Source organism: Bidens hawaiensis, unplaced genomic scaffold (assembly GCF_021521415.1).
Source record: "Bidens hawaiensis isolate Kalapana, Puna unplaced genomic scaffold, B.hawaiensis_p1.1 tig00028742_1, whole genome shotgun sequence".
In the NCBI taxonomy this organism is placed as follows: Eukaryota; Viridiplantae; Streptophyta; class Magnoliopsida; order Asterales; family Asteraceae; genus Bidens; species Bidens hawaiensis.
In genome coordinates, this window is record NW_027494704.1 from 208,507 (window position 1) to 280,049 (window position 71,543).

Consider the following 71,543-nt stretch of genomic DNA (forward strand, 5'->3'; position numbering starts at 1 on the left):
GCAAAAGAAGAAGTTCTTTGCAGATATCAAGTTCTACATTTGGGAGGATCCACACTTATTCCGTATTGGCTCGGATCAGGTGATTCGGCGATGTGTTTTTGGAGATGAAGCTCGTAGTATTCTTCGACATTGTCATGAGGGCCCGACTGGAGGCCATTTTGGTGCGACTTATACCGCCAAACGCGTGTTTGATGCGGGATTCTATTGACCGACTATTTTTCGTGATGCGCATGAGTTTTTTTGTTCATGTGACGCGTGTCAGAGAGTTGGTAACATCTCATCCCGAAATGAGATGCCCCAAAACCCCATCCAGGTGGTTGAGATCTTCGATATATGGGGCATTGATTTTATGGGTCCATTTCCTATGTCTAGAGGGAACAGACACATACTCGTTGCTGTCGACTACGTGTCTAAATGGGTGGAGGCTCAAGCTTTACCTAGAAATGACGCGCGACTTGTAGTGGGATTCCTTCAAAAACTCTTTGCTCGATTTGGTACTCCTAAGGCCCTGATCAGTGATCGGGGTACCCACTTTTGTAATGCTCAGATGGATAAGGTTCTGAAACGTTATGGGATCACCCATCGACTTTCTACGGCCTACCATCCTCAGACTAGCGGTCAAGTGGAAAACACCAATCGTGGCATTAAGAGGATCTTAGAGAAAACAGTTAGGAACAGTCGCGGGGATTGGGCTGAGAAGCTAGATGATGCACTTTGGGCCTTTCGTACTGCATTCAAAACGCCTATCGGGACCACTCCCTTTCGGTTAGTTTATGGAAAGGCGTGCCATCTCCCTGTTAAATTAGAACATCGTGAGTATTGGGCTTTAAGATCCCTAAATCTTGATTTATCTGCGGTGGGAAAAAGTCGTTTTCTTCATATTCATGAGGTTGAGGAGCTACGGAACAAGGCATATGAAAGAAGTTGGGGGTATAAGGAGCGGACAAAGGAACGTCATGATAAACATATCAAAGGGTCCAAAGAGTTTAAGTGTGGGGATAAGGTTCTTCTATATAATTCCCGGTTGAAGTTGTTTTCGGGTAAATTGAAATCCCGATGGGCTGGTCCATTCATTGTGAAGGAGGCGTATTAGTATGGAGCGGTTGAGATAGAGGCTGATGATGGACATTCTTGGAAAGTGAATGGGCATAGACTGAAGCATTATGTTGGAGGTCCACTTGGTGATCGCGAGGAGGAGGCGATCTACCTTGATCCGCCTGGAGAGTAGAGGAGAAGAACACACTCGGGACTTCGCCCGAGTTGTATAGTATGTAAAAAATTTAGTTGCATCATTTTCTTTTATTTTTATTTTGCTTTATTTTATTTTTCTTTGAGTCTTTTTAGTGCTTAGAGTCTGTTTGATGTCTGCTTTGGGTTGTTTTGAGTTTTATTTTGCAGGATTGGATTTTCTCATTCATACTCAATCTCCATTCGGATGAGGATTTTCTGAGCCTATCATATTGTAGAGGACACCCAGAAGCTGCGGCCGCGAATGAAATGCTATACGGTCGCCTTGGAATGAGACTTGTGAAAATAACTGCATTATTACCAGGGGAGTCTGTTCCAATTTATTGTTTTATTTGCTTACATTTTTTTATTCAGCTTTATTTTCTGTCTTTTTCTATTCTTACATTAGGGACAATGTAGATTTTAAGTGTGGGGATGGGAACTGACGTTTTCTTTTGGTTAAAAAAGTTTAAAAAAATAAAAAAATAAAAATAAAAAACAGTTTCAAATTTTATTAAAAAAACGAAAAAAATATAAAATATAAAAATAAAAAAAAAGTTCAAAAAAAAATGTCCTGAAATTTTAATGAATTTTTTTCCAAATAATGGAAAATGATAGAAAAATTTGAGATTGGTTTTTAAAACTACTATTATATATGAGATTAAATAAAAGATAACGTACTAAACATGGGATGTGTTGGTAGGTCCAACTAGTTTTGATGGTCCTCTTTAGCAGATTTTATATATCTAATCATTTGAAAGACGGTGAAACCGAATTTTGATGCTTAGAGAGGATTACCCTAATCTAAAAACTTTGAGATGGTAAGACTTAGATGCACTCAAACAAGCACACCACCACATGTCCATCTTTTTACGAGCTTAGAAATAGTTATATACTTTAGGGTGATATAAAAAAAGAAAAAAGAAAAAAAGAGAGAAGTATGTTTTGAAAGTTATGTGTATTATCAAAAGTTGTTCAAGAAAAGCAAATGCTTGTGAAGAAAGTTATGTATTGTAAAATGCCAAAGAAGCATTCTTTAAAGTTAGTAAAAGAGGCCAAAGATGCACATACTAGACGGGACTTAGAGTTTACGTGTTACCAAGGGGATAGTGACTCTGAGGATACACTATTGGGGTTCGAAGGTTCTTAGTCAATAAATATCAAATTAGGAATTTATAGGAGAAAGTCCAATAATATTTAGGAATAGCTCGTACGACCTCCACAGGACCATTCATCCATCAAATTTCACCGAGTGCATCTAATTAGTACCATCAACGAGTCCTTGACTTATGGTGATTTGTCAAACCCGTTTGCTTTGACTCTAGTTTTTCTAGCTCTATTTGTCTGAGATGGGGTAGGTGTAGCCGTGGTTTTTGAACTTAAAACGTTTAATGCAATTGGGGGCTTGATAGGCTGGTGGTTGGGTTTAAGTGGACAACAATATCGGCAATCGTGGTTTTTGCGTTTATCTGTGCTTAAAAGATAACCTATATGTTTTGAAAACTAGTCTTGAATTATGATTCCATTGCAATATATATATATATATATATATATATATATATATATATATATATATATTTCAGGGACGAAAAAGATTTAAGTGTGAGGATATTTGATATGGTCCAAATTATATATATTTATTATATAAATATTTCCCACATTTTACGTACTTTTGAGTGGTTTTTACTAAGATATTAGTCATAAGTGGCTCATATGTGGGTTTTAAAGGTCTCAAGTTATAATGAGCTAAAATGAAGTATTTTTACAAAACTGAGACAACGACGTGAAACAACTTTCATACTTATTGATTCTCATTACAACTATTTTTTTTATGTTTACTTTATGTGTTTAAAGTTACGAAAAATGAAAGAATAAAGACTTAAAAAGATAAATATTTAATTTGAGATCAAATTGTTAAATATGTGATGAGTATACATATTTATCAATCTGTAATTTATTTAATCTTTTGTTTTGACACAGTCATGAAAACAAGAAAAGTTGTGAGCTACAATTGCACCTGGCCTATTTATGAAGTTACATAAAGAAAAAAATCAAATCAGTTGGGCGAGAAATAAACGTGCACATCCATGAAATTAATAATTGAATGAGGGCTGAATACAAAGGGGCCCATTTAATGGCTCAACCGACTATGGATGTGAACACAATAAAAACTCTTTTAACCTACTGCTAGGGTATGATATTTTTTGGAGATTTGTGCGGCTCCTAGGTAAAAAATCGAAAAAGCCACAAGTTTGAAAGAAAGCATATTATAATATTAAAAAGAGGTTTTTGTGTTTGGTGGGATTTTGTTGGGAGCTCACGTGAAAAGGCAGAAAGAAGAATATATTATATCTTGGAGCTTTTGCTAAGGCTACGAGGTATTGGAGGCGGCTGCTGGGGATTAAGCGAAGTCAAAGGGTATTTTACTGGAGCAAGACAGCCAAGTATATTTCTATTTTAATTCAATGAACAATAACTTTAATATTTTACTTTTTGTTTCATACTTTATTATGAGTAGCTAAACCTTTATACTGCCTAGGTTTTGATTGAGTACTATGTTAGATTTAATGGTTTGACGAACTACTATTGAATTTTGGTTGATTTGGTATTATGGTAAAGTTTTTAATTGGTTTGATTCACAATATTATTGAGTGATTAAATCTAGTTTATTACTTTAATATATTTATTCCACTTGTGTTTAATAGTTTTTGGTGATTGTTAGACGCATGATTAGGTTGTCTACTTTGTGTTTTCAACTTGTTTGCGATTTATGGTCGAAAAAATCGTAGGAGTAATTTATAAAAGTTTATTAGATTTTTATTGTTCTTTCACTAGAGAGACCGGGAGGTGAATTAGTGTTGTGTTATCTTTGTCTTTTGTGGGTTTGGGTAATAATTGCACGGGAGTGAGTTATCCTAGGTCCCTAAGATTATTGTGATACAAGTTGTGTTCAAGTTAATTAAAAATACCCTCTTTATATTAATATATATTGTATCCGAAGAGACCGGGAGGTGATTTGGGTTTTGGGGTACCATAATATTATAAGGCAAGGTGAGACCGGGAGGTGATCCAAACCTTTAACAATTGAGCTTCACATGTCATTAGAGTTCTAGGGTGTCGTTGGTGAGGCCGGAAGGCGATATAGCGTACTTTAGTGATCTTTAATGTCATATTTTTTAAGATATTGTTTTTCAACCAAGTCAAGTTCGTTAACTATTAATTTAACTAGTGGGATTATATTACCTAGGTAGTCGTTTCTCATATTTGTTTTAAGCCCAATTTTATAAAGTTTTATTTTTAGTTTAATTATTAATTAGTTAAGTATTATTAGTATAAATAATATAAAAAAAATCTAAAAATCAAAAGAAGGTCTAGGTTAGTAATCTTTTAAGTTTAATAATAAGAGTTTACCCATAGTGTCCAAGGTTCGATATCCGTTCTTACTTGCTAGCTACATTGCGTCCGGTACACTTGCCGATTGTGTGTGGTTTTTTAGGTGAATTCGGTAAAACTTGGTTTTTAATATTATATACGTTTTTTACACATCAATAGTCAATTGTATAGCTTTGTCCATACCAAGTCCAATTCGGTGGGTATTTATCGGTCATTTACTCATCGAGTGTCGGATATACGCTTTAGGTGAGGTGAAGGTGCCAAAACAGTGTTTCTGGAGAACGGCTTTCCTTGTGTAACATCACATAAATTTCGGGCCAAAAATGTCAATTTCCAAAGTCAAGGGATCAATTCTGCCAATTTCCAAACTCCAGGGGCTTAAATGAAAATTCTGATTTCTTGACCCATCGCGCAACGCGACAGCTCAAGAGAGACAGCGATGGGGTGTCTGACAGATTGTGACACGTGTGCCACGCGGCACAAGGTGGCAACGTCTGCCGCCACATGTCACCACGTGGCAACACGTCTGCCACGTGTCACCACGTACCGCCACGTGGCGCGGCGCTTGTCACATGTCGCCACGTGGCAGGTATAGTGTGTGACTGGCTAGGCCTACGTCGCGGTACGCGACGGGCCAACCAAGGGACCCATCGCGTACCGCAATGGGATCCAAAAGTGGCTCTATAAATAGCAGCCACGGGTTCTCACAATCCACACACCAAATCTCACACTTAACTCTCTCTCTAACCTCTCTCTAGACCTCAAAAAACGTGCCATCAATCCACCTCGTTTTACGTGCCCCCATTCCTCGATAACCGTGCTATTATCTCGATATTCGTGCCATTCCCCAACGATATTCCAAACAAGGAGGAGGTGCTGTTCCGACGTCCCGACGATTATCTCGAAGTGCGTGCCGAGAAGTGTTGGTGTCTCGTGAAGTGTGCCAAGTATAGAAAGAGTGAGTGACCATGCGGTAACGAAGTGCTGCCCGAGTGTGAAGGGTATATTGAGCCAAGAAAGGTAGGCATAATGCCCGAATAAAATATAATAAAATATTATAAAGGCTTAATGCCCTAAGTCGGAATTATACGCGATGATTATAAGAAGAAAATAAAAAACAAAGAAAAGAAAAGAAAGGAATATAAAAGTATATAGATATATATATATATATATGTGTGTGTGTGTGTGATTATATATAATTATTTGTTATAAAATATATTTAAGTATAATGAGTATACTTAAATATAAAAAGAAAAGAATACGTTTCTTAAAGAAAAAGAAACGTAGGGTTTTTATAAATGAACTAAAGGTTTATAAAGATTACTTTTTAACTAAATGTTTTAAAGTAAAAGAGATAATGAACTAAAGGTTCATCGAGATAAATAAGACTAAATGTCTTAAGCCGGATCATGTATCCGACTAATGATAGTTATACTCGTACTATAGGTGCGAGATAGCAAGAAAGACTCAACGGACGGTGTTTGAAGCCGATCCCATTTGAAAGGTGAATACGCCCTACTTTTACAAACTTGTTTTCAAACAATCAAACGTGTTATGCGTAAAACTTTACATGAGGCTACGTGTCTCTAAAAACATTGTAAATAAGAGTATAAGCCTAGCCCTCAGGCTGTAGTATACATTTGTCTGGATCCTTACATATGTGGAATGCGGTGGGCACATCGCACCACGCCTGGTCACGACCTCCAGCCACGATGGGCCGAACCAAAGTATGTTCGAGTGAGAATGACCTTGTGTATATTTATGGTACCTAAGTACGTTGAAACGCTGCGGTGTTTTGCTGAGGTAACCTAGTGTAGAGACTCGAGTTTATAATGATTGTTTAACTTGATTATTCCTAAGCCAAGATGGGCCGAGACTTACGTGGTCTCGAGGGATAGTTAAGTAAAGAAAATATTTTAGCGTCAGCATATTCACCAGCATTCGTTGCTGACGTATTTTTATAACATTTTGCAGGTAATCAAGATTAGAGCTTGTGGAGACGAAGAAGCTCAAGAATCCGATGGCTCGGATAATTTTGTTTAAATATTAAAATATAATCTTTTTGTAAAACATATAAACAAGTAAATACTAAACGAGACTTTTGTCTCGTCTTTTGTAATGTAAATATTTATAATATCGATCCTTATGTTTTATAAAGTCTTCTGCATTAACCTGCTACCCTGATATATTTACAAAAAATGTACCAACTATTGATCACACTCCTAGGCCTAGATTGGGGGTGTGACAGGTTGGTATCAGAGCCATCGATCTTAGCGAATTGGATATCATAAAACAATACCCAAGCTTCATTCTAAGCATAGGAAATATTTATTTGTTTATTTGAATAGGGATAAGATTGGTTGGTAACCTTTTCTTTCCCTATCCACATTCTAAACTACCTATCAAGATGTCTTATGAGAAGTTAATGGAATATCCATGATAATGAAGCAAGAAGAGAAAGGAAGTATTACAAATTTCCACAAGGCATCATGAGCAAGGATTACTTTGAATCATTCTTCAACTCTAACGAAGAACATAACCAAAACCCCAATCCAAGTCCAATCTATCACATAAATAACACTTCACATCAAACATACCAACCCCCAAGGCATTCAAGCTATCATCCCACAAGTCTACCGATGTACCAACCGACCGAGATCCCGACTTATCAGCCATCAGAAATTCCGCCATACTATCCATCAAATGTTCCAACATATTTACCCCCAAATCCGCACCCTTCATATGCTTTCCTCTCCAACTTACCAATTAAGGAGGAACCAAAATCTTCTTCATCCGACTGGATGCAATGCCACTCCGATCAACGAAGGTGGCATACCGGCACTTCAACTATGGATTCTGCTGGTTCCCGCATCAACAATGAAGGGCCATCTCATAAGCCCAAGATGAGAGTAACGATGTCATATGAGAAGATTCACATGCCGGCAATGATGAATGAAGAACCAGAAGAGGAACCGGAAGAGGAAACTGATCCCGAAGAGGAGTATCCCGACAATCCAAATGAGGTAACTACACCGGAGGAAGAACAACATTCAACCCCAAGTTATGGCTCTGTAGATCCATACATGAAAGTTCTCCATGAACTAAAGGGAAAGGCGTCATCAATCTTTCCACCATACCAAGGAGGGATTCCATCCATTGAAGAACAGGCAAACGAGATCCGTGAGCAAAATGAAGCTGCCAATGCATTTTTCAACTATCCTTCTGATGTACCAACATCTCCGTATCCGAACCCTAAGAACCACTACGACATTGTGATGATGGGTTACTGCGACCCACCTCCAAGATACGGGTATCCTACCGATATACCTCAATCACAAGAGGAGCATTTGGATCGAGCCTTGCACGAAACTGATGACCTTAGGAAGAAAATTGCTTTGGATGAGAAGAAAAAGAAGAAGATAGAAGACAAGCTTCTTCGAAAGTGCAACAAGCTAACCAAAGTGATGAAGAAATTCATGAAGGATTGAGAGGATGATGGTGTTGAGAAATGAAGTTTATGTGTTAACATAGTTTGTATGTTATGTGTAATATATGATGTAATAAGGATAGGACTTTATATATATCGCTTAAATAATATATATGTGTGTTGTAAAATAATATACATGTCATTTTATGATATGTATATATGTGAAATAAATAAACTTGTATATTAAGAAAAGAAAGATGTTAAATTTCAGATAAAGAATGTCGAGACAAAGTGATAATCGAGAGGTTTCCCGAAAGGAAGCTGAAAGAAGGGAAGAAAAAGGGAAAGGCCCCGAGAAAGAACGAGAGGAACCGATCCCCGATAAGTATATGAATCATATTCAACAAATGATTAAGAAAGTTGTTAGAGAAGAATCTGAATTTAGATCACAATCTAGACAAACCAAACATTCCCAATCTGATCACCCTTCTCAATAATCTATTAAGTCTCATCCGAAACCATCTCATTCAGAAGAGAGTGTTCATGAGTCGAATGCTGATAGAGGCGTTAGACAAGAATTTAAGAAACTTAAGATCGGTGGGTGTTCGTTTAAAGACTTCAAGTACTATGGACCGAAGGAGTTCCATGGTGACAAGGGAGCCATCACAACCGTGAGGTGGCTCGAGGAGATGGAGACTATTGTGATTACTAGCAAGTGTTCTGACGAGGAAAAGATTCAATACTCTGCCTTGATGTTCAAGGGCGAGGCACTGGAGTGGTGGAACACGTTAATGATGAGTAGAGGAAGGGAGGTGATGTATAGTTTGACATGGAATGAGTTCAAGGAGTTGTTGATGTCAAAATTCTATCCGATGCATGAAACGGACCAAATTCAAACCAAGTTCTTGATTCACAAGGTGGTTGGAACGAACCTTCGTGAGTATAATACAAAATTCCACGAATATTGTCGTATGGTTCCCCAGCTGGTTACCCCCGAGTCCAGCAAAGTCACACGTTATATCTGGGGACTGCCACGAGAGATTCGTGACATGGTAGGGTCACACTTGCCACAAACCGCCGACTCCGCAATGAAGTTGGCTGGATACTTGATGGGCGGAATGATCCGCGATAAAGAAGAGGATAGGAAGGTCGTAACAACTCACGACTCAAGGAAAGGAGGAGACACCCGTTTCAAGGGTAAAGGAGTTGATCAACGAAGGTCTAGCTCCAACCTCGGCATCCCTCAATGCAAAGTTTGCAAGAAGTATCACAGGGGTAGATGCAACTTTGCTCCTCGAGTCTGTGAATCATGTAATCGACCCGGCCACGCAACGATCGACTGTTGGAAGAAGAAGATGACCTGCTACAACTGTAAGGAGATGGGACATCTTAGCTTTGAGTGTCCCAAGAACAAGCCCGTGACTGGTGGTGCGGGTGGTAACGGTCAAAATAACGAGCCCAAGAAGGGCAATGCAAGAGTCTTCGTCCTTGATACGAAGAAAGCGGCCGACACACCGGAAACCGTCACCGGTACGTTCCTTGTTAACAACACTTATGCTAGAGTCTTGTTTGATTCAGGAGCTAACTTAAGTTTTATAGATTATAACTTTTGTAGTCTATTAAACGAACATTTAATCAAACTTAATTAAACTCTAAGCGTCGAGACCGCTAATGGCGAAACAATTAAAATCTCTGAAGCTTTAGAAAACGGAAAAATCTTATTAGCCGGATATGTTTTGCCCTTAAATTGTTACCTATGACTCTTGCTGTTTTTGATGTTGTATTGGGTATGGATTGGTTATCCGACAACCATGCTCGTATCCTTTGCAATAGCAAGACCGTTGAACTTCGAGCCCCTGATAAACGAACTATTCGAATTGAAGGGGATAAAGACGTTGGCCGAGTTACCCTAATTTTCATGATAAGGGCTAACAAATGTCTAAATCAAGGATGCCTAGCATTCATGGTATACGTCACCGAGGAATCTAAAACCAAAGGATTCAAAGACGTTTCTGTTGTTTCCGATTATGCCGATGTATTTCCCGACGAACTCCCCGGCATTCGTCCCGATCGAGAAATAGAGTTTAGGATTGATCTTATTCCTGGTACTGCTCCGATCGCCAAAGCTCCATATCGCCTCGCACCAACCAAGATGAAGGAACTAAAGAAACAACTAGACGAGCTTCTCGAGAAAGGCTTTATACGACAAAGTTCATCACCATGGGGAGCACCGATACTATTCGTCAAGAAGAAGGATGGATCCATGTGCATGTGCATCGACTACCAAGCTCTCAACAAAGTAACAATCAAGAATCGTTATCCACTCCCTCGAATCGACGACCTTTTTTATCAACTTCAAGGTGCTAGCTACTTTTCAAAAAACGATCTTCGTTCCGGCTATCACTAACTCAAAGTTCAATCCGAAGATATCCCGAAAACCGCCTTCCGAACAAGGTATGGCCATTATGAGTTCACTGTTATGCCATTCGGACTTACTAATGCGCCAGCTGCGTTCATGGACATGATGAACCGAATCTGTAAGCCTTACTTAGATAAATTTGTTATCGTCTTCATCGACGACATACTTATTTACTCTAAGTTTAAAGACAATCATGAAAATCATCTTCGAACCTTACTTGAAATCCTTAGGACCGAGAAGTTGTACGCCAAGTTCAAGAAATGCGAGTTCTGGTTGCACGAGGTGCAATTTCTTGGTCACATCATAAACGTTAACGGTATTCAAGTGGACCCCGCTAAGATTGAAGCTATCTCTAAGTGGGAGATCCCAAAGTCGCCAACCGAGATTCGAAGTTTCTTGGGATTGGCCGGCTACTACCGTAGGTTCATCGAAAACTTTTCCCGAATCGTTGTTCCCCTAACTTCCTTAACTCGTAAGAACATCAAGTATGAATGGGGAACGAAACAACAAGAGGCGTTCGATATACTCAAACAAAAGCTTACCCAAGCTCCTATACTGGCTTTGCCAGAAGGTACCGAAGACTTTGTTGTCTTTAGTGATGCATCTCATTCCGGTTTGGGATGTTTACTAATGCAACGAAAGAAAGTAATCGCTTACGCCTCTCGTCAACTGAAGGTACACGAAAAGAATTATACAAATCACGATCTAGAGTTAGGCGCCATAATCTTTGCAATTAAGATATGGAGGCACTATCTCTATGGAGTAAGATTTATCATGTACACCGATCACAAAAGTTTGAAACATATCTTTGACCAAAAAGAGCTTAACATGCGCCAACGACGCTGGATGGAAACTCTTAACGACTACGACTGTGAGATCGTTAAGGTAAAGCCAACGTAGTGGTCGAAGCCTTAAGTCGTAAAGAGCACGAAAAGCTAAAAAGAGTCCGAGCGTTAAGGCTAGAACTTCAAATTGATCTTATTGACCAAATCAAATCTGCTCAAATTCAAGCGATCAATGAAAACAAGATCTCCGATGAAAAACGTAACGGCACCATTGACTCGCTAATCAAAGGTGACGATGGTATCCTTAGAATGGGAAACCGGATTTAGGTACCAATCATTGGAAACTTGCGAGAGAAGATTATGAACGAAGCCCATAAAACCAAGTACATGATGCACCCCGGTAGTGACAAAATGTATCAAAACCTTAAGTCAAACTACTGGTGGAATGAGATGAAAAAGGACATCGCTTCACATGTTGCGAATGTCTAACTTGTTTGAAAGTTAAGGCTGAACACCAAAAGCCTTAGGGATTGCTTCAGCAACCCGAAATTCTCGTATGGAAGTGGGAGTTAATAACCATGGACTTCATAACCAAACTCCCTAAAATGACTCGACAACATAATGCTATATGGGTGATTGTGGACCGCTTAACAAAGTCTGCACATTTCATACCTATCAATGTGTCGTATTCAATGGGTAGAATAGCGCGTATATATGTGAACAACATTGTTGCTTTGCATGGAGTACCGCTATCTATAATTTCTGATCGAGACAGTCGTTTCACGTCTCATTTTTGGAAGAGCTTCCAACAAGCACTTGGTACGAAACTTAACCTTAGCACCGCCTATCACCCACAAACTGATGGGCAAAGCGAAAGGACAATTCAAACGTTGGAATACATGCTCCGCGCTTGTGTGATAGACTTAGGTGGAAGTTGGGACGACCACTTACCCCTAATGGAATTTTCGTATAACAATAGTTATCACACGAGTATTCAAGCCGCACCATTTGAGGCGTTATATGGTCGAAAATGTAGGACGCCCGTGTGCTGGTCTGAAACCGGAGATAATCAATTGTCTGGACCCGAAATAGTCCAAGAAACCACCGACAAAGTTCTTCAAATTCGAGAACGACTTAAGACGGCACGTGATCGCCAAAAGAGTTACGTCGATGTCTGTTGTAAGCCGTTAGAGTTCAATGTTGGTGACAAAGTTCTGTTAAAAGTCTCGCCATGGAAAGGTGTAGTTCGTTTCGGAAAGAAAGGGAAGCTAAGTCCTCGATTCGTTGGACCTTTCGAGGTACACGAACGAATTGGCACTGTTGCATATTGTTTGCGACTGCCCGAGGAAATGCAAAGGATACACGACGTATTCCATGTTTCGAATCTGCGTAAGTGTCTAGCCGACGAATCTCTTTCAATGCCACTAAAAGATGTAGAAATTAATGAGAATTTAAAATTTATTGAAAGACCAATTCAAATTGAAGATTCGAAAACTAAGAAATTAAAAGGACGAACTTTGAAAATCGTGAAAGTAAGATGGGACTCACGAAGAGGACCTGAGTATACTTGGGAACTCGAGTCCGAAATGAGAAAGAAATATCCCCACTTGTTCTCGTAAGCAATCTCGAGGACGAGATTTATTTCAAGGTGGGGAGGATGTAACATCACGTAAATTTCGGGCCAAAAATGTCAATTTCCAAAGTCAAGGGACCAATTCTGTCAATTTCCAAACTCCAGGGGCTTAAATGAAAAATCTGATTTCTTGACCCATCGCGCTACACGACAGGTCAAGAGAGACACCCATCGCGTACCGCGATGGGGTGTCGATAGATTGTGACACGTGTGCCACGTGGTGACACGTGGTGGCAGACGCCACGTGTCGCCATGTGACGCGGCGCTTGCCACGTGTCGCCATGTGGCAGTTCTAGTGTGTGACTGGCTAGGCCTACGTCGCGGTACGCGACGGGCCAGCCAAGGGACCCATCGCGTACCGCGATGGGATCCAAAAGTGGCTCTATAAATAGCAGCCACGGGTTCTCACAATCCACACACCAAATCTCACACTTAACTCTCTCTCTAACCTCTCTCTAGACCTCAAAAAACGTGCCATCAATCCACCTCGTTTTACGTGCCCCCATTCCTCGATAACCGTGCTATTATCTCGATATTCGTGCCACTCCCCAACGATATTCCAAACAAGGAGGAGGTGCTGTTCCGACGTCCCGACGATTATCTCAAAGTGCGTGCCAAGAAGTGTTGGTGTCTCGTGAAGTGTGCCAAGTATAGAAAGAGTGAGTGACCAAGCGGTGACGAAGTGTTGCCCGAGTGTGAAGGGTATATTGAGCCAAGAAAGATAGGCATAATGCCCGAATAACATATTAATAAAATATTATAAGGCTTAATGCCCTAAGTCGGAATTATATTCGATGATTATAAGAAGAAAATAAATAACAAAGAAAAGAAAAGAAAGGAATATAAAAGTATATGTACATATATATATGTGTGTGATTATATATAATTCTTTGTTATAAAATATATTTAAGTATAATGAGTATACTTAAATATAAAAATAAAAGAATACGATTCTTAAAGAAAAAGAAACGTAGGGTTTTTATAAATGAACTAAAGGTTTATAAAGATTACTTTTTAACTAAAGGTTTTAAAGTAAAAGAGATAATGAACTAAAGGTTCATCGAGATAAATAAGACTAAAGGTCTTAAGCCGGATCATGTATCCGACTAATGATAGTTATACTCGTACTATAGGTGCGAGATAGCAAGAAAGACTCAACGGACGGTGTTGGAAGCCGATCCCATTTGAAAGGTGAATACGCCCCACTTTTACAAACTTGTTTTCAAACAATCAATCGTGTTATGCGTAAAACTTTACATGAGGCTACGTGTCTCTAAAAACATTGTAAATAAGAGTATAAGCCTAGCCCTCAGGCTGTAGTATACGTTTGTCTGGATCCTTACATATGTGGAATGCAGTGGGCACATCGCACCACGCCTGGTCACGACCTCCAGCCACGATGGGCCGAACCAAAGTATGTTCGAGTGAGAATGACCTTGTGTATATTTATGGTACCTAAGTACGTCGAAACGCTGCGGTGTTTTGCTGAGGTAACCTAGTGTAGAGACTCGAGTTTATAATGATTGTTTAACTTGATTATTCCTAAGCCAAGATGGGCCGAGACTTACGTGGTCTCGAGGGATAGTTAAGTAAAGAAAATATTTTAGCGTCAGCATATTCACCAGCATTCGTTGCTGACGTATTTTTATAACATTTTGCAGGTAATCAAGATTAGAGCTTGTGGAGACGAAGAAGCTCAAGAATCCGATGGCTCGAATAATTTTGTTTAAATATTAAAATATAATCTTTTTGTAAAACATATAAACAAGTAAATACTAAACGAGAATTTTGTCTCGTCTTTTGTAATGTAAATATTTATAATATCGATCCTTATGTTTTATAAAGTCTTCTGCATTAACCTGCTACTCTGATATATTTATAAAAAAGGTACCAACTATTGATTACACTCCTAGGCCTAGATTGAGAGTGTGACACCTTGCTTGTTTAAAATGTGTTTATTAAATTCAATGCCATCATTAGAAAAAGATGGTGGTGTGATTGTAGATTTGTAGGTCGAAGATAGTTTTGAGTTGAGATCAAGTGTTTTAAGAAAAAAGTGACTATTGGAAAGTACTTTTAACATCTACTCTTAATATATGTTTAATGTTTACTTTATGGAACTTAAATTTACACAACTTTAATGAGACAAACACTTATACCACTAAGCAAAAAAATCACCGGCTAGTAGTTAACAACCCTTGATTTCTTTAAAACTAGCTTTCTATGCAAGCGGGTCACGTTAAGTTTAGGTAACTTGCAACTTTTGCCAGTCAGATGACATTTGAAAGGTTAGCGTTGAAAACAAGTGGAAGCAAGATTCAAACATGAGACCTCTGTTAGAAATGAATCTGGTAGAGATGAACATGTTGACAAGTTTAAAACGGGTATTGGTAATCTCATCTTATATAGCCTATTGTATAGCCATGTCCGTATCCGGACATTTATCCGTTGTGTATTTGTTATACATCTAAGATGATAATTAGTTCATAACGTTTATTTTAGTAATAAATCATACACTGATTTATATATTGATATTTTTAAGGCTATCTTTTTAAAAATTTAATGGTCAATTCTTTATTATTGTTACAAAACAATATGTAGTACATGGGGTTGGTGAGTGTTGGTCAATAGTGTCGTCTTTGGCTCCGGAGGTGGATGAACTAAAGGGTCTACTGAGGTTATGTCAATGTGTGCGCTTGGTGGGTGGTAATGACAGGGTGGGGTGGGATTTGGATGAGTCAGGGAGCTTCACAATCTCGAGTCTGAAGCGGAGAATTATTGAGGTAAGTTTTGACCCTTCTGGTTATGTGTTTAAGTGGAATAATTGGGTTCCTGGAAAAGTGGGCATCCTAACTTGGCGTGCGGAGCTAGAGAGAGTCCCGGTATTTACTTTGATTGGCTAAATGAAATATCCTTGTAGGCTCTTTGGATTGTCCGGTTTGTGAAGAGGTGGAGGGGACGACCGAGCATATTTTTGTTTCGTGCGGTTTGGCTCTAGTGGTATGGCAAGCTATTTTAAGTTGGTGTAAGATCTCACATATTTTCACATTTTAATATTTTCTATGGTTTTAGGGTGGGTCCGCATAAACATTATCGTGAAGAACCATAAAACCGTGTGCAATTTTTGCTCTCATTTTCTCCTAAATGTGGTCCAAACACTCTCATGTATCAACTTCATTTGCGTGCATGATTTACTAATGATTTGACCACATCACATACTTCCTCACTTTATATTTAGTACTAGTTTGAGGTCTATATATTACACGGGTGGTTCTTGAAAATACAATATTTAATAAATATCAATATGCAAGAAACAATAAACCCGTTAAACACTATTAATACAATCGTCGTATAATAGTCTTTAAAACAATTTTAAAGTAAAAGATAATTATAAATATCGAATGTTTGAAAAAAAATAGAAAGTAAATATCAAATTAATAAATTTTGAAGCATAAATTTTAATAATGGTAACTATTATTTTTAATATTATAAATTTGTTAAAAAGTGTGAGGTTTAACGTAGGAGTGACAAGTGGCAAAACTTGTAGCCTTTTATTATAGAGTATAGATATAGATTTGCATTAATTTTAGGGAAAATTCCTAAAATGCCCCATTTATAGAATCTGATTCCAAATTTGTCTCCTCTAATTCAAGTTTCCAACTTTGTCCCTTTGGTATCTCGTCTCAGACGGCATGATAGCGAATACCGACGATGTGTCAGTAAACACAGGGTTGACGATACGTTTCTGGTGCTAACGTAGGGTTAACGATGCGTTTCTTGTGCAAACACAAGGTAGACGATGTGATGGGTATTAACATTGGGTTCAAACCATGCGTTTAGTATTACCAAGATTTGAAAGGTCGGTTAGAGGATAGTGTTGTTAAGCAGACTAAATATTACACTGGTAATCTTTGAATGTTTTATGTTGTCGACTATGGCTTCATGTTGGTTTTTCGTTTTTGTATATATTACACCGGTAATCTTTGAGTGTTTTCGTTCACTATTTCTTAACACAGAGAATACATAAAATATACAAAAACGAGAATACATCTTCACTAACATTAAACAAGAGACCGACATGAAGCCATAGTCGACAACATAAAACACTCAAAGATTACGGGTGTAATACTTAGCCTGCTTAACAACACTATCCTCTAGCTGGCCTTTCAAATCTTGATAATACTAAACGCATGGTTTGAACCCAATTTTAATACCTACCGCATCATCTACCCTGTGTTTGCACAATGATACGCATCGTCAACCCTACGTTAGCACCATAAATGCATCGTCAACCCTGTGTTTAGTAACACGTCGTCGATGTTCGCTATCATGCCGCCAAAGACGAGATACCACAGAGACAAAGTTGGAAACTTGAATCACGAGTAACAAATTTGAAATCATTGTAATAATCCCAACTTAATGCAGTTAGCCGATAATAATCCCAACTTTAAAGATAGCTGTCACTGGTCCCAACTTTCACACTATTTGTTTTCATTGAACCTCCGTTAAAAAAAACTTAACGACGTTAAGTTTTTTCCAAATTTCAGATTGATTTTTTAGGGCTTTTGATCGGAATGAGAATGTGAATCGATTGATGTAAAACTTAACTTGAAATAATGCTTCAAACAGCTTGATTTTTGTTAATTAAAAGTTTAAACACCGGAATTGAAGCATCTTTTAGTCATTTGGACCATCGTTTGGAGGTAAGTTTTACATTAATCGACTCGTATCCTCATTCCGATCAAAAGCCATAAAATATCAATTTGAAATTTCGAAAAAACTTAACGAAGTTAAGTTTTTTTTAACGGTGGTCCAATGAAAACAAATAGGGTGAAAGTTGGGACCAGTGATAGCTATTTTCAAAGTTAGGATTATTATCGGCCAAATGCATTAAGTTTGGATTATTAAAATCCAATTTCCCTTCTATAAATGACCCATTTTAGGAAATTTTCCTTAATTTTAACTTTTTTTTATTAGTCATCATTGACATCTTAATAGTCTTAGATTTCTACAAAATTAACGCGCATCACAACGGTATAGAATGTTAAATTTAGTAGCACTTTAGTTTGATATTTTGTTATTTAAGAATACGTTGGTATACATTTTTAGTTGACCAACTTTAAAATAATATCGTATTACTTGTTTGGTTCGCTATTATATAAAACAAAACCTAATAAAATGCCTAATATGCAAAAACAATTTCCATTCTCAACACCATATGTAGCTCAAAAAATGAATGAAAAAAAAACCTTAAAATTGGACTTTTGGGCATATGTTCACTTAAGAAACAACAATCATGCTGTAACATTTTGCATATTAACACACCGAAAACCGTCACTGAGACGCATTGCTGACAGTTATTTCAGTTTGGGGACTCGAACCAATTTCACCAACTTGGCTCTTACAAAGGGGGCATGAAGCATTAATCTTCAACCATTTATCAACACAGTTCTTGTGAAAGAAATGAGAACAATGCAACTCTCTTAGTTCATCATTGTTAGCGTATTTGGCCAAACAAATGCAGCACACCTGTTTTAACAAGTAAATAACTATAAATACCCAAAATATAGATAAAAGTGGTCAGCCTGACCCGAATCAAGATTACATATTTGACCCGTTACCCAACCTCCCCCTTAGCCGCCTATAAAACTCATTGTACCTTACATTTATCAATAATAGAGGTGTAAACGAGCCAAACAGCTTGTGAGCTACTTGAGATGACTTGCTAAAAGTTCGAGTCAAACCGAGCTTCACTTATTAAGCTTGAGTAGGCTCGGGAGCCTAAACGAGCCGATAATTTATATACTTTTTATTTAATATATTGAATATATTTACATAATAACTATTATATACAAAAAGTATGATAAAAATAACTAATTAACACATTGGGGAGGATTAACATACAAAGGAAAATTAACGTTTGAAGCATTACATCAAAGATTAGAATTATGAAAAATTATAGATACATATAATAAAATAATTAACAAATAATAACTGAGCCGAGCTTGAGCTTGAAAAAGTACTCACGAGCCGAGCTCGAGCAAACGAGGCAAGCTCGAACATGAAAGACTACTCATGAGCTGAGCTCGAGCCTTGAGAAGTTAAACAAGCCAAGTTCAAGCTCGGGCCAGCTCGGCACGTTTACACCCTACTCTAGTACGATGGTTGACTAATATTAAGCCTAACAAAACGGGCAGGTCGGATTATGTAACGGGTCTAATATACATAACTAATGTACGTTCATAGAATTTAACCCTTTTAATTAACTTAAACTCCGCTACGAACAAATTGCCACTTTGTTAAAACCTAATTCATCAAAATTTTCAAAATTCAGGATAAATTAATTTCAGGATCAACTATTTTAACAAAAAAAAAACAATAGAAAACGAGACTTACAGCATCCTCTCCTGATATTGCATGCTCTTTTTCTGTTCCTGCTGCCACAACCCCGCCTTCACAAGAATTGAAGTCAGTTTTTTTGTCATTTGAGTGCTTAACCTTTTTAACCTTAAATTTGTAGGTAGGTAGAGAATTAATAGACTCTGCGGTGGCTCCTCTGTTATGTGTTTGTTCTTCTCTAAACCCCATGATTGATATTATACATGGGAGACAACAGCAGACCATTGCACATAAGATAAATGGCATTGCATATCCAAGACAGCTTAAGGTAAGAAATACTATACATAACCTGTTAACAAAATTACCAAAAAAAAAAGAATATAATAAAAACAAGAAACTGAAATATATAAGTTGGATGTGTAGCCTAACTTGCACTTTTTTTTGGCAATTTCGTTAACAATATATGTCGGAAGTTGCCTAAGTGTACATTTTGTCAGGCCTGTCAATGTCAACAAACATGAACACATGCTTGGTTCATTCATTTATGTTCGCGAACGTTCTTCGTTTACGCTCATTTATCGTTGGTTTACGTTTAAATTCATTGGTTTACATTCGTTAACATATTCATTAAAAATTACAATCTAGTCTAGCTTCAATAACTTTTTGGGTCCAACGAATTGTCATTCACAATTACATTTAAATGGTTTTAGCTCAGTTATGCTCGTTTGTTTATATTGTTACTGAACAAACATAAAACACGTTCATTTTCTTAACGAACAAACATGAGACACTAAAACCCGTTCGTTTTAATTGTCCGTGTTCGATTGTATGTTCGGTTAAAGTTAAATGAAAGAACACGAACAGAACATTGATTCATATGCAGGCCTACTTTACATTTTAATGCATATAACCTTACCTCAATTTTTGTTCAAAATATCAAATTATTATTTTAAAGCTTTTGCAGCAACAGTTGCCACAAAGATTATTTACAAAACCTTTTTATATATAAAAAAAAGCATTGAATGTCAAATTATTATTTTAAAGCTTTTGTAGTAATAGTTGCCATATTAATTTAATTACTATTTACAGTTTGACCTGTTATCCAATCAGCCCATCCTGCCCAAACTGGCCTCTTGTCTTATCCATTCAGTTAGTGTATTTATTATTAAGTAAACAATTTCTACTACTAACTATGAATGTAGGATAAATGTCAAATTACATGAATACTGTCTTTCATTCTATACTAACAGTTACCTTTGTTGATATGTGAGATGGTCAACCCTAACAATATTGAGTGATACCTGTACAAGTTAGGAGCATCAGAAAAAGAAGAATGGCCACCAAAGATCCATACATTACCAACCACGAACCAGACCGCAAAGAAGCAATCCAAACCCATTTTGTAGTATTCAATGAATACCTTGAATCTGCAAATAAACAGAAACCAGATTTATATCCATCAGGTATGTAGATGATTTTAGATAAATAGATCACCAACTCTATCTTAATGTGTCTTGGTTTCTTCAGATAGTGCACCGTTGGATTTGAAGTCTGACTAGAGATGAAATGGTCCCTAACGTCATGGCTCCTACTTTCAGTCAAACTCATTGATATTTCCCTTTAAATTTTATCCTCTTAAGATTCTTATATGAATGTACTCGAATAAAAATCATTAATAAGCAGTAACCAAATTAATATAAGTTTTTTTGCTAAACATGTAATATTATGTGCATTCATTTGTTTCTTGTGATTGAATTGATGTCAAGTGTTTATTGATCTCAAAAATCTACTAGGTTTGGTGATTCGGTACAGATGAGAGAGCAAAAACTTTTTTATTCATCTGCAAATTTAAAGACCAAATTTATAAGCTGATGCTGGTTTCCCTCACAACACAGTTTTTGGAGCTAAACTTCGTTTTAAAAGGCACAAGGCGCTCGGAAACGTTTTCTCAATCGTGTTGCGCCTGGTGCGCGCTTTTTAAAACCAAGAAATTGAATAATTTAATTATCTCCCTAAAAAGGAGTCGGTTACTCGTGCTCTTCACTTTTTTGTGAGGGTGTCAACACAGAAGATCAAATGAATTATCCCCTGTCCCTGAATAGTTTCTTAATTCTTTTTGAAAATACATCTTTGTATAGTTTGGACCATAGCAAGGTATTGTCTAAATATGTGGCCATCTTACGATTCATTAAATAGATCCAAGTGGTATGGTTGTCGGAAAAACTCACAACCCATCTAGACCCACAGATATTTTCCACACATGATGGTCCCATATGTCACTATGAAATAAATAAAATGACTCCTGGTTCTTGAGAATGAATGACTTTGAAGGTGAGATGAGAGCGATTGGTCTTCTATTTAAAATTTTCCTCTAGAGAGGTAGAGAGCTGATCATGTTGTTCTGATACGCAAAAGTGAGAGAGCATGAACTTTTTATTCTTCTGCAATTATAAAGAACTACGTACAAAGACTATATTCAAAGATGGTTTCATCAAAGCACTATTTTTGAAGCTAAATTTACTAAAATATCCCCCTAGCATTATTTCCACCAACAACGTAAACAAAAATATCTACTAGCCTTATCTAAAACTCAAAATCTAACAAGATGGCCATTAATTTACTACAAAGTACCAAGGTAACGCGATCAACAGAGTAGCAAATCAATATAAAATTACTAAGATCTGGGAACCCTAAAAGACCAATGGAAACAAAAATGCAGATATTAGCTATGCAGTCAATATCAGTGCTATGTCGGTTATCGGCCTCCATGTGAAATATCGATCAAAATATAGGTCAGAATATTGGTACCAATAATATTTGACCGATATATCACTGATTTTCCCGATATCAGTACCTTTCTTTCAGTTCTCCCATTTGTCTTTCTTCTTATTGCTGCTATTAGTGTTTTAAGTCTTAATCAGTTCCTACTTGCTACAATTGTTAGTGTTTTGTAAGTTGCAAAAGGTTAATTTGTTAATGGTAGGAGAGTACACTAAATTGTTAGTGTTAACTGTTAAATTGATATATATATAAATTCTGCATGTATTAAAAATTACCGATATCCCACTGTGATAACCTATATCTCAAATATCGGTCCTTGACCAATATCTGATTTTTTACCGCATTAACTGCATAGAAAATTAGAATACGAATTATGAAACACAATCAGAAAAAGACATTACCTTGCACTCAGTAACACAGCTGTCAAAAACCTCGGAGTAGCAGGCTGAGCTGGATCCTGATCCGAAAGTCTGTTCCGATTAAACCACCGCCACAACAGCAACGGAAGACTCGCAACACATCCACAAGCATAACCAATAACCCAGGTAAACAACGGCGCTTCCGGCTGCTCGTCCCTCGAAAAACACAGCACAACAACAGCTGCAATAATCTGACTCATAGTGATCACCAACTCAGTGCACACCCAATAACCCGAATTCAAGGGACTCCTTTGTCCATGATTAGCAAACGACGAAGCGTTGTTTCTGGACACTCCGGCATTGGCATTGACACTAGTTGAAGGTGTATGATCTTGTCTGTTAAGAGTTGATCTAGAAGGTGAAGGGTGTTGTTGTTGAGTGGTGGTTGTGATATCAATAACATGATGATGAGTGTGATTTAGGGTTCCTACTCGCTCCATTAATAATAATATTAATAGTGAATGAATCTATCTAGGGTTTTTATAAGTCTTTCGCAATTGCTTTAATTATACCAAATTATTGGGTTAATAATAATAATACTGAGTGATCAAAACTAACCGGTGAGATGAATCAAGGAATCAGCGGAAGAATGGATTGGAATTGAAAGAAAGCAGTGGGTGTTGTTGATGATGGTGTGGTTGTTGGTGGTGTGGTTGTTGAATCCCAAGGTAAGGTGGTGGTGTGGTTGTTGGCGTTACACGCGACGTGTAAGTTGTAGCCACAGATGAGTCAACGGACGGACTAACGACTATGGCCTGCTTTCTTTGTTTGTTTGCTTGCTTGTCTTACCCGGTATTAAAACATCAATCTCCTTTAAAAAGAGGAGACATATTCCAATATCAATACAAATACAGATATAGAAAATATATTGAGATAAATCAGATACAAATATAAACTAATCATATATATCCTTTTGCATATCTTGATAGTCTAACGCGCCCCCGTAGTAGCAGCAGATAGATTTGGACAAATAAACCGGTTAGTCGAACCAAAACCAAACAAGTTTGAAACCGAATATGTAGAAACCGGTTTATAACCGATTGAAAACATAGGTTCGGATCCGGTTTGTAATTTGCGTCACCAAACCAGTTTCATAACCAGTTAACCGAACCGAAACCGGACAAAAACCAATTAAACCCGAATCGAAACCGATTGTAACCTGGTCAATAAATCAGTTTCAACCCGAACCGAAACCGATCTTAAACGGGTTTTGATTTTTGTTGACCAAACCAAACCGCTTTCAACCCAAACCGGTTTTAAGTTTTAAACAGGTTTGTGCACATCTAGTTGGAGCAGTTACAACGTTCAAATTGAACTTGAAACAATCGAACAAAGGACGAGGAAGGCCATTCGTTAAAATGTCAGCATAATGATATGTGGTTGGAATATGTAAGACACGAATGTTACCCAATCTCACATGTTCACGAACAAAGCGAGTATTAATCTCTACATGTTTCGTGCGTTGATGCTGAACCGGATTTCCCGACATATTGAAAGTAGAAACATTATCACAATATACCACATAGCTCGATGTAATGGGACAAGCATCTACTTCAAAAGATTATGAAGCCACGGCATTAACATCGCCTTTATATTCCGCCTCAGCACTAGAACGAGAAAATGGTAGCTTGTCGTTTAGAAGACCAGGAGATTAGGTTACTACCCAAAAATACACAATACCTCGACGTAGAGTGACTCGAGTTCGGACAACCACCCCAGTCGACATCAGAGTATTTCATAAGAGACGTGACTGGGGAAACCAATAGCTGTAATTCGTGATCTATAGTCCCCACGTATATACTATAGTAAAAGTCACGGGGAGTATGCATAAACAAACATAGTTGTGGAACCGCATAAGTTATGTCTGAACGCGTAAATGTAAGGTATTGAAGAGCTCCTGCCAAACTCCGGTATTCAGTGTCATTCTCCAAGAAAGGACCGGCATTGAATCTAAGGTTTTATAAATACATCTTTCACAATTACGATCAAAAATCCTAAAACATCATTTTGAAATTTGGAAAAAAAAACTTAACGACATTAAGTTTTCCTTAACGAAGGTCCAATGAAAACAATTAGTGTGAAATGCGGAATCGGTGATAGCTATTTTCTTATATGTAATTATTATCGGTCAACTGCAAAAATGTGTAATTATTAACATCCAATTTGCCTTTAATTAATTAGTTAATTTTAGTAGATTAAGGTTTTTTACCTGAATGAATAGTATCACTGGTTATAACTCAATCTGATTTTTTTAACAGGTTTAACAAATGTATTTATGTTGAAATACTTAATAAGCTGCAAACCTAAATATCGCCACGACTTGCACGCTCATAATCTTCAATGCTAGTTACAGCTTTGAAGACTTTGTTTTGTGAATAGTCGAGTCGTCACAACAAACCAAGCATGTGCGCATATCGTTTTGATCATATAAGTATATAACAACTTTGTTTTTCGTGTTTCTCTTTTCATTGCTAAGCAATAATCGTAAAAAAACCGAACCACCACCTGTCAAAAAAAAAAAAAAAAAAAAAACAAAGCCACGTCAAAACCGCACTCTGACCTCCCTTCCCGATTATTATTATTATTATTATTCTCTTCTCCCCAATTTCAATTGATCTTGTTCATCGCGAGCAAAAATTTAGGGCTTCTGGAGGTTTGATCGGTCAATTGCTTGTCGTCACTTCATCATCAATCAATCATCATGTAAGATGCTTCTGTAATATTATTTTAATTGAATCTCTCTTATATCGTAACATCGTTCGTTCGTTATTAATATTTTGACCTAATTTCTTTGCGTTTGATCGTTTTTTATTCGTTTCGCGTTGTGGTTATCCAATTTAGGTGAAATATTATTGGATTTGTGATCGTTCATAACGAATTTGAATTTGAAATTTGTGCGTTTTGTGTATATCTGTATTAGGAATTGGAATCATATATATGTTTGATGCTCTGTTACATTTGAAGTGCCTAGATGATTGATACATTTGTGACTTGTATGTCTGTTTGTTACACATGTGCATATCATTGGTTCTAATTAGAAGGTAATCATAGCATGTGACGGTTGAATTATTTCGCTCGTTAAACTTTGATCGTCGTGTTTGGCCTTCTAGACTTCTTGCAAGTAATTCGTCTTGCAAGAAGATACACATTTAATGAAATGCGGATGAACTGTTTTTAAGTTATGTGTTAATAAAGGTTATTAATCAAGTAGTTAGATGTGAAAGTATCTAAATAGGTAGCGGTATGTGGATTTTCTAAAAGCCTGTAAACGAACCGAACGTGCCGTTTGGCAAGAAGTTCATTTTTGTTTGTTGATAAAGGAAAGGACATGAACACGTGCCTCACCCGTTCATATGCGTTCGTGACAGTCATTTATGTTTTTCTATTTATGTGTGTTTGTATGTGCATATAACTTTATTCATTACATTATTAGTTATTAGTAAGCCTAATTGGCCATTAAACGACTCAAGTTTTAGAACCAAGCCTCATGTAACTGGCTAACGAATGAAGAGGAGCGCATTCATTTTATTTATCTATGTTCGATAGTTCGCTCATTTACGCTCGTATATGTTTGTTCATTCACGCTCATTTAGAATATTAACGAGCGCACACAAGTGGATGCAATTTGTTCATTTCCTTAGCAAACTAACATGAAAAAAAAAGCCTGTTTGTTTATTCATATAAGCTTAAATGAACAAACACGAACAAACCTCGTTCGTGTCAGTTTGGTTTGTTTACTGGCCTAGGTAATGGGCTTTCTTTAACTCGTATTGAATGTTGATGTCAAGACACATTAGAATTAGAGCTATTTCGTTATATTAATGTGACATCATCGTTGAATTTATATTCTACTAAATTGTTATAACTTAGTTGAATCCATGTTTCATGACTTCTTTTCTCCTTTTTTTGTACACGAGAAGTCATTTGTGAGCTAAGAGAATGAAGGCAAGATCATCAACATTGAATCCATATGCTACTTCATACATTCCACTCTCTAGAAGAGGACCGACTGATGAAACTAAAAGCTATGATCATGGGATTACTACACTAAGTCAGTCACCAAGATATTCTGAGAATCATGATGCTGTGACCGAGAGTCCTGAAAGCTTGAAACTTAAGAACCATTCTGGTTTTGGTTCTTATGGTTCTTCGTCACATACTGCAGAGTTAACCGGAAAACAGGCTGATGTTGATCATGACATGAATTTGGCATATCTTCAGATGGTTTTTCCTGGTGTTTCTGAAGAGTCTCTTTCTAGTGTGTACACTGCTTGCAGAGGTGATATAGAAGCTGCTGTTGAAATGCTGAGTCAGCTTAAGGTAAGAGTTAATGTTTCTGATCACACACAGTCACACTGTTCGGTTTTGTGCTCAAACCAAACACCGAAAATTCGGTTTCTGTTTTTTTTTAAACTGTTCAGTTTTGATTATTTCTGTTTTTGCAATAGGTTCGGTTTTGGTTTTAATCGTTTGGGCTCGAAAAGTTTTGGTCGTAAAAACGTGGCCCAAAATAATGAATTTGGACTTCAAATTTTATTTTATTTTTGCTAATTAATAATTAACTGATTATTAGACATTTGGACCTAAAATTTGTTAGCTACACAATTTATTAGTTTCTTTATTTTACTTTCTTGGTTACCGTTCGGTTTGGTTTTTGTTATAGCAAAACAGAACCAAAAATTGTGTTTTTCTTTAAATCATAATAGCTTAACCGTCGTTTTTTGGTGGGTTTGGTATGGGTTCGGTTTTACCATTGGGCCTAAGTTTTTTTGCTAAATCAATAATTAATTTTTACTAGACATCTGGACTTAAATAATTTCATTTATTAATTTGTTATAAATGACTTAAATTTGTTGTTTCATTTTGGTTATAGCAAACCGAACTGAAAAATATGTTTAAAAAAATTCATTAAAAACCGAACCGTAGGCCTTTTTATTGGGTTGCATTATTTCAGTTCAGGCACGTTAGTTATTCCGGTACGGTTCGTTTATTTTGGTTACATGCACACTCCTACATGCTGTATTCTTGCCCTCCTTTATGTCAACTGAATTAACTGTAATTTTGCAGCTGCATAGCGGTGACTTTACAGAGAATCTTCCAGATTCTTTGGACATTGGTGACGTGTCAGAAGCTGGATCATCCAGTGAGGGTGGATCTCAAAAACTGAAGAAGGTGGTGGTTGCTGAAGGCAGTTGGTGGAACCACACATCCTCGCCCAAGTAAAAACCTGCAAATGCTTTGTTTTCTATGGCCTTTAACCGTTTCTGTGTATATTTTGGGGTGACTCTCGGTTATACAAGTAGAGAGAACATATAGAGTTGTTTTGATTGTTTGTATAGATTGGGAGACTGATGATGCTTGTGTTGGAAATTGGTAAGAAAATTCTCGGTTATGCAAGTAAACTGTGTCGATTTCATTCCAATTGAAGTCGAGTTGGTTATGTGATAAATAGGCTTCTTTAGCAAGTCTATTTACGAGTTACTGGATCAAAAACGCTCAATAGATTTCTATATGTTTTTTTATAGGATGTGCTTGTTTTGATGAAATCGTCCACCATTAGTTATCACTTAAAGTTTTTGCAACATAAAATTTTATGCGATTCATTTGCTCATTTGAGTGTGCAACAAATTTTTGACCGGAATGCGCACACACAAGTAGTGAAGTATGCTAGTTCAACCTAAGATATTATGTCATCCTAGGTTTGTGCACAGATCATTGCTTTGAATGTATCAGCTAGAGGTGTACATTCAAACCGGTTCCTGGAACCGAACCGGTGGACCCGAACCGGACCCTACCCGATTTTTGTAGGAACCGGACCCTATCTGATTCAACCCGATGATCCGTGACCGGTTCTTGCATTTCTGAGTGTGGGCGGGTAGGAACCGGAACCGAACCGGAACCGGTTCTGGAACCGAACCGGAACCGGTTCTGGAACCGAATCATCCGGAACCAGTTCCTAACCGGTTCTAGCCGTTGGATCGAATATAGCCGTTGGAAATCGTTTTTTTGGTCGTTTTTTGACCGTTGGGGTCAAAAATAGCCGTTTTTTGGCTCCCCCAAGCACCCCACTACTAGTATAAATAGGTATTTGGTGTCATGGGTTCATCACAACACTCAAAACGCAAACCCGAACGCAAAAAAATACAAAAAAAACGCTATTACAACGTTTTGAGTTCTCTAATCTCTTGTTTTCTCTTCTTCTATATTCATATTTGTTGTTATGGCTACCTCACAATCATCGGTTGGTCAAGGTTCCAACGCCGAACTAAGTTTCGTTCGTATTGTACCTCATAATCGTAATCAAGAGATTTGGTGCAATTGGGATTTGGTTGAATTGAGTGACCATTCATTCAAGGCTCGGTGCAAGTTTTGTGGGATTTATTTAAACCCACTTTCGAATTCAAATTTGAAGAAACACATCGAAAAACCGTATTGCAAGGCGTTGAAAAAGAACGTCGATTCGCAACAAATGCAAATGGATAGTGAAGGCGGAATATTTACATACCAAATTGATCGAGTTCAAGATCGTATGGCGAAGTTTGTGATTCAAGAAGCTTTGCCGTTTAGCCACTTCGACAACCCTCGCTTAACCGCCATGATTCGAGATACGCTTCAACCACAATACACTCACGTAAGTCGTCATACTCTTAAACGTTATTGTTTAAAATTGTGGAAGAAGGCCAAAGAGGTACTAATTGCATATTTTGAAAATTTAAATACGGGAATAAAGTTAACTAGTGATGTTTGGTCGGCTCCACATGGTCTACCCGAATCTTATCTTTGTGTCACCGCTCATTGGGTAGACCCGTCATCGTGGGAAATGATGAAACGCACAATTGCTTTCGAACTCTTTGAGTATCCACATACGGGAGATAATTTGTTTGAAATTTTAGATTATGTTATAAAAACTTATAAACTAGAAAATAAAATATTTTCAATGGCATTTGATAACGCGTCGAATAATGCATCGGCGGTTGATAAATTAAAATTAAAATATACGCCGATTTGCAATGGTGTATTTTTTTCACTCAAGGTGTGTTGCACATATCATTAATTTAATCGTGCAAGACGGACTTGCTTCGGATGAGGTTACATCGGTTATAAACGATTTTAGACTAATGATACATGAAGTTTTTAAGAAAAGTAAAAAAAGACAAATGGAATATAGAAAATTTTGTAAAGATACGGGAAGAAAAGCTTTGGGAGCTAATTGGGATGTACCTCATCGATGGAATTCCACTTGCATAATGTTTCAAAGTGCTTTGAAACAAAGAGAAACTTTACAAATGTTTCATTCTAGTCTTGCCGAGAATGATTTGGCAATCCCCTTTTCAAATGAGAAATGGGAAATTATCAATGACTTATTGACTTTTCTTGAAGTTTTTAAAACATCAACTACGAAACTATCGGGAACGTATTATCCGACAAGTCCCTTGGTTCTTTCGGAGTTATTTTTAATCGTTAACAATCTTAAAGAATTTGAAAATAAAAGTCCAATGTTTTCAAACATCATATTACCAATGAAGTTTAAATTAAAAAAATACTTTCTTGAATTGCCACCGGTTTTTACTTGCGCCGCCGCTTTAAACCCAATGTTAAATGTTACGGGGGTTGAATGTGTGATAGACGAAATTTTTTCAGCCTTAGATATGCATGAAGTTGACCCAAACTTTTCAACAGAGGCAAAAAATGATTTTAACTTGAATTTTAAATTTATGTATGACTTTTATTTAAATAAATATGGGTCAAACATACACATGCCTATGCCGGGGGAGTCTTCATCAAGTTCAAGTGCTACTAGAGTACGATATCCCATGATTAGCCTTATGAACACCGTTCGCAACGTAACGGCTAAAAAACAAAGGGGTAACACCCCTTCAAGCGAACTAGGAAGGTATAGTGCAAATGATTACTCTACCGGTTTATCCGAAGAGGAATATGGCACTTTTGATGTTTTGGCTTGGTGGAAGGTAAAGGAAACCGAGTTTCCGATTCTTGCCACCATGGCCCGTGATTTACTAACCGTCCAAGCTTCTACGGTAGCTTCGGAATCCGCTTTTTCTCTTAGTGGCAGGGTAATATCGGTGAGAAGAACAAGACTAAATTCGGAGTTGGTGGAGATGTGCATTTGCTTAAAAGATCACTTGGACTCAATCAATCGTATTCAACACGTAACCACTCTCGAAGATGAAACACCACTTGATGTTCGAGTGCACGACGAACAAGAAGGCATTTCTACAAATAATTCCGAGGAAGAAGTCGCCGCTCAATAATTACGACGAACAAGAAGGCTTTTCTAGAAATAATATGTCACAACTTTATATTTATAAGTTTAATGTTTTGTTAGTTTGTTTTTGAAGATTTTAAAACATGTCACAACTTTATATTTATTTTTATGTTAATTGTTTTTTTTATTTTTCATGTTATACAAATACGAATCGTAGTTTAGAATCCAAATCGCAAACGAAAAACGAAAAAATAAAATAAAATTTTTTACGCTGTAATCGGTTGGAACCGGTTACGGTACAGGAACCGGTAAGAACCGGTTAGATAGGTTAGGGGTCTGAGGGTGGGAGAACCGGTTCGGTTCCCTAACCGGTTCGAGCCTGGAACCGGTTTAATTGAGGGTTTTGAATATAGGAACCGGTTAGGAACCGGTTCCGGTTCCTAGTCCCAAACCGTTTTGAACATGTCTAGTATCAGCTATCTCCACCAAAGATACACCGGTTCCGGTTCCTAGTCCCAAACCGTTTTGAACATGTCTAGTATCAGCTATCTCCACCAAAGATACGGTAGTATTTATTTTATTTAATGTACAACAAATCGTTAACCAGAATGCACAAACAATGGTGTGATAGGTGAGGCTATGTGAGTATATGAGAAGTGTCTTGTCTTCTGTGTTTATACCAATGCAATGACGAAACTAAACCTTTTTAGTGTTTTTTTTTTCTTTTTTTTTGATGTGGAGCTAATTAAGAGTTGGCAGTCTTTTATATGGATCAATTTGATGGAGGTAAACAGGGTCGAAAGGCCAAACTTAAAACGGGTGTAACCTAAACCGCGAGTGGAATTACGAGGGCTATTAGCAGTAAGTAGAAAGGTCTAGATGAGCTGGACCTTGTGGCAAATGTTGTAGGTGGTTTCGGCCAGTTTCAGCCCCAAATTCATCATTTAAGCCTATGATTGATACACAACATTCAAAACATTCCATAAATAAGTTGACGTGTTTTCTAGTTGTCACAAATAAATAGGGCTGTCATTAACCAGTTTTAGTTATAATTTCCTATTCTTGTTTTGTAATTTCAAAATTTTGGCATACCTACCAAAATTTGAAATCCTATATACAGGGGCGTGTTTTGTAATGCTTTTTATTCAAAAATCATTTTCTCTTGAGAATTCGTTCTTTGCTTGTTTTGTTGTTTCCGCACTGCATCAATCATCTACACGGATTTTATGTTATATAACTTAAAAAATTAAATACATTTCAGGTGCTTTTGATTGGGCGAATAATCTCTAGTACAAGTGGTTAGGATGAGATACCAAAAAACCTCAATTTAATAAGATGTCTTGGTTTCAAGTCCCACTAGAGATAAAAAAAAAATAGAGGGCTCAAGTTAGATAAGAGGGTTTCTCACCTATAGATGGATTTCCTCCTGAATATGAAATGAAGATGATCGAGTGGTCAATGACCCGTTAGTAATTTAAATTGAACACTAAAAAGGTCCTTTTTTATTGGATCACTTCCTTTGGTTTTGTAAAAAGGAATCTTTTTTCTTGTTTATTGGAAGATAAATATTGTTTGAAGAATGACTTTAGTAGATAGTGTCGGTAATACCAATAAACTCTATGTAAATGGTTTGTTTGATTTGAAGAAACTTTCTATATTAGGTTGTTTGATGGGATGTATTAGTTTTAAACTTTTAATTTGTCATAACTTGTCGATGTTAATTGTATGTGATGTTGATATTAGCTTTTCTAAATTTATTACGTAACACCAAAACTCCGAAAAGTATGCACTCGTCTCAACACGTCCTTGACTCAAATGCACACAAATTAAACAACTCCAGCCTAAGATTTTATATCATCACAACTTCACAAGCCTAGACACGAAGTGTCGCTTTGAATTCGTGTTGCAAATTTGATGCTATAATACTTACCGAGATCACTATCTCCACATATACTGGTTTTATATGCATTGGTGTGGTATGAAATGAGCTACCTGAGTATATAAGTGTATTATCTTCTCCACATATACTTATGAATTTAGTTTTATCATGTAAAGGCATTTCATTCGGGTTTAATCAACTTGCATTTTGATTTATCGCAAACACGTCAATGTTATATTCGGTTTAGTTTCTTTTTGGACATGTTTAGTTTTGTCACTTTCGCCGACTCTGCAAACCATATGTATTTTACTCTACAACTAGTAAAAATATATCACAAAAATAAAAATTAAACAAACAACAAGTTATGTGATAACAAATTTAACATAAGTAATTAAATTTTTTTCTCAATGTCTTTAACACAACATTTTATTCTGTACGACGAATTTCTTGTCATCTATCAAATTTGAACCCAAACCCTACCAATCCCTGGTGATTTAACACAACATATTTTATGAGTATTGATTTAAAACATCTTAGATGTTTAAATATGCTCGTAAATTCATAACTGTAGCAATAACTTTTTACAAGATTAATTGTTAATATTAAAAAAATGTAGAAGAATGAAATATATGTGTATTGTATGAGATACTCAATTGTAGGGATTGAGCATTTTGTTTCAAATATCCGTACTCGTACATGTATCTGTACCGATTTAGCTTGTCGGGTGCGTGTATTGACACTCGTGTTTGTTGAATTTCGGTATAGGTACAATTGGATGCAGGTACATATACATTTGGTAATTATACCTGTTTAAAATATGTAAGAGTTTAATTGAAATTCTTCTTATTTAATTTATAAAATAAATTTCTCAACCATGTTACTATTGAACAAGTTTCAAAAGCTTAATTAATATATACTATTATAATAAACAAAAACATTGTTGTACCATATGACACCTAATTGTCCCATTATTTTGCCAAGTGGTATTATTGTTGTTTAATATTTAAAGTCATAACTATCTCATTAAAACAATTAGTAAATATTTTAAACATTCCAAATTAATAATTTATCTATAATTTTATAATAGTAAATAAAGTAAAGAAGTCATAACTATCTAATTAAACAATTAATAAATATTTTAAACATTTCATATTAATGATTTATCAATAATTTTATAGTAGCAAATAAAGTGAAAAAAATTAGAAATAAAAGAACGTATGTAGAACTTTTGAACTTTATTTTAGTGTGCAAATTTGCGTTGTATGTTTTTAGTTTATTAGTGACCGATTCAGAAGGTGCCACGATTTGTTTTTCCTGAATTATATTTTACAGTTAATTCTATATATAAACTTTTTCATATGTATTGATAACTTTTGCTAAATTGACATAATTCGGCACTCAAGGAGAATAATAGATTGACGATGGTGCATATCAGTATTCTTTCTTTCTGATCTAATAATCATTTACATTTTTTTTGTCATATGTTAACTAATAGTGAAATTTATTATCACAAACTTGCATCAACTAGAGTTTCTGACCAAACTGATATAGAAAATGAGTTGTTTTGATCCCTAAAATACATTGATGTCATGGTGAGGTTTGTTTCCTTGATGATATCCATTTATATTCATGAAGCAAAACTCATATCTTTTCGGAAGAGCATCCTGGTGTTGATGACACTGTGTTGTTTGTTATAGGCACAACACTCATTTTAAAAAAACAAAAAAATTTTACAAGTTAAGGCCATGAAGTATACTTAACTAATATAAATGATAAGACAATGGTTATAATTATGGGTGTTGCAAACCGATTTTATGCAAAATCATTATAAGAAGTAAGATCATGAGTATGGTGTTTGAAATACTAATTTGTTTCTTTTAAGTTGGTTATTTATATTATGCTTTGTTTGTGTTATGTATTTTATACAAGAATCTCAAAATTGTTTGATATTATGGGAGGAATGATGGTTTGGTTTTCAGTAAGATACTTATTTATTGTGAATAAAATATCTGCAACAGTTTTTTTTTTACTCTGATTTGGAACAGACCCACTTTTAGTATAACTTGGAATATTTCGGGCAAGTTCAACTTGTAACCGACTCTTTAAGTAAATGGGTCAAATTTGTTGCTTGTGCTACTCTTATAACTTGCAAAAAGGACGGGTCGTATTAGTCGGCGCAACGCATAAGAATCGGTTATGTCGGTACAAGTTAGGGTTATAGCTGGTTATTTTAAGAAAAATGTTACTTTTGGTTCCAAACATGTTTTCTTTTCACTTTTTTTTACATTTACACACAAATATAAAATCACTATAACTGTTTAGTTTCTTGTATGTTGTTGGAATTGAGTAAAATGTGTTAATAAGACGGCATGTTTGAAACTGAAAAAAATTGTTATAAAATGCCTATACCTTTATTAGTGTTACACTTTCTTTGCCAATATTACCAAATATATAGTTGCTCTTGCTATTTTATAACCCAATGCATGAATTAGAAAAAAAAGACATGAAGTAAGTCACATAAGTTTATTTTTTGTTGGTTATGGATGGTTAATAATTTAATATCATTAAATCCTCAATTTGAATTATTTGGTAATTTTTTTATTGATAAAAACTCTTGCAACTATTAGTTCAGTAGCAATATATGTTGAAACTAACACAACAACATAATTAGAAGCATCTTTTTTTCATTTTCAGCTCTTGTGATTTTTTAAAAATTTTGATGTGTTTTTTGTACATGATTATGCAACTTGAAGAACCAGAATCATATAATAAGATAATGAATGAGATTTAATTTTTCAAACCCGTGTAATACACGGGTTTATAACCTAGTTAAATAATATAACATTAAAGACTCGAACAAACAAACATATCCCTTAATTTTGATGTGTTTTTTGTACATGATTATGCAACTTGAAGAACCAGAATCATATAATAAGATAATGAATGAGATTTAATTTTTCAAACCCGTGTAATACACGGGTTTATAACCTAGTTAAATAATATAACATTAAAGACTCGAACAAACAAACATATCCCTTAAAGTCATCGACCATATTAGGGTTTCTCAATACTATCTGATCATTAAATCGGCGACCAATTTGGTAGTTGTACGGGTACCATCACCCGGACTAATTCATGTTATTTTGTTACCCGTAGCAGCAATGATTTCAAGATCGTCAGAGATTCGGAAAATAAAAAAGGAGAGCGGTACAAAAACGGATACCGTACCGAAAAATTTGATATCAACGTTGATGTTGATACATGTGTTTTATATTGATTTTTGGTAGAGAGAGAATTTAATTGAATATAGATAGGTGTAGGAAACTTGATCCCTGAAGAAACACGGATCTACTCCGACTAATGGGTCCTAGATCCAATGAGTCAACAAGGTAGGATACGGTTAACTGCCAATACGATATGAACCCAATTGCCTAAAGTCCAGTGACAAAGACCTGCAAAACAGACACCGTGAGCTCGTTACGGGAAGGACAAGAGGGGGGTCTTCCCGTAACCACCCTTCGGCGTGAGAATGAGTACTATTCTGTAGAAGATAAGCACTTAAGTAAATTGAGAGAGTACAGTGGGAGTGAATGAATACCTCATGATGATTGAGAGGGTATTTCTAGCCGAAGGGTGTGGGGAAATGATTGGGCCAGCTGTCCCTTTAGAAGATGCTCGAATAACCGTCTGAACACGTGTCCTCACATGATAGGTTTAGCCTATACGTTTCATGTGCATGTATAACAACCTAGACACGCGTCCTTCCGATATTGGTTCAGGGGGAATGTTAACCATGTGCATGGTTGTAACGGCCTTGCCAGGTGTCACTGGCTGATTGGCCGAAGGATCACGTATTGCCCAAGAAAGCATCTCGGCAAATCTTCCAGAAGGTAATTAGTTATTGACAGCTGTCCCGGAGCATTACCTCGCGGTCCTTTATGCTGAAGGATATTTCTTCATGCGGATGTCCTTTGAGGGTGCCAGGATGCTTCCGCATGCCTTGTGGGAATGTTTCTCCCCCAAATGATTTATGCGGATGGTTCATATGCCCTGCGGGTGCCTTATAGGGGACTTCTGGTTGACCCGCGGGTATTACTTAAGGGTATTTGGGTCTTTTTGGTACCCTACTTCTATAAGTCCCCCAGTCCAGTGTTTCTTCCGTGTGAAGTATTTTATGCGGGTGAAATTCTGGACTTAATGTGGATTTGGGGATTTTTGACTTTGCAGGTTGGTGAGAAATATTTTTTGTTGTTGTGGGTAATCATGAAAAAGGATAGGTTGACCACTCGCAGGCGCGTGTGCAGGTGACAAGACATTTATGACGGCTGTTACTGTACCCGACTGTACAACTTTTTGCCTTTTTCGGATTTCCCGCGTGACGTGGCGATCGTTCATTGGGGCGGTTTTCTCTCTCCACTGTTTGCATCCCATCGCATTAATTGTGGTGGGTATAAATAGAGGGAGTTAACTTCTTTTTGAAGTTTTATCGCCTTTGTATTCTGAATATTCCCTTATTTTCTTTCTTCGAAACTCTCTGAATATCCACCTGATATTTTCATAAATTTACCCGACGCTTCACCAGACATTTTCGTGATGACTAGTACAATGGCTGAGGTTTACGAAATAGAGATTCAATGGAATCAAGATGAGTATCAGAAGCTCATTGAGACGTATGGTATTCCACCGGAGTGGGGACCGGAGTCCCCTCTGCCGGCTCTATTTCCAGTTTTCCTCCACCTGGGAAAATGGTTTTTTATGCCGATTATTTCGCGCCTGGGAATTTTCGACTTCCTGTTACAAAGTTTTTCATGAGGGTTGTTAAAGCTTTCGGGATTCACTTATCCCAGCTTCACCCTCGTGCCGTCATGCGAATTCGTCATTTTGAGTTCGTGTGTATGGCTCACGACATGGTGCCCCGGTTAGACCGGCTTGCTGTGTTTTACAAGATGGCTTGCCAGAATGGCTGGTTCACCTGTCATACTTTGGTTGAGAAGATTGCCAAACGTGAGCCTGAGGTAATCTCGAAAGATTGGAAGAAGAAGTTCTTCTGGATTTCGGAGGATGTGGTGCCGGAGGCCATGGTTCGCCGTTCCGGTAATGAGGCTCTTATTGATGTTACTCCAGCTGCCCACGAGGGGCGTGACTGGTTTCACAAGTTGACTACTCCTCCACCTCCAATGCGAACGCTTCCTGAGGAAGCTCTCGTGTGGGCGGGCATGAGCCGCCTGTGGCCTGCTCCTTTTAAGAACCTGTCTTCATCGGATTGGATGGGCGTAAGTTTTATGTCTCCCCTTATTCGAATTTTTGAAGTTCTACTGTTTGAGATTTGCGTTTGTTTTTCAGGTTTTGGATCAATGCTTAACGCTCTGTACGACGACAAGGGGTGTGTGGGGAGAACCATCCGCGATGTTAAGCAACAACCCATCCTTGATAAGAACGCGAAATATTTCCTCTTCCCGACGAGGGTGTGGGCCGAACCGATTGTCTCGGAAACCATTTTTGAAACAGGTGCGTATATCTTGAACCCTCCTCCTCTTAATACGCTGACCTCCGATGGGACGATCGTCATTTTAAGTGACGATTCTACCACTCGTGAGGGAGAAAGCTCGGATGACGCTCCTGAAGTTTCGTCCGTTTCTCATTTGTTGGCAGAATATCGGAAGAGGTCTCTCCAAGCTTCCCAGGCAAGTGACGCGGGTGCTAGTACCGCGGGTGCCGGGAAAGAACCAAAAACTAAAAAGCAGCGGACGCGCCGCTCGAAGAAACCACCACCGCCCAGCCTTGCAGAGCGTCTGGGTACAGTGACTGGTGAGTTTCCATTTGTTGTTTCTTTGATTGCTTTCTGAGATGAGGTTTAATTTTGGTTCTCATGTGCAGATCCGTTAATTGTTGGGGACGACGTGATCGAGAGGCTACCGACACCCACTCCCTCTGCAGAGAAACAACCGTCTCCTCCTCCGGAAAAGGAGGCGGAGAATAGACCTTCTATACCTCCAACCGAACACAAGTGGAGGGGGACAACGTGCGCCCATCGTCTACTCAATCAATAGATTATCTTTTTGACGCTGGGGTTGCTACTGGTAATGAGGAGGATAACCAAGTCTTGGACGAGGCTGGGTTTTTGGTTCATGGATCTCCCTTTCAGCCTTCTACTCAACATTTTTCTTCCTCCTCACCCTTGACCACGGGTGACGGGCGAGATTCGTTATTTGGACCGTCTACCCAAGAGGTTGGGGGAGGTTCCTCTCAAAGTTTTCGACAACATCATTCCTCAATGCCCATACGTCTTGAAACTTCAGGCTCCCAGTACTTCAGGGATGTTCCGATAGGTGGGGATTATGATTTGTTTGCCCCCCATGGGATATTGTCAATGGGTCTCGGTTTTCAGACCCCCATACTTGTATGAACTTTGTTAAGCACTGCGTGCCACGTGCCGAAATGGCGTATCTTCGAGATCGCTCTCGCCAAGATCTCCATACTGATCTGTCTGTTTCCTTGGTTAACAGTATAGCCTGTAGCCAGGAAATCTTGCGTGAGTGGCGCACAATGCGCGGGAAGTTAGGTGCTGCTTCCGAAGCTGTTAAGGCAGCGGAAAAAGAAGCTGAGGAGCAGCGGAAAGCGGCGGTCGCGGCTAAATGGAAACAAGTTGATTCCGAGGCTGCACTTAAGCTGGAAAAAGACCGAAGTGCCGCCGCCGCTCAGGGTTGGAAGGAGGCCTGCGAAAGGTTAATGCCACCCTTGAAGCTTCCCGAGCTGAAACTCAAAGGAAGAGGGAAGACTTGGCGAAGGCACAAGACGAAGTGTCTCGCCAAACCACCTAGATCCAAAAGCTTGAGGAAGAGTTGAGATTGCAGAAGGAACAATCTGAACTTAAGGATAAGACTGCTGCTGAAATGCAGTTAGCTTATGATTCTTTGCTGCAATCTCAGACTGAAGCTGAAGCCCGTGCCTCCGATGAATTACAAGCACTTCGTGATAGGGCGGAGCGGGAACGACAATGGTTTCTCAACTGCGGGCTTGACTCCGTAAGTTTCCTTACGAGTTATTTATTTGTGTTATTTACTTTCATTGTTTTGATAAATTTCTCTTATCTTATATCAGGTCATCAATCATGTCAAGAAGGGCAAAGAGCTCACTGACTGCTTCGTGAACTTAACTACTGCTGCAAAAGCAGTTGGCTGAGTGGAAGGTTTTAATGAAGGGTTGGCGTTTGCCCAATCCGAGCAATCTATTGAGAGCCACCCACTTCATGGCCATGATGCGAAGCAAGAGTTAGATATGCGGATCAAGGAATACGATGACCTTGTCTTTCCGCTGCAACACATGCTTCAGGAGTTCGCTTTTGTTGAGGATGCTGTGAAGCTGCGAGTTTATATAGATGATGAATATGAGGACGACGAGTCTGAGGATGATTCTGCAAATGCTCCGGAAGGCACCTCGGCCCCTAACTCGTAGGATAGATTTTTAATCCTTGTAATTTCTTACCATGCTTTGTAATCATCATGTTGAATATTAATGGAAAGAATTATATGTTTGGTAGACACTGTTCCTGTTTATGAGATATTATCCTTGCAATGATATTTTTGAAATTCGAACTTAAGCATATTGGATGATATTACTGACGTGGCGGAGAGAGAAATTTTAAGCGACGGTTGATAAGACGTGAGAAACGCCTTTTTTGACAACTTGTCACCCTTTTTCGAATCTCTCGCCTGACGTGTCAATAATCCCCCGGTCCGCATTTTCTCTTTCCTCTGTCAGTCAGACGGTCACATTAATTGTGATGGGTATAAATAAACCCTTTGTGTGTTCAATTCATTCTTATCACTTTCAACCTTTTCTCTCTTAAGCCACAGAATTGAAGACTTCTATCTTATCTGAGGGATTCTTATAGACCTTTATCACATGGCTACTGAGAAAAAGAGTACTCCTTCGATTCACGAGGTTATAGTGCATTTGAAGGAGAAAGAGTATGATGACGTCGTCAACATTTACGGACTAGCCCCGGAATGGGAACCGGAATGTCCGGCGGACGGATCCATTGCGACTGAACCTCCAACGGGAAAGATGGCCGTGTATACTGAGTTTTTTACAACGAGTAACTTCCGGCTACCTATAACGAAGTTTGTGAGAGATATCTTAACTTCTTATGGCCTTCATTTATCTTAGATACACCCATTAGGGTTACTGCGAGTTCGTCATTTTGAGTTCTGCTGTCAGGCTCATACCACTGACCCGACGATTGCACGATTCGCGGTGTTCTATAAGATGACGCACCGTGATGGGTGGTTTGGATGGTCTGCTACCAAGAGTGGGCGTGATGAAGGCCTTATTGGTACTGAGTGCTACCGGACTCTGTACGAGTGGAAGCCCAAGTTCTTTTGGATTCGGGAGGATGTCATTCCATTCACTATGAGCCGCCGTAAGGCTACAGTCACCCTTCCTTCCGTTACTGCTACTACGGCGACTGATCTCCCGTGGTATACTTCACTGATCAAGACGCCAACGCCGATGCGGGCAATCTCCAAGGCGGCGTTGGTGCACGCAAAGATGAGCCGTTTATGGCCGCTTCCGACCCTGGAGCCTTTCTATGAAAATTCTGGTGGAGGTAAGTCTTTATTTGTAAATTTCGGGTTTTTGTTCTTTTTTCTTATCTTTATACTAAATTTGCAGGTGAGGGTTCTATTCTTTCCACTTTACTAGACAAGGTAGGAGGCATGATGGCACGCCGTCCTATTACTGCGCATGACGTTCCATTTCTTGAACGCACTGAGCATAACTTCTTATTTTCCACCCTCCGCGTGGAGCCTGTTGTTTTTGAGGCGATGTTCGCGAAAGGTGAGAAGAGGATTGTCGAAGGTGAGGAAGTTCTAAAACCTCAACCTCTTACTGCTATGACTTCTGGCGGGGTGATTGTACTTCTATATTCTAGTGAGGAGTCATCATCCCGTGAAGAAGGACCATGTATTGATGCTACCGATTCTACTCATGTCTTGCCTTTGGCAACAGGTCTGACCCGCAAAACTGGTAAGGCTTCTACTGAGAAGGCCACCGGAGATGGTGGTGATGCTGAAGTCATTGATGATGCTGCTCCGGAAGATGAGGGTCCGGTTGTTAACGAGGGACCATCTAAGGTTGCCAACAAACGCAAAGCGCAACATGTCAAGGCTACTCTTCCCAAGAAGAAGAAGAAAAAGATGAATCAGCCTATGGACTTAGGGGCTCGTCTGCAGGAACTTGATGCCCAGGATGTTTCCATGGGTAAACTTATCGACCCTTGATATTAATGGTTTTGTCTGATATGTTCCTGATTGATTTTAACTGTCGTTTTCAGTGGCCCTGAAAGACTTGTCTGAAGATGTTTCAGGTTTGAAGAATTTTGCTGCTCCCAAGCTTCCAACTCCAGCTTCCTCACCAAAAAACACAGTTCAAAATCCGATCAATCTGACGGATACTTCTCCTTTGAAGGATATGGGGAAGGAAATCCACGAATCTGACACCCTCCGCATGTCTCCGAACTACAACGTTCATCATTTCCGAGATCAGGGGGTGTTAGCATGTTTCCTCTTGGGAATCAGGCTTCTCAGTCTACTCATGAGGAGAACGCCGCTCCACATCATCCGCGCTGGACATTGCGCGAGGATTCGACATTCGGCGATGTGGATCTCTGCTACGAGTATCTCCAGGAAAGCCTTCCTCCTGCGGAAAAAGGAACGGCAAAGGCGTCGTATTCGCCAGAAATTGTTGAATTCCAATTCCTATCATATGGCGAATACCATCTCCACCAATCAGGAGATAACCCGGGACTGGTTGGCGATGAATAGAGAGCTGGATGATTTGGATCTTAAGTTACTTTATGCCAAAAAAGAAGCTCTTCAAGCTTTGACCGAGGCTCGAGACAGCCAACAAGCTCTAGAGGCTGAAAAAGAGGCCAAAGCTGCTCTTCAAAAGCAGTTGGACGATCAAGCTGAACTGATCAAGACCCTTCAAGCTGAGTCTGTGACCAAGGACAAGCGTTTTTCTGACATCTATGCCAAAAACCGAGACCAGGCTCTGGAATGTGCTGGTCACAAGATGAACCTTGTCCGAGCTGAAGCGGACAAGAAGTGGCTGTTAGCAACAGCAATCCCCAAGGTATTTAATTTTTTGTTCCGAGCGGTCGAGCTTATTCATTACTTATACATGTCAATTTGTCTTACAGGTTATTACCGATGTCCGAAACAATGATGACCTTGGGAATTGTGTCGCCATTCTTCTGAAGGCGTTCAAATAGGCTGGCCGGCAGATGGGTTTCTCGGAAGGCTACCAGTTTGCTTCGGAGGGCAAACTTCCGGAAGAATACGTCCTGAGCGGCCAGGATACTGCTGCCATTCTTATCGAGAAGACCAAGGCCTTTGATACGCTGAAATTCTCGCTTTCAGAGCATATAACTGAGCTCGCTGATAAGGATGATGTGGTGGAACGATTGAAAGAGCTGCTTGGTCTGGATGAGGAAGAAGCAGATGATACTGCGGAAGACGAAAACGTCGCCCCATATATGTATATATGCTCCTTTTGTAAATTTTCTTCCTGTTGTAATCTCTTTTGACTATTAATAAGAAGTCTTGTTTTCTTCCGGTGCACTTTGTCTTATGTACCATAATATAAGTGTCTGTCCGGAACTTCGTTTTTGTCAATAAAAGATTACAAATCAACAAAATAACAAGAAACTAGCGTAAGATTCTTCATAAACTGGGCATAAGCCTTCTTACAATAAAGGAAATTACATAAGTTGCTACTCTATGTGAGCACGCAGGCCAAAATAAAAGAACGACTAAGATTGCTAAATATAGCATTTCTTCAATTGTGCTGCGTTCCAAGTTCGAGGGATCTCCGTCCCATCCAACTTCTCCAACTTGTAGGCACCTTTGGATAGTACTTGTTTGATTTTATAAGGTCCCTCCCAAGTAGGGGCTAACTTGCCCGGGGGTTCCTGACTGGAAGCCTCGTTGTTGCGGAAGACAAAGTCTCCCGCATCGAATTCTCATGTCTGGACCCGCGAGTTATAATACTTCTGAAGCTGTCGCTTATAATTGTGCTCGCGGATCGACGCTAATTCTCTTCTTTCTTCGAGTAAATCGAGATTCATCCTGAGTTCGTGATAATTATCATCAATTAACAGAACCCTCACGGATGGAATCCCAATTTCTGCCGGATCATGGCTTTGGTGCCGTAGGTCAAACAAAACGGTGTTTCCGAGTTACTAGAGTTCTTTTAGGTGCGGAAGGTCCGAAGTACGTGGGGCAATTCGTCAACCCAACCCGTCCGTTTAGTACCCAACCTCGCCTTGATCCCTTTCCTTGATAGTTCGGTTGATCCTTTCGACCTGACCATTTGCTTGCGGATGAGCTACATATGTGAAAACTTGAATGACTTGAAGTTCTTTCAACCATTCTTGTAGTCCGCTGTCAGCAAATTGGGTCCCATTATCACCTACCAATTCTTACGGGAGGCCAAACCGGCAAATGATGAATTCCCAAAGGAATTTTTTCACACTTGAAGCCGTTATTGACGTAACCGGTTTGGCTTCCACCCATTTGGTGAAGTAATCAATGGCCACGTTCAAGAATTTGACTCGTCCTGGGGCTTCTAGGAAAGGTCCCATAATGTCAATAGCCCATTTTTGGAACGGCCAGGCAGATGTTACCGGAATCAGCTCATTTTTTGGACGCAAGGTGTTGGGGGTATGTCGCTGGAAAGAATCACACTTCCTGATTTCTTGTACAGCATCCAAATGCACACCGGGCCAATAGTACACTGCGTTCATGATCTTTGCAACTGTCATTCTCGGTCCCGCATGTAACCCGCAAAATGCCTTCGTGATTTTCTCGAATTAGGTAATTTGCGTCTTCCGCGTCTACACAACGCAAACAGCGGTCCAAGGAATGATCTCCGGTACAAAATGCCATCAGTCATCTGGTAATTCAAAGCTTTGTGCTTGATCTTCTGAGCCTCAGCTTTTCCTGCTGGAAGTGCTCCGGAAGATATGTAAGCTTTAATGGGCGTCATCCAAGATTCAACGCCTGTTTGGATTACCAAGACTTGGTTTTGTGGAACGAATGGATGATCTAGAACTTCTACATGAATGTCTTTGGCAAAGTGCTCAAAGTTCGTTGAAGCTAGCTTGCTAAGAGCATCCGCCGATTTGTTCTCACTCCTCTTAATGTGAACCACAATAAAAGAAGAGAACTGGCGGATTAAGGCCCTTGCTTGTGACAGATAAGATGCCATGACGTCATTTTTGAGTTCGTATGTTCCATTGATCTGTCCCGCAATTAGCATTGAATCCACCCGGGCTTCCAAATGTTTCACCCCAAGATTTTTCGCTATCCGCAAGCCTGCCAGGAAGGCTTCATATTCCGCCTCGTTGTTAGTACTTTTAAAGTCTAACTTGATGGCGTACGTAAATTCATGCCCTTCTGGGTTAACTAACCTTAAGCCTGCACCTGATCCTTCGCTGCTTGAAGCTCTGTCTGTAAACAAACACCAAACTTGCCCTTGTTCCGGAGGTGCTTGGGGTTGTTGTTCGATTAAGCATTCTTGTTCTTTGTGTTGCAGGACTTCTGTGATGAAGTCCGCCAGCACTTGCCCCTTGATTGCCGGTCTTGGTTTATACTCTATCGAGTGTTCACCTAGTTCGATGGCCCATTTTGCCAGCCGTCCGGATAATTCAGGCTTACTCAACACGTTCTTGAGTTTATATCCGGTTAAGACATTAATGGGGTGACCCTGGAAATATCTGCAGAGCCGACGTGCTGCGTATACTAATGCCAAGACCAGCTTTTCCAACATCGAATATCTTGTTTCCGTGTCCGACAATGTTCTACTAAGGTAATAGATCGGAGTTTGGATGTTTTTCCTATCCGTTAGTAAGACAGCCCCCCACGGCAATGTCAGACGCCGATAAATATAGTGTTAATGATTCACCCGCGTGTGGGGCTGTTAGCGTGGGTAATTCCATTAAACACTTCCACGGCAATGTCAGACGCCGATTGATGGACATAGCATTTAAAGGTCAAATTGGTCGAAACTTAGAGGTGTATATGGACGATCTTGTAATCAAAAGTGTTGAGGAAGATCAGATGCTGAGAGATATTGAAGAGACTTTCGAAACATTGAAAGTTATTAACAAGAAGTTAAACCCAGCCAAGTGCTCATTCGGAATGGAAGAGGGAAAGTTTCTAGGTGTGATTGTCACGGATTCGGGCTTCAAAGCTAACCCAGATAAAGTTCAAGCTATAGCCCGCATGCCTTCCCCGTCTTCCCTCAAAGAAGTTCAGACACTCAATGGCCGATTGGTTGCTTTGAATCGATTTTTGGCAAATCATGCAGCCAAGTCTCATCCATTTATCTCAACACTAATAAATTGCCTTAAGAAAGTACATTTCAATTGGACTGCGGAAGCAGAACAAGCTTTTTTGGAAGTTAAAAAATATTTGATGGAGTTGCCCATGTTAACAGCACCCTGTGCGGGGGAACCTTTAACGTTATACCTATCAGCGTCAGACATTGCCATTGGGGATGTCCTCCTGACAGATCGAAAGAATATTCAAACACCGATCTACTACGTCAGCAGAACATTATCAGACCCGGAAACAAGATACTCTATGCTTGAAAAACTTGTTTTGGCACTGGTCTATGCTGCCCGACGCCTCCGAAGGTACTTTCAAGGGCACCCCATCAATGTTTTAACCGGATACAAGCTCAATAATGTTCTCAGTAAGCCCGAATTATCTGGCCGACTGGCCAAATGGGCCATCGAACTAGGTGAACATGCAATAGAATACAAACCTAGGCCAGCAATCAAAGGGCAGGTATTGGCGGACTTCGTGACAGAAGTTCCGTATCACAAAGAAAAAGAATGTTTAATCGAGCAACAACCATGAGCACCTCCAGAATTGGGACAAATTTGGTCCTTATTCACGGATGAAGCTTCAAGAAATGAGGGATGTGGCGCAGGCCTCAGGCTGGTCAATCCCGAAGGCCATGAGTTTACATATGCCATAAAGCTGGACTTCAAAAGTACCAACAATGAGGCAGAATATGAAGCTTTCTTGGCAGGCTTGCGGATAGCCAAAAAGCTCGGGATTAAACATTTAGAAGCCCGAGTGGATTCCATGTTGATTGCGGGACAGATCAATGGTACATACGAAGCAAAAAACGATATCATGGCTTCATATGTGTCACAGGCAAAGGATTTGATACTTCAGTTCTCTTCTTGCAAAGTCATTCATATAAAGAGAAGTGAAAACAAATCAGCGGATGCTCTCAGTAAATTGACTTCAACGAACTTCGAACATTTCGCCAAGGACATCCGCATTGAAGTATTAAATCGCCCGTTTGTTCCGCAACATCAGGTTTTAGTGATCCAAACAGGAGTAGAATCCTGGATGACACCCATTATGGCATACTTGTCATCTGGAGCACTTCCGGAAGGAAAAGCAGTGGCCCGGAAGATAAAGCACAAAGCCTTGAACTATCAGATTCTTGATGGTGTTTTGTACCGACGTTCCTTCCTCGGACCACTACTTCGATGTGTGGATGCCGAGGACGCGAATTACTTAATCAGAGAGGTTCATGAAGGCATTTGTCGTCTTCACGCGGGTCCGCGGATGGTTGTAGGAAAGGTAATGAATGCTGGGTATTACTGGCCGAGAATGCATATGGATGCTATACATGAAATCAGAAAGTGTGATTCATGTCAACGCCATGCTCCTAACACGCTTCGACCATAAAACGAGTTAGTCCCAGTCACTTCAGCTTGGCCGTTCCAGAAATGGGCAGTTGACATAATGGGACCTTTCCCTGAAGCCCCTGGACGTATCAAGTTCCTGATAGTAGCCATCGACTACTTTACAAAATGGGTGGAGGCCAAACCAGTTGCTTCTATAACAATATCAGGTGTTAAAAAATTCTTGTGGGAATTCATCATATGCTGTTTTGGCCTCCCCCTAGAGCTCGTTAGTGACAACGGGACACAATTCGCGAACAGTGGGTTGCAAGAATGGTTAAAAGAATTGAACATCTCTCAAATCTTCACCTCTGTAGCCCACCCGCAAGCGAATGGTCAAGTCAAAAGAACCAATCGGACTATCAAAGAAGGAATTAAGGCCAAACTAGGAACTAAAAGGAAGGGTTGGGTCGATGAACTGCCCCACGTGTTGTGGGCTTTCCGCACTCAAAAGAATTCTAGTAATTCCGAAACCCCCTTTAGTTTGACTTATGGCACGGAGGCCATGATTCCGGCCAAAATCGGAATCCCATCCGCCAGAGTCCTCATGATCGAGGACAACGATCATGAACTTCGGATGAACCTTAACCTCCTTGAGGAGAGAAGGGAAATGGCATCGATCCTCGAGCATAATTACAAACGACAGTTGCAAAAGTACTACAACTCGCGGATCAAAAGATGTGAATTTGACGCGGGAGACTTTGTCTTCCACAATAACGAAGCCTCAGGGCAAGAGCCTCCGGGCAAGTTGGCCCCAACTTGGGAAGGACCTTATAAAATTCAGAAAGTTTTATCTAAGGGTGCCTACAAGTTTGAGAAGTTAGACGGGACGGAGATCCCTAGAACTTGGAATGGGGTCCAACTGAAAAAAATGTTTCATTTAGTTGGTTTTTCTTTTGGTCTGCGCGCCTAACTAGACGTTAAAAACCTTTGTAATTTCGTTTCTTGTAAGTTGGCTTATGCCTTAGTTATGAAAATTTTCGTTTCAAGTCATTTGAGACTGGTATTGTTATGTAATCCTTTATTGGCACGCAAAGAAGATCCTACAAAAACACTTATATTATGACAAAATAAACAAAGTGTAGCGGATACAAAATTAAAACTTCTTTATATACACAAATGGGATTACAAAGGATCAAGTTACAAAAAAAAAGAAAGAAAATTCTATCTATGGCACGACATCTTCCTCTTCTCCTTCTTCTTCCTCATCAAGCTCGAGAAGAGTCTTTAGCTGCTGGATACTGCCTTCCTTATCAGCAAGTTCGGATATCTGATCAGTCAAAGAAAATTTAAATGAGTCGAAGTCCTTTGATTTCTGCTTAAGGATGGCATCAGTATCTTGACCAAATAAGACATACTCTTCAGGAAGCTGGGAAGTTGAGCCGAACTGGTAACCTTCTTGGAAACCTAGTTGACGACCAGCTTGTTTAGAAGCCTTCAAGAGGATGGCAACACAATTCCCAAGCTCATCACTTGCTCGAACATCAACAATGACCTGTTAAAACAACCATACATGAGTATCTCTAAAACACTTAGATTATTTATAGCATGTGAAAAGTACATACCTTGGGAATAGCTTCCGCAAATAGCCATTTTTGGTCCGCCTTGGCCCGGACAAGCTCCATTTTATGCTGAGCACATTCCAAGGTTTGGTCCCGGATCTTGGTGTAAAGATCAGATAAGCGCTTGTCCTTGGCCGCTGATTCAGCCTGCAGGGTTTTCAGTAATTTGGCCTGTTCATCCAATTGCTTTTGAAGAGTGACCCTGGCTTCCTCAGTTACTGACCACGCAGCCTTTTCCGCTTCCAGAGCCTGGCCGGCTTCCCTAGCTTCATTTATAGCTTTAAGGGCTTCTCCTTTAGCACCAGAAGCAGAAGCCGCCAGTTCATCCCATTCCTCATTCATCGCCAACCAATCTCTGGTTATCTCATGAGTAGTGGACATAGTATTCGCCAAATAATAAGAATGGGAGTTTAGTAATTCTTGGCGAATACTAAGGCGACGTCTTTCCTTTTCACCGTGATGAAGACACTCCTCCAAAAATTCAAAACACGTGTCCACGTTGCGGAATGTCGAATCCCGACGTAAGGACCAGTTAGGTTGATGAGGGGTGGGGTCCTCTTCCTCAGGAGTAGAAGAGGTTCGGGAAGCATAAGGGAAGGTACTCTTACCCCCTTGATCCCTAAAATGGTAAACATTGTGAAGAGGCGACATCTTGGCATGATCAGTCGTATCGATCCCCTCATTCTTCAATGGGGAGTCGTCCGCCACAATAACCAGATCAGAAGCAGTGTTTGAAGGTGGTGGTGGCGGACGAACAGATGACTCTTTCAAGCCGGAAATATCCTCCGATAGGTTATCCAGATTCACTGAGAAACATTAATGATGAGTCAGGAACACTCCAATCAAAAGCAGATAAAACATTACAGAGAAACTTGGCTTACCTAACGAAGGATCCTCCGCATCAAGCTGTTCCAAACGAGCTTCCAAGGCGGAAGGAGTTGTTTTCTTGGATTTCTTCTTCTTCAAGGCAATCTTCACAGGATTCACCTTGCGCTTACCCGCCGCCTTGGAAACTCCCGCGTCAACAGCCGGACTTTCACCCCTGACAGTAGCATCATTGGGTCCCGGACCCTCAACTTCCGCACTAGCATTAACATCATCATGGCTCGTTGCCTGATCGGTCGCGACTCGTTGATGGGTGAGACCTACAATCGAGTCCATAGCTTTATTAGCATCAGTTGAATTACCTTCTTCACAAAGTGACGACTCCTCGCTAGACGAAAAGAGTACAATCACTCCGCTAGAAGTAAGAGCAGTCATAGGTTTGGGTTTCAAAATGCCCTCACCTTTCTGAATGCATTATTTAACATACGCCTCACCTTTAGCATACATCGCCCCGGACACTTTAGGTTCCGGGCGGAAAGCGGTGGGGAACATGAAATTAGAACGGGTGCGCTCAAGAAAGGAAGCATCCCTTTTGTCGATTGGGCGACACACCATCATTCCTCCCTTGAGATCCAACAAGGTGCTAAAGGCAGAACCTTCACCTACACAAAGCGAGGAAACAAATCAGAAAATTCTTAATGACAAAACAGAGATAACAACAAACTTACTCTTGTTGGTCTCCTCGTAATACGGTTCCAGATTTGGAAACGGCCACAGACGGCTCATCTTGGCACACACCATCGCCCCTTCATGGATTGGGCGCATGGGAGTCGGTGTGGAAATCAGCGTTTGGTACCATGGCTGATTTTCATGGGCGGAAGCCACAACTACTGGCATAGCCTCTTTTGCCTTCCACCTATGCATTGCGAAAGAAATAACGTTCTCTCGGATCCAGAAAAACTTAGGTTTCCGGCCATGGAGGCTACGGATCCATTCCGTACATATAACCCTCTTCTCCACAGTCGCGAAGCTTACCACCCATCGCGAAGGTCATCTTTTAAAAAACGCCAAACATGCCAACAGATGGTTCAAGGCTGCGGGTCTGGCAACAGAATTCGAAGTGTCGAATCCTTAACATCCCGAAGGGATGGATCTGGGAAAGATGAACCCTATAAGTCGTTAACACCGATTGAACAAATTTAGTAATCGGAATCCGGAAGTTTCCCGTGGTAAAGTGGTCTATGTAGACAGCCATTTTCTTTGGAGGCGGGTTAGTAGCGATAGAACCACTAGAAGGAAGTTCCGGTTCCCACTCCGTCGTCAATCCATAAACATTGACAACATCGTTATTGTCTTCTTCCTTAAGACAAACGACAACCTCGTTGATAGTAGGGGTACTCTTCTTTTCTTTAGCCATCGGAATAAAAGCAAGATGAAAAAATCACAGAAAAAGGGAAGAAATCTAAGAGAAGGTTGAAAAATCTTGAACGTTTGAAAGAAATCTGAAAGTGATAAAGAATAAGTGGAAGTCACAAGGGTTATATTTATATACCCATCGCAATTAATGCAATCCATAAAGTGACAGAGGAGAGAGAAACCGCGGAACGCCAGATAGCTGACACGTCAGGCGGGAAATTCAAGATAATAAGAACAGGCTGTCAAAGGCGTTATGAACGTCTTATCAGTTGTCCTCAATAAGTTTCTCTCTCCGCCACGTCATCATAGTTATCCAAACTTTCAAACATTTCAAAAAGTCGAAGATTTCAGAAAAATCTTCTCAAGAGATATAAAATATCAAAAACATTTCCTAAAAATATTTTCATCAACAGAGTAGAATATCCACAAAAGACAAAAGAAATATTCCTCATTAATGATCCAAAAAAAATTACAGGAAGAAAAAGGAAAAATTTACAAGTTACAGAAATGGTAAGTCTATCCTAAGGATTAGAGGCGGACGGGTCTTCCGGAGCCTTCATAGACGTGTCTTCCGAAGAATCATCCTCAGAGTCTTCCCCAAGATAGGCATTTAAAAGTTGCAGGCCATCATCTGCGGATGCAAACTCCAGAAGCATCTGCTGAAGCGGAAACACTTGGCCATCATGTTCTTTTACCCGAATAAATCGGGCTTGCTTGACATCAACTCCATGAAGATGATGATTTTTGAATGTGCGGTTGCTCTGAGCATACCTCATCCCTTCATGAAAACCCGTAACACGCCCTAGTGACGAGGAAGCAGCCATCACATTAGCAAAACTGTTAGTCAATTCCTTGCTTCCTTTGATATGGCGGACGACCTAGTAAGGCAAAAACGTAAGTTCCCAATATCAAAAGGCATGAGTAAAGCAACAAAGGATAAAAGTATTACTTACAGCATCAACTCCCCGAGTAAGGAACCATTGACGTTCCTGCTCCGCGCGTTCTGCCCGCGCTCGGAACTCTTTAGCTTCCGCGGTGGTTTCCTCATGAGCTTGAAGAAGAGAGTCATAGGCAGTTTGAATTTCAACAGCACTTTGATCCTTAAGTTCAGCTTGCTCCTTCTGCAGCTTTAGCTCCGCTTCGAGATCGTGAATTCGCGCACCTTGAAGGGCTACTTGATTTTCTAATGAAGTATTAGCCTCTTGAACACGAGTCAACTCGTCTCTTTCCCTCTGAGCCTTAGTTCGAGCAGCTTCAAGAACGGAATTCTGCTTTTCACAAGCTTCCTTCCATCGACGGCCAGCCTCAGTATTGCGATCCTGCTCGTTTTTCAAGGCGATTTCCGAATCAGATTGTTTCCATTTGGCGGTTTGGGCAGCAACGCGATGCTTCTCATCCTCCTTCCTGGCAATCTTAGCCGCCCGACGAGCTTCCCCCACCTTCTCGCCTAGAGTACGCCACTCACTTAAGACCTCCTGGCTACCGGCTAAGGCATTAGCCAGATGATAAGCAACATTTGTATGAAGGTCGTGGCGGGAAATATCACGCTGATATGCCATCTCAGCAGGGGGCGCGCAATGTTCGACAAATTCCATACAAGTTCTCGGCTGGGAAAACAGAGAACCATTGGTAATGCCCCACGGAGGGACAAACAACTCGTGTTTGTCACCCAAGCCCGTATCCCCGTAATAACGGGAACCCGGGGGTTTAAGGTGAGCCGGGGTGGAAGAAGACTATTGAGGAGGAGGTTGACGTGGAAGCTCGTCAGTCTGAATATGCTCCTCCTCAGCAGTACGATTGTCTTGCTGGTCGTCAGTACCACCTCCAGCCTGAAAAAGATAGTCAAAATGAGTATCAGATTCAGACTGGACATTAGCTCCTTCCGTTGAAGTATCAATCGGAGGAGTCAGCATTCCCTCATCTACAGTAACCTGGGGGAAAGTTGACCGATCCTCCATGTCAGCAACATCAGGCGGAGTAGATGGTTTATCTTCTGCCTCTCCCCTTGTCAAAGGGGATGATGGTTTTTCAGTATGAGGAGTGGGTGTTGATAACTTCTCAGACACATCCTCGCTAAAGATCAACGGATCTGCACAAAAAGTTATGCTTAGCCAAACATCCATAAAAAAGGATACAATGTTTAATGGTTAATATGTACCTTCAACAGTATCAAGGCGGTCAGCAAGATTATATTGTGGCTTCTTAGGGCGATAAATTTTCCATTTCTTCTTTGATGGTCCCGCCTCAGAATCCACAGTCTTTTCGCCCCCAGAATTGGCCTGAGAAGCAAAGAAGAATCGCTTTTTCTCCAATTCTGTCAATAAAGATGAGGCAGAAGAAAATTCAGGCATATCTTCCTCAGAGTCTCCCTCCTCTTCGGAAGCAGAGAAATCAAAAGTATCATCATCATCGTCTGATGATATAATGGCGATCATCCCGTCGGGAGTAATGGCAGTAATAGGTGGAGGGTTTAGAACATACGCACCTGTTTCGAAGGTGGCATTCGAAGTTATAGGTTCAACTCGGACCTTCTTCGGAAGCAAAACATGGGACTTGGTTTTGTCAAGTATAGTTTGGTCCCCCGCCTCGCGGATACTCTTGCGGACACAACCCCTGTTTTCAAAAAGGGCATTGAACATAGAGCTGCGACCTGAAAAATATAGAAATCGGATAAAAAAGAATTCAAGAAAGAAAAAAGATAGAAACACAAGACAACGTACGCTCATCCAGATCTACAAAAATGGGTTCCATAAATTCCGTCGGCCACAACCGACTCATGCCTGCCCACACTAAAGCCTCTTACGGCAACGCACGCATGGGTGAGGGCTCCATGGTAAGAACGCGATACCACTCTTGACCCTCATGAGCAACTGTGATAACCTCCGGAAGGGCGGAATTCACAGGGCGGCGAACCATCGATAGAGGCACAACATCCTCAGATACCCAAAAGAATTTGTTGTGCCAAACAGTGGATAACTTTTCAACCTCATACCCAAGGCTCCGGTCGGAAAATCCCTGACACATATACCAACCGTTCCGGTTGGCAAGACGGTAAAAAACCGGAAATCGATCAACATGAGGCACCATGTCTCGTGCTATACATATAAATTCATAATGACGGATTCGCATCATAGCACGTGGATTAAGTTGGGATAAATGAATCCCATAGGCGGTTAAAAACCTCTCAAAAAATTTCGTTATGGGTAAACGAAAATTCTCATGAACGAAATAGTCAGAGTACACAACGATTTTCCCAGGCGGTGGAAAACTGGCTATGGAACCAGGGGCTGGGAATTCCGGTCCCCACTCCGGTGGAACGCCATACGTCTCTAGCAACTTCTCATATTCAGAGTGGTCCCATGAAACTTCTATCTCGTCAACCTCAGTTTGAATATTCGATATTATAGAAAGATTTAAAGAAAGAATATAAGAAAGTTCATTTCATAGACGTCCTAGATTACATTAACTTATAAAACACACAAAATAAAAACACATAAAAATAAAAACAAATATATAAAAATTGAGTTAAGCCCGGTTTGTAACAACTCGGATCTTTCGATAATAAACAAAAACCAAATTACCCGACCCGTTTTCATTTTCGGGAAATTTAAATCAATATAAAAATATTATTTATCTTTCTCTTAATTATTGTATTGTTTATTATTATTATTATTATTATTATCATTATTATTGTTATTATTATATTTATTATATAAACTTTTAACTCTGAAAAATATACATTATAACCCAAAAACTAAACTTTAACCCTACTTTGTTTCGCACCTAAACTAGAGGGACCTATTTTGCAAATCTGGATTTTGAACTCTTAACCCGTTTACCCATTTACCCAACTCATATTCAAGATCCAAAACCGTATATTCATTTGATTTCTTGAGCCACAATTGTCGTTCTATAGTTGGAATTAGAACAATATTATGATTCTTACCTAATTCGGCCAACCGAAGAAGTTAATTAGGAATGTAGATTATATTCGATATGTATTGCTATTATGAAAAGAAACCAACATCCCTCGTTCAATAATATACTTTTACAGTTCGTTATACTTCAATTACACGCACTGATATCATCCTCTAGCCATAGCCAATATTAACCCAGTAGTTAATTTGATTATAATCGACGTTTATCAACTGTTCGAGATCGTGTTTGTGCCGACGGGTTTAAGTAACATCACACCATCTATCCATCATTGTTAAAGGTAATAAATCATATGGTATCACTCGTTATTGGCTGCTTTGTAATAACCTTATGTCTGATTTTTCTTTTAACAGTCAGTTAAACGAATTGGGGATCTAGGGTTCATATGGTTGGTTTGGGTTGAATCTTGTCTGTTTATATTGTTTTCGCTTCAGGTTATAATCATCTAACCCCCTAGCCCAGTTGGCTAGGAGGGTGTGTGTGAAAGACTTGTGGGTGATGGGGACCTGGGTTCGAAACCCCCCAGCCCCGAATTTTTTGTTTTGTTTTTCGAAGGGTTTTAATAATTATATTATTGTGTTAAATCATTTAATTAATATTATGAATAATATAAAACTTGTAATTTAACTACTATTGTGTTAAACCGACATATTGAACGATCGCTTTTACGAACTTTGGTTACACCGTATCTACATGAATATATATATATAATATTGGAAATTAATAAATGTTAAAGGTTTAAAAAAAGGTTTTATCCATTTAAAATATATAATCAAAATATATATTATACCTTATTATTTTTACATAATTATTTGATCAAATGTTTTATAAAAGATTTTATTTTACTTTACATAAATTATTTATTATCAATTAATTACTATTTGCACTATTAATTTAACATAAATCTTTATTAGTAATAAAATTATATATTAAAGGTATTTTAGCTAAAATAAATATTTTAAAACAATTTCTATATATATAATCTATCCCAAAGTTTATAAATATCTATTGGAGTATTTATATGTAATTAAATCATATTATTTACAACAAAGCTTTGTTAATAAAATTAATAATAAATTTAAGGAATTAAGTAACTTTTGCGAGAACACACACGATCGTCAAATCCCGAACCTCTATCTAATTTTAGCTTCGTATACAATCTATATTTATTTCCTAAACTATTGTTACATAGGATTTCTCGTTGATAACTTCCGAAGAGCGTGACTCTTGTTTACTACCGTTCTTACCGAATTCGTTTATCTTTTGCTAATTGCTAAGGTGAGTACCACATTCCCCTCTTTTTACTCGTTTTCCACGTTTTGGGGACATATGCGTAAATTATATTTCTTATATATACTTATACTCAAAACTGCAACTATTATCTTATGTGTTAACAACTTATACCTTACTTGTTTGTGTGCTTACTTGCTTTATATGCTTCCGCATTCGGAGAGGACCGGCATAATCTCATAATAGTATGATCATACGCTAGTCGTTAGCCTTTGTGCTTCTCGACATCTCAGTTATACTTGCTAATTTGGTTAATTTATTATTCTCATATGACTTGTTGCAATTACTTATTTTTATATATACTATATGTACACTTAAACTGGTGTGTTGCTCACTCAGCCGTGTGTTGACAAATCTACTTTATTTTCAACGCATATGCAGGTATTCGTGTGAGGTGAAGTAATTAGAAGATCACTTAAGGATGTATGCTAGAAGAAAATATTAACGAGATAATATTATTTATGATTTATATTTGTTTGATACATTATTATTTTCTTTGAATATTGTATGGATTTTGTTTATATGTAATTTAATTAATAGATATTGAAACTTATAATATTGCTTGATAGTAACCTTTGAAAAGCTGTGAGCAATCAGCTCACGCCCCGGCATTTTCGCCGTAGGTTGGGGTGTGACACGGTTAGTCTTAAATAATAGGGCCCCTATTTTTTATTTGTTTATTTATTAATTATTATTTTTATTTATTTTTTAAAATTTAACTTAACCTAAAAAGCTAAACTAAAACTAAACATGGTAAATTTTTGTCAGAGTCGATAACTTGACTCACAGTTTTGATAGTTTAGTTCATGGGACGGAGGTGAAACACCTCCATCGCTGTTAGGGTTGTGCACGGTTTGGTTCGGTTATTGGCATTAACCCAACCTAACCGATCGGTTATCGGTTCAGTTCGGTTAATTTCGGTTAATAACCAGTATCAAACTTAGGCTAAAATTTTGCTTAAAAATACATGAAATGATTGTTTAAATACATGAAATAAATACATAACTACATGAAATGAAGTTATAAATATATGAAATTAAGATATTAGTACATGAAATGAAGATGTAAATACATGAAAATGATAGTATTAAACCATTAGTACATATAATACATGAAAAAGAGGGAAAAAGGCTTGAAAATATTAAAAAATGAAGAATTCGGTTCGGTTTGGTTAATTTCGGTTAATTCGGTTTTTGGTTATATCGGTTCTGTTTCGTCGGTTTTCGGTTCGGTTTCGGTTAGAGATTCGGTTATTTCTCACCCCTAATTGCTGTTTTTCGGGTTCTCTTAAATAGAGTTTAAGCCGGTGACCATTTACCTTAAAGCTATGCCCATCTTTTTGAACAAGTTCAACGGTTCCATACTCAAAAAACTTCCTTAACAATAAAGGTCCGGACCATCTAGACTTCAACTTTCCAGGAAATAAACGAAGGTGAGAGTTATAAAGAAGTACCTGGTCGCCTGCTTTAAAATATTTTTCACCTTTCATTTGTGCGTCATGAAGTCTTTTCATCCTTTCATTGGAAATCTGTGAGTTTTCGTACGCTTGGATCCTCAATTCATCTAGCTCGTGCAGCTGCAATAATATGTTTTTCCCCGCGAATGGTGGATCAAGATTGGCAGTTTTAAGTGTCCAATATGCTTTGTGCTTGAGTTCGACCGGAAGATGACACGCCATTCCGTACACCAATTTGAACGACATAGTGCCAATAAGAGTTTTGTAAGCAGTACGGAAAGCCCATAGAGCGTCGTCCAATTATTCCGACCAATCTCTGCGATTATGACTCACAGTTTTCTCCAAGATTCGTTTGATACCCCGAGTTGTGACCTCCACTTAACCACTTGTTTGCAAGTGGTAAGGTGTAGCAAGTCGATGATGAACCCCGTATCTGGCCAATACTTTCTCCATTTGCGCATTACAAAAGTGAGTTCCTCGATCGCTTATAAGTGTTTTGGGAATACCAAAACGAGAGAATAATTTCTTCAGAAACTTGACTACCATCCTAGCATCATTGGTGGATAAAGCTTGGGCTTCGACCCATTTCGATACGTAATATACTACAACTAGGTTGTAGTAATGACCAAACGATGTTGGAAATGGTCCCATAAAGTCGATGCCCCAAACGTCGAATATTTCACAGACCTGGATTGGTCTTTGTAACATTTAATCTCGTGAAGAGATGTTGCTAGCACGTTGGCATTCATCGCAAGAGGAACTAGTTTGCTTGCTTCTCGATTGATTGTAGGCCAATAGAAGCCAACGTCAAATACCTTCTTTGTTGTTGCCGATGATCCATGATGAACTCTTAACGGTCCTTCATGACATTGTTTCAGGTTCTTGCGTGCTTCGTCTCCATGTACGCATCTTCGAATTATATTACCATCTCCTATGCGAAATAAGTACCGATCTTCACAAAAGTAATATTTGATATCAGAAAAGAATTTCTTCCTTTGTTGATACGCCATTCCTTTGAGGACGATTCCACTAGCTTTGTAGTTTGCGATGCCAACAAACCAAGGATGTTTTCTTTCTTGAGTTTGGATATGCATTAGAAATTAATGGGGAAAGTTGTCATTTATCCCGGTCCCCATTATTTTTTGTGAATCTGGGCATTCCATACGAGAAAGATGTTCGGCTGCAACATTTTCGGCCCCCTTCTTGTCCTTGATTTCGATGTCAAATTCTTGTAGAAGTAAAATCCTTCGGATCAGACAAGGTTTAGCATCTTGTTTTGTGAACAAATACTTAATCGCCGCATGATCAGTGTGAATGATGGTTTTGAAAGAACTAGATAAGAACGGAATTTTTCGAAGCGAAGACTACGGCCAAAAGCTCATTCTTAGTAGTTGTGTAATTATCTTGAGCATCATTGAGTGTGTTGCAGGCGTAGTAGATCGGATGAAAATTCTTATCTTTCCTATGTTCTAAGACTGCTCCAACTGTGAAATCACTTGCATCACACACAAGTTCGAATGGTAGCGTCCATTCTGGAGCTACCATGATTGGAGCGTCTACAAGCTTGTTTTTTCAGAATTTGAAATGCATCCAAACATTTTTCGGAGAAGATTAATGGAGCGTCTTTTTCAAGAAGTTGTGTCATTGACTTGGCTATCTTTGAAAAGTCTTTGATGAAACGACGATAAAAACCCGCATGGCCAAGAAAACTTTGAATAACTTTAACAGATGTGGGCGGTGGAAGTTTGGAAATGCTTTCTATTTTGGATCTATCCACCTCTAATCTAGCTTGAGATATCTTGTGCCTGAGAACGACACCCTCTTCAAACATAAAATGACATTTTTCCCAATTCAACACAAGATTGGCTTCCTCACATCTTGCTAACATTCTTTTAAGATTTTCTAGACATAAATTGAAGGAATCGCCAAAAGAAATCTTCCATGAATACTTCCATTGAATCCTCAACCATGTCGTGAAGGATAACTACCATACAAAGTTGAAAAGTAGCTGGAGCATTACACAATCCAAAAGGGCATTCGTTGGTAAGCGAATGTGCCATTGGGACATGTAAATGCTATATTATCCTGGTCTTCAGGGGAAAATGGAATTGGAAAATAGCCAGAATTTGTCAAGAAAGCAGTAGTACATCTTCGATAATAGACGCTCGAGCATCTGATCAATGAACGGAAGAGTAAAGTGATATTTCCTAGTGACATCATTGAGTTTGCGATAGTCGATGCAAACTCGCCTTCCCATGATGGTTCTCATAGGAATCAACTCATTCTTGTCATTGGTGACCACTATCATTCATTCTTTCTTTGAAACTACTTGAACAAGACTTACCCAAGGAGAATCGAAAATGGGGTAAATCAATCCTGCATTAAGCAGATCGAGTACTTCCTTTTTCACCACGTCTTGCATGTTTGAATTTAGTCGTCTCTGGTGTTGCACTACGGGTTTAAAGTTTTCTTCCATTAGAATCTTGTGGGTACAGAATAATGGGCTAATGCCTTTAATGTCCTTAAATTTCCAAGCAATAGCTTTCTTGTGAGATTTAAGAACTTCAAAGAGTCTTTCTTTCTCATCACTTGAAAGGTCGGAGGAAATGATGACAAACAATTGAGATTTGCCTTCGACGAAAGCATACTCAAGGTGTTTCGGTAATTCCTTAAGCTCTAAAGTAGGCGGATCTTCAACAAAAGGGTTGACTTTAGGTTGCAGATCTTTTATTACTTCTTCAAATGTCTCCTCGGAGTGGCTTTCTTCTTCCTCCTCTATTTGATCTTTTGAATTGACGACATGTGCTTTCTTCATAATCAGTTGTGTATTACATACTTCTTTCTCCATTATTTTTCTTAAGTGACATCTCACTATTGATTCACACATATCCAGGAAGTATGCAGAATCATCTGTGTCTTGCGGATGTTTCATTGATTTGCCTATGCTGAAAGTTACTTCCTCATCCTCTACCCTGAGAGTGAGTTTGCCGTTGCAAACATCTATGAGTGCTCTAGCAGTATCAAAGAATGGTCTCTCTAAGATAAGGTGCAAGGCCCCGGTCCCGGTGCCCTACTTTAGTGTTGAATTTACTCATAAACACAATTCTAAATATCATAGTGGATTAAAACTTTTCACGGCATATAATAAGTCAGCCTTATATTATAAAACATTCAAAATCTTGTGTCAACATCATTCAAATTTGTCTTGCAAAATAAAAACATAACAAAATATAACATCATAACATTCTTGTCTAGATGTCAGGATCTTTAGTCCAATGCCATGCGGAAAGAAGTGACTTTCCATGGTATCGTGATGTTAGCCCAAGGAACAATAAACAGAGAAGCTTGGTTATGGCATAGGAGATTCGGACATCCATCAGTCAGCTATTTACATATTTTTTTTTCCAACATTATTTCCTAGTAATGGAACATTAAGTTGTGAAACCTGTGTCATGGGCGAAAAGCCATAGACATACATTTAAACCAAAAAAATAAAAAAGTTGATTTACCCTTTTCATTTATTCATTCTGAAGTTTGGGACTAGCAAAAATTACTAGGGGCAACACTTTTGGTTTTTTTTTGTCTCATTTGTTGGTGATTGTACTCGTATGACATGGATATATTTTCTAAAAAATAAATAAAATGTTTTTGATAAATTTACTATGTTTTACACCAAGATTTAGACACAATTCAAAACAAATATCCAAGTTCTTCGATCCGATAATGGGGGGGGGGGGGGGAATTCGTTAACGATTCTATGAAACAGTTTTGCTTTGCCAAAACAAAAGGAATTATTCAATAAACATCATACTCCCACACTCCTAAACAAAACACCACCATCCAACGAAAAAAATCATATTTTACTAGAAATAGCGCAAGCTATTTTGATCGTATCCCAAATTCCAAAATCTTTTTGGCCCGAAGCTCTTGCTACCGCTACATATCTTATCAATAGACTACCGGCAAAGGCCCTTGACCAAAAAACCCATTTTCAAGCCCTTTCAGAATTCACCAAAGTACCCCCCACCCCTTACACTTCAACCATGGATATTGGGTGTCCGGTTTTTGTCCACATACCCAAAATCAATCAAAGCAAACTTGACCCATGTGCTGAAAAATGTGTTTTTGTAGACTATGGTGTCAACCAAAGGGGGTACCAATGTATAGAGGAACAAAACGTCATATATACACTACCATGAACTATGACTTTCTGGAAACAAAGTTCTTTTATACCTCCAAACAAAGCAGTAAAGGGGAGGAAGATCTTGACACCCTAAGTTGGCAAAATCGGGTTCCAAAATGGGCCTCATCAGCTAGAGAAATTAACCATAATTCCCATGATGGGTCACTAACCTCACATCAAACTGAATGGTCTTCAATTAGTGTTCTAGACCCCAAATGCTACAGACCTTACATCCGGAGTAAGTAATTTTCAAGTACCTGAAAAGATAACTCATGAAAATGTTGATGTACCTAAAAATCATGAAATAGAATAAGAACAAACATACAGGAAACACTTCATGAGGTGCAAGAATCCATACAAGGTGTCACACCCCAACCTACGGCGGAAATGTCGGGGCATGAGCTGATTGCCACAGCTCTCAAGGTAGTAGTATCATACAATATTAAATGACAATATCTATTAATTAAATGCAGTTATCAAATAAATAAAATTACAAACAAGTACATAATTCATACAACAATACAAATTTTATATTTCTTGATTAAAATATTCTTTTAACTAATTTCTTCACTAAGTATCCACCAACCTACATTAAATTTCTACGATAACCTGCATATGCGTATAAAATATATTTTTGTAAAACAACACATGTTGAGTGAGTAAAACACCAATTTAAGACACAACATAATAATATATAGTAAATAAAGAAAGATGCAAACTGTTCCTATGAGAAATAAAAAGTTAAGTCATATCATATAAACAATCAATCAAACCATAAAGAAAGGGCTCAACCAATCCATATAAATGGACATTAGTTACCAAGCAAGGACTAAATCGTTGCCATAAAAATGGACATCGGTTGCCGAAGTAAGCAAATAACGTTCAAATAAAGCAAGTTAAGCATAAGCTGATATACACACAAGGATTAACAGTTGCGGCTTTGAATACTATATAATAGATAAATATATAAGATACGCACATGTCCCCAAAAAGGTTTAAAAATGAGTTAAAAAGGGGAATGAAATACTCACCTTAGCATTTAAGCAAGAGATAAACGAGTGCGGTAGAACAGTAGCAAACAAGCGCGCTCTTAAGGAAGAAACGATGAGATATCCTACGTAACAATATTTGCGGAGAAAATGAATACAAATTGAATATGAATCTAAAATAAATAGAGATTCGGGATTCGATGATCGAGTGTATACTAGTGAGAGTTAAATATTACATAGCTTTCTTTAATATTTATTACATTGAATTATTACATTAAATAATTAGTTTAATTAATAAAGTACTTTAATAAATATTTATAAAATTGTGGATAGATTTTATAAAAATATTTGTTCTTAAATGATTATTTTAAACTAAAAATACGTTATATATATATAAATGATGTATGTTTTTTATTATTAGTAGAGGTTTCTCTTAAATTAATTCTTGTAAATAATAGATAATAAAAAAATAAGTAATAATATTTATATAAATATGATCTTTTATAAAATACTTGTTGTAGATAAAACTTAATTATATAGTTTATATTAAAGCCCTTTAACAATTTTTAATACTAAAGTACACACACACACATATGGTTTTTAATCATGATTAGGAAAACAGCTAGTTTCATGTCGGTTATGGTAAAACATTTACTAAATATTACGTTTCTATTACCCATAATATGTTTTTAAATCATTTAGATTATGTGTGTGTGTGTGTGTGTGTGTGAGAGAGAGAGAGAGATAAAGGCTAAGAAAAAAATAAAAACCCAAAACGGGTCTGGTGGGCACAGATCCTGTGCCCTCCAGCCCAGAACTCGCTAACAAACACACAACCAACTGCACTACTAATCCAGTTGGTATCAACACCAAAGAAAATAAATAAACAGAATGCAAATCCAAATCAGTTTGTATAAAAACCCTAGAAATCAAATCGCGTAATTCATTTATGATTTGCGTAATTAAGTTTAAGGTTATTGATGAGGATTGAGCGGCGAGCAGAATAGTATAATTAATTACCTCAGATGATGTTCGTTGATGGCTTAATTGGTACGAACAGGGGGGCGGGCCGGAAACGATGATTAGAAACGACACTTGCAGGTCTTCAAAATCAAATTAACATTAGGGGTTTGAATCGCGATGGCATGAGGATGGTTTCTGCAAAATTAATTGGATTATGGTGATCGTCTACATGTATGTTAGAAACGGGTTGATGTCGGCTTATTTTAATAGGAAGTACGAGTCCATTTGTTTGATTAAACATAATTACGACGTCGGTGGGGATGTTTTTTTGTAAGAATAGCATATGCCCTTGATTTGATTTCCAAATTTGCTACAAGAATTGAGGCCCAAGTTATGACACTTGGTATACGGGTTCACGAATCGAATATTGGGGTTTGGATTTGAATCGGGTTTGGGTTAGGTTAATGGACTGCTGAATAATTATAAAATAATATAATAATAATATTAAATAATCAAATTTGCAGTTTAGCCCTTGATGTTTGGAGATGGAAATATCTTTGGGTAAAACTTTGGTATAGGGTTAAATTCGCCAAAGATTAAAAGTTATAAATATATATTAGACAAATAATTAAACAATAATATTATAATAATAATTTACACTCGATAAACGCGATAAAACTTCCCGAACATCGAAATGGGTCGGGCATTTAAAAATATTGGTTCGGAAAACCCGAGTTGTTACAGTCTCCCCTACTTTAGGGAAATCCGTCCCGAAATTAGAGGATACTATAACAAAACCATTAAACTTTGAAAAGGAAAATTTAATATAAATTTTTAAAATTTTTTTTATCATGACACAGAACTTTGAATAGTTAAGACAACGCTCCAAATGAAAATCCGATAAGGGCAATTATATATAGGATGTACCAGCGGCGTATCCACCATGTCCTTATCATTTTTTATATTTGTACTGTTATCCCAACTACTTTCGATTATATATTATGACACACAATCTTACGCAACATGATTTCCATGCGAGGACTTCGATAATTATGTTCCGGACCATAATTATGTTCATCGTTAGATGGTCCACATGACTTGTCACATCGTGTGGATTTATAAAAGTTTTGAAAATATAATTTTTAAGAGTAGAAATCCTTTAGGGAAAGGAGTTTTAAGTGAGACGTCTTTAAATAGGCAAAAGTTTATAGTTTAGTTACTAAAATGGAGAATTTATAAAACAACCCTTCGATATATTTAAACTTTATAGAGGGAATAACAATAGAAAATCTTAATTAGTATTTCAAAAAATTCATAAAAACGTCAATTCAAAATTTATTAAATAGTCGATACAAGGCAGAGAAAGTCAATTCAATTAAGATAGAATACGACGAGCGGCAAAGTCTTCTAGTAATTTTAATCTTTAGTGGCGCACGACTTAGAACCTTGAACCTTAAGAGTCTTGGGTGATTTGATCCATGAGGGCTTGAGTGGTTGAGGTAGATTGATTCAACATCACTTGGGTAACTGGAGCTCGAACCGTTTTCAAGAGGGTTGATCGGTTAGAGTAGGCTTGGTGAACTTGAACTTGCGAGTGTGGAATCTGATAAGTTTGGGTTAAGTATGGGTGATCTTGCTTGACGAGATAAGCCTGAAGGACATGGGATCGATAGGTTTGGACTTCATGGGTAAGGTAGTAGGGTGTGTAATTATAGTTTGGACTTGATTGGCATGGAAAATCTGAGGCCACATATCGCTGAGAGGATTAGGGTCTCCTGAAGGGTAGTAAGCACGGGTAGTAGTGGCATCATGTTGAGCATGAGGGATACACTGTTGCGGGACAACTTGTGAATTAGACGCTGTAGGGCAAGTATAGGCAATGACGATCAAAACGATTAAATTGGGTGCAAAACGACATGAGTATTGAGTCGAATGATGAAAGTTACTAGTGGGACAATACGAGGTGAACACCGATGGAGAGTTTCTTGCTCGGGATACTTTGATTTTTGTCGTGGTTGATGATTTATTTGATTAACATCATAGTATTCATAATTAGACTTGCGCTTGTTGTTATCGCGAGGATGAATAGGAGTAAATGAATTAAAAATATAATCAAGGAAGTTAATGAACAAGTTTGAATTGGTTGTATTAATGTTTTGAATTTGAGTTTATAATTTAGAGCTTGCAACAGTTAACTCATTGGGTATACACACGTTGGTCATGAGAACTAGACGATTGATGTCGAGGACGACAGTGATTTCTTAAATAAGACATTCTATGAGGACCAAAAATAAAGATTTATAAGATAGGATGAGTTGAGGAAATCATTTAAATAATACAAGTCTCATTTTTTTATAATAAATTTGCTTTTAAGAAATGGGAGATTTGTGTCGTATCATGAGGAATAAAGATAAAAGTTTATAAGGTAGGGGGTACATAGCGTAAATAGTTTTTAGATGATGTAGTCAATATGATTAAAGTGTGATGACTACACGAGGAGATAAGTCAGTTTAAAATTTTTAGATTTTTATTTAATTAAGTTTACAATAAACTAACGATATATAAATTGTAGATGTTGGCCTCCCATGAGCTTTCCATGGCAATTTGAATGGCCCAACGACCTAACAAATAAAATAACTGAGTTGGACATCCCATGAGTGTTACATGGCAATTTGATTGTCCCAACTAATTAACGAATTAACAATGCAATGAAGTTTGTCGGCCCGATGAGCGTTACATGGCGTTTTAACTGACCAAACTAATTAACGAACTAACGAAATAAAATTCGGGTAATTGGAGTATCTCGTGAATCACCACCTACGATGACTTCAACAAAAACATAAAACAAAGTGAGAAATGAATAGTCGGGATTCCCGACTAACCATTTAAAATAACATAAAAAACCATAATCGGAAGGTTACCGAATTTAAGCCATGAACCACTGTGAATTCGGTTTAAAAATAACCTAAGGTGTCGGTCATATGACAGTTTTGTTCCTCTTTGCCTGAGAGGAACTTGTCATGCCTACCTAGCCTTAAGATGAAGGAGTAAAAACAAAAGTAGGGAATTCTTAAGGAATTTCCCAAAATAAAAGGCAATCTAATTTAATTTAAAAAATCTATTAAAAATTTTCTTAAAAGGTTGAGGCATAGCCTCGGAGTTGTGTGTGTGTGTGCATAACAAATCATAATAAGAATAATCATTATTTAAATAGTTAAATAAGTACTTAATCTAGCAAGCAATTACGTAAGCTGTAACAATCAAATAGAACACATCAGGTAAACAAAGAAGCACGTATGGGGCTCCTAAGAATGTTACTAGGGCACCACTAACGACCTATATTAAACCTTCAGCACTGATACCAATCTGTCACACCCCAACCTATGGCGGGAAACGTCGGGGTGTGAGCTGATTGCCACAGCTCTCAAGGTACTATCATACAATATTTAAATGACATAATCTATTAATTAAATTCAGTTATCAAATAAATCACATGACAAACAAGTACATAATTCATACAACAATATAAATTTTATATTTCTTGATTAAAATATTCTTCTAACTAATTTCTTCACAAAGGTGTTGTTTGTGTGTTTGAAGACAAAAACTGTCTGCAATCTGATTTCATCTGATTTTATGTCTGCAACTAAAGATGTGGTCTGATGTTCTGCAATATGAAAATATAATATGTTTGTTTTTATAAACTGGATATCGTCTGCATAAGCTGAAAATTAGTTACCTGTCATACTTATCACAATCATTTAGAAGTCATTTAACATTCAAGTTATACAAAAATACCATAGTAGCACCAAGTATTAATAACAAAAAAAAAAAAGTAAAATAAACTCAAAGTACGTTATTTTGCATTAATTGTTGTGCTATTTGATCTCAAAGTTGACTCATGAATTGACGGTCCGCTGAACTTCCATGTCGTGGTACTTCTTCTTCTCTATTTTCACCACCATGTTGTACATGTTCATCTCCATCCTGAAGACCTACATTTAGGTGATCATATTCATCAAAAAACTCATCGCTTAAACCCTCTTTCCGTATAAAATTGTGAAGCGCAAAACATGCAATGGTAATATTTCGTTGTGTAACCAATGAAAAGGAGCCATTTTCTTTAATATTGGAAAGCGTGCCTTCAATACACCATAAGAACGTTCAATAACATTTCTAAGCTTTGCATGTGCATGGTTGAATTTTTCTTTGTCGGTTAATGCACGCCTTCGACGGAAATCTCCTAGCCAATACCTCACATTTCTATACGGTACCATAAATCCTCGAGTGTGTGCATACGCAGCATCACATAGATAATATTTATATGAAAACAATTCAATCTTCAAACTATATAATAATAGATAACAAAGTTAAAATCATAAATATATACCCGAGGGAGGAAATGGAAATGGAGCATTTGTATTTGTTAATGATTCGGACAATTTTCTAGAATCATGTGCTACTCCTTCCCATCCGGCCACGAGAAACGTAAATATCATGTTGAAGTCACATATGGCCAAAACATTTTGATAACAATCGCCTTTTCCTCTTCCTCTATATAAATGTTGTTTCTCAACAGGAACAATATCACGTATCAAAGTTCCATCAAGTGCACCAATCGCTCCCTACGTAGAAATTAATAGTTAATAGTATATGTGGAAAAAAAATCACCAAAGTATTTGTATAATGTACCTTAAAAGTTTGTCGTAATCTCCTATGATGCCCCGGAATATTTGGATTAGGATTAAAAGATGTTGGTACTATAACCTCTTTAGCAAACTCCATCATTCTTGACAATACTTCATGAAAATACTTATGAATTGTTTGTTTCGCGTGTTGAAATCTACGCTTAACAACTGAAAAACGTTGATTGTGACCGAGCATCATCAAAAACATAGCTATTTTTTCTTCAAGGGATACATGTCTACTATCTTTTAACCAACCTTTTTAGTCTAAAATGTGTGCAAAGTCGAACAAAAGAATCACGTGACATGCGTAGGAGTTCAATGCATTGTGTATTGTTCCCTTGCAACACCTCTAAAGTAAAATGGTGTCCGGACATAACCGATGTGTTATCTCTTTTTCTTTTAAGACGTCTCGGCCAAAAGTATCTAAGATACAAGAACATCACAATGAGGAGCAACAACTTTTGATTATAATCCATAAGAAACCTGTCAGTAACAAGCAAAAAAAAGCTCAAAAACTACCTATTTATTGCAACAAAAGAAAAAACTATTGTCGAAAATAGCCAAATATAAAACACATAATGGTTCAAATTACATAATTGTTTAGGATACAAAACACATAATGGTCCTATGGCAATGTCATCTAATACAACCAAAAATAAAACACATAATGGTTCAAATTACACAAAACACATAAAGGTTCAAATTACACCAAACACATGATGGTTCAAAATACACCAACACATAATGGTTCAAAATACTCATATCGCTCCCTACTTGAATATCCCCCAATGTCATCCCTATCATCTTAGTCCACCCTTTTAAAACCTCAGGGTCCGATGGTAAAGTCATCCATGCTTGTCTCATGTGTGTTGACTGAACAAAAATATTAAAAGCTGCCAAAAACAAAGGATCTATAGAATTTAACCCAACTAACTTTAACTTCTCATAACATTCATCAGTTGATGGTCCTCCATGCTTTTCACCATATCCTTAAGTGCATCATGCATATCACTAGCCAAGTTATCTAGGTAATGGAGGTTTTAGCCTTTTTCTTTGGCCTAACTTCTGAATCATTAGAGGGTTTAACACTAGGTCCCTCATGTTGAGTCAAAGATTTGACCTAACCAAAGTATAAGGAAGATTGGAATCTTCTCAACCTCCTCAGAAATCGCTAAGTATAAAACCGAGCACACTTGGACATCCGAGCATGGCTTTACTTAGTTGGGCATGATATTTTGCCTATCGGGCAGAGTTATCTTCAAGAAATCTTCTTTAGTGTTTACCCGAGCAGGGTTCACTATGTCAAGCAGGGTTGTTCTTCATGGCCGAGCACAGTTTGCTTCATAGCAAACCCTTGGTCACACCAAGCTTTTGAAGCCAAGTACTTGGAAGATTGTAGCAAGTTATTCTTTAATAAACAGTGGTCCGAGCATGCTTGATGGAAGTTAAGAATTATCCTAAGGACACAACGGGCAAGGTACAACTCAGGCAAGATATAGTGTAACTAAGCACACATTGATTTGCTAATAAGCTATTTACTAGCAAGGAGTTGATAGGACCTTAGAAGAACAAGTCTGCTCGTTGGATCATATCGGGCAAAGCTGGATATGGTCAATAAGACTGAAGTCTGCTTGGTGAGTACTCTATACTCAAAGTTAAGTCTACCCGGAAGAACTGTTCCCGAGCACACTTCTAGGTTACTAGGTTTACTCTAGGACAGAAGGCACAAAGCATACTCGGAAAAGACAAATGTTACAAAGTCTGCCTGGAAGACCTGTTATTACACTTAGTATAGTTTTGAATATGTACTTTGAAAATGTATCAATCATTAGGGTTTCTAGAAGGAGTGACAGCTGTCAGGAGGTGGCAGACCTATAAATAGAATATTTTATGGCACGCCTTCTAAGAGACGGAATACGGATTAGCCTTTACACTTTTTAGATAAGAACGAATATTCCTGATTGAGTGTGACGGATGTCCTAGTTTATCATTGAATATACATTCGACAAGAAACCCTAATCGATTATCATTTGTATGAATCATTTTATATAAATGGAATCTTTTGAGTTATTGTTCGTGTCTATTACCATTATTCACCTCTTTAGCAACAAATCTTGTTTGTTTCTGATTCCGCCGTTTACAAACAGGAATCTTTTCTTATTTAGCAATCCGTCATTAACCTTCTTGTCGACACCATATGTGTGGGTTATGACATTGTTATGAGTATTGAGTGATTACCGACAATTGGTATCAGAGCAAGGTTACCGAATCATTCAGACTAACCGCTGAACTGATTCATTTCGCTCTTGAATCCACCATGGACGTTTAAACGATGAAGTTCGTTGAAATTATTTTTGGGGGTTTCGAAATTATTTGATGTTTTGGAGAAAATTTTATGGATTGATGTTTGGGTTGATGACTCATTTGGAGATCCAACATCAATTTCATGTTTATTCGGTCATAATGTAACAGTGTTATTTGGCTCGTTTTGGGGCAACTCTGTTCATATGATGATTTCCAGATCTAAGAGGTTGATTGATCATATGAAGATAGGTTTTCTGTGATTTCGAGACGACATGGATATTTGCAACAATGATCAATTTCAGATTATGAAACTAGTTTCCAGATCTGAAAAATTAGGGTTTTGTTGCTCGTTGTTGTTTTGGATGAATGTTCTGCACAAACAGTAGATATTTTGTTGAAAAATATTTCTAGTTGTACAAACTGATAAGGAGAATGTACAAGTGAAGAAAGCACAGGTACTAAAGGCAATTTCATCATTGTTTGTTGCAACAAATGCAAAGTGAATATTCAAGCATGTTCTGCAAGGGCATATCAATGACTGATGATGTAGAAATGAAGTTTTGATGTCTCAAGCACACCATGAACATATAAGATTGATCTCGAGCATTATAAGTGATTAAGTGTTACTTCAA

At 38.2% G+C, this 71,543-nt stretch overlaps 5 protein-coding genes across 5 annotated transcripts; 1 reads left to right on the forward strand and 4 right to left on the reverse strand.

The window, feature by feature from the left end:
- Window positions 1-18,003: 18,003 nt before the first annotated feature.
- Window positions 18,004-22,898, reverse strand: LOC143577599 (E3 ubiquitin-protein ligase At1g63170-like). Its single transcript, XM_077061387.1, has 4 exons — window positions 22,406-22,898; window positions 20,525-20,650; window positions 19,281-19,572; window positions 18,004-18,413 (listed from the first exon to the last, which is right to left on the reverse strand). The coding sequence occupies exons 1-4, from the start codon at window positions 22,861-22,863 to the stop codon at window positions 18,219-18,221; spliced, it is 1,071 nt and encodes a 356-aa protein (XP_076917502.1). The 5' UTR covers window positions 22,864-22,898; the 3' UTR covers window positions 18,004-18,218.
- Window positions 22,899-24,989: 2,091 nt separating this feature from the next.
- Window positions 24,990-27,845, forward strand: LOC143577602 (polyadenylate-binding protein-interacting protein 5-like). Its single transcript, XM_077061389.1, has 3 exons — window positions 24,990-25,126; window positions 26,344-26,743; window positions 27,491-27,845. The coding sequence occupies exons 2-3, from the start codon at window positions 26,363-26,365 to the stop codon at window positions 27,644-27,646; spliced, it is 537 nt and encodes a 178-aa protein (XP_076917504.1). The 5' UTR covers window positions 24,990-25,126; window positions 26,344-26,362; the 3' UTR covers window positions 27,647-27,845.
- Window positions 27,846-44,011: 16,166 nt separating this feature from the next.
- LOC143577595 (uncharacterized) lies at window positions 44,012-44,353 on the reverse strand. The gene has a single exon (XM_077061384.1). The coding sequence runs from the start codon at window positions 44,351-44,353 to the stop codon at window positions 44,012-44,014; it is 342 nt and encodes a 113-aa protein (XP_076917499.1).
- LOC143577596 (uncharacterized) lies at window positions 44,350-45,360 on the reverse strand. The gene has a single exon (XM_077061385.1). It carries the CDS (start codon window positions 45,358-45,360, stop codon window positions 44,350-44,352), a length of 1,011 nt encoding a protein of 336 aa, XP_076917500.1.
- A 13,925-nt stretch (window positions 45,361-59,285) lies between these two features.
- LOC143577598 (uncharacterized) lies at window positions 59,286-60,632 on the reverse strand. The gene is made up of 2 exons (XM_077061386.1): window positions 60,129-60,632; window positions 59,286-59,768 (listed from the first exon to the last, which is right to left on the reverse strand). The coding sequence occupies exons 1-2, from the start codon at window positions 60,630-60,632 to the stop codon at window positions 59,286-59,288; spliced, it is 987 nt and encodes a 328-aa protein (XP_076917501.1).
- Window positions 60,633-71,543: the final 10,911 nt, after the last annotated feature.

Coding starts and splice junctions, on each gene's coding strand:
- LOC143577599 (XM_077061387.1), bottom strand. CDS start 22,863: ATGGAGCGAGTAGGAACCCTAAATCACACTCATCATCATGTTATTGAT. Junction 19,573..20,524: donor GATGCTCCTAACTTGTACAG/GTATCACTCAAT, acceptor TTTTGTTAACAG/GTTATGTATAGTATTTCTTA. Junction 18,414..19,280: donor CAATATCAGGAGAGGATGCT/GTAAGTCTCGTT, acceptor TTGTTAAAACAG/GTGTGCTGCATTTGTTTGGC.
- LOC143577602 (XM_077061389.1), top strand. CDS start 26,363: ATGAAGGCAAGATCATCAACATTGAATCCATATGCTACTTCATACATT. Junction 26,744..27,490: donor AAATGCTGAGTCAGCTTAAG/GTAAGAGTTAAT, acceptor GTAATTTTGCAG/CTGCATAGCGGTGACTTTAC.
- LOC143577595 (XM_077061384.1), bottom strand. CDS start 44,353: ATGACAGTTGCAAAGATCATGAACGCAGTGTACTATTGGCCCGGTGTG.
- LOC143577596 (XM_077061385.1), bottom strand. CDS start 45,360: ATGTTGGAAAAGCTGGTCTTGGCATTAGTATACGCAGCACGTCGGCTC.
- LOC143577598 (XM_077061386.1), bottom strand. CDS start 60,632: ATGGAGAAAGAAGTATGTAATACACAACTGATTATGAAGAAAGCACAT. Junction 59,769..60,128: donor CCATTTTCGATTCTCCTTGG/GTAAGTCTTGTT, acceptor TTTGTATGGTAG/TTATCCTTCACGACATGGTT.